This window comes from Pleuronectes platessa, chromosome 15 (genome assembly GCF_947347685.1).
Source record: "Pleuronectes platessa chromosome 15, fPlePla1.1, whole genome shotgun sequence".
Classification (NCBI taxonomy): domain Eukaryota; kingdom Metazoa; phylum Chordata; class Actinopteri; order Pleuronectiformes; family Pleuronectidae; genus Pleuronectes; species Pleuronectes platessa.
In genome coordinates this window covers 16596773-16661036 of record NC_070640.1, presented here as the reverse complement: position 1 = coordinate 16661036, position 64264 = coordinate 16596773, and the positions used below count along the sequence as shown (strand labels likewise).

Genomic DNA, 64264 nt, shown 5'->3' with positions numbered 1-64264 from the left:
TTAGTCCAATTATGCCACTTGAGGAGTTTCAGAAATAATGTATCTCTGCTGCCTAAATTTCAAATAGAGGATCCCTTTCTGGTAAAGGGCATTTTGGGTAAATAGCCAGTTATTACCCTTGCTACTATCATAATATTTTACGCTGTATTGCATTTTCGAATGATTAGCATATGTTTTACTGGATTAAAAGCATGCATGAATCATCGGCGCTACATACAGCTTATGGTGGTTCAGAAATACAAAAAAATGCAAATCAGCACAAGTGGACCCTCAGGGATAGCTTGTGTGTTTGTGGCACGCTTTCAGTTTGCACTAAGTAAAATTAGCATAATCAGTTTTCCATGATAACAGCGTTTATTTGGGATCACCAAAGTGGGCAGCTTTCATCCTCTGGGGACCATATCATGTCCATTTAACTCTTTCATAACAGTCTGTCTAGTAGTTAATGATATAACAGACAAAATCAACTGACAGATGAATGAAAAAGTGACGTTATGATTGGTAAGAACGTGAAATAGAACAGAAAGTCGCCTGTATAGAAAAAAGAAAAAAAGTTTATATTTCCTATACTAGCCTTGGGAAACGTAACCATTCAAACCACAATGAATTGTAATAGTGATCTCCTAGCTTTTAATTTAACACAATGAGCTCCGAGAGTGTCTAACTAACATTCTGGTTTAAAGGAAGCTTTCTTGTTACCATTTCTAGTTTGACCAATCAGGTTTGAGATTGTTTTGGTTGCCCGCAGGTAAACGTGCGGAGAGTAAAAGAAAGGGAACACATTGACATGCTTCGTCTACTGGCTTTTTACCTTAACTTAAGCCATGGGCCAAAAGTGTTGATAAAGACTAGACAAATGTCGTCTGGGCACAAAACACAGACACCTGCATTTTGTGTGGACAGATGTTTGACTTGTGTGATGAAAGGAAACGAGCCACAGAGGCTAATTCGTAATCAGACGACAGCTGATGGGCTCAGAGGTTGGAGATAGCTTGGCCACCATTGTTCCATGACCCTCACCTTTGCTCATACAGTTTCTATGAGAAGTTCCCCTGTCATAATTCATCTCACCCCTAAGTCCTGTTTTGAAAACCAAGAAAAGCCGTGCTGCAGTGCTCTGGCACCTTTCATTGCACAGGTAGGACACAACATGGTTGAGCTTGTGAGCTGGCAGCTGCCCCCAGTTTTTTCTAATGCAGGGGCTGGTGAAAGTCGTTGGACCCCAACCAGACGGACCAGTGAACCAAAATAATGAGCTGAAAGTGGCTGAAGGCTGCAGAGAGCTGCAGACTGTGGCGTCACTTTCAGTGGTGTTGGCAGCTGAAGTAATTCTTTCACCTTAGAGGGAGTCACTTGGAACAGAATCCATATCAGCAATGTCACTTGATGGAGATGGAAGCTTTTCACCTAACAGGCTTTATTTGTTCCCTCATAATGGGCCTGACAGGGCTTGATTTGTGCTCCTAATTTCATGTGCATTGCTTTTCACCAAAGGCAGCAAATTGAACTGCCATCATAGGAGAACATTTTATGTTTGTGTTTAGATATACTATTCACACATGAATATTTACAGCTGTCTTACACTTTTAACTGGTGTCGTACTGGTTTCATATTAGGTTATTTTGCAATGTCATTTCCAAACGGGGCAAAATTCTGTCTTTATAATCGGCATGTGCTGGGAAAAGTCATGAGAAGACTGCACTTAGACAAGTAAGATTTAGCTTAAAGGCAGAAATTGCATATCAAATAATTCTAGCTATGTTTTCACAAGTCATCATGTAATCATCTAAATTGTAAAAATTCTTGTTTTCTTTACCCTAGAATGGGCAATTTTATATTTAAATACTTTATATTTCCATCAGGAGTGGGACCTATCTAAGGAGGCTGCCAGTTTTGTATTACTAAACACCTTTTGAGTTTTTATGACAACTGAAGACTACCACAGGTTCTCTTTCATGTTTGGAAGGGGAGGTTGAGTTGAGGGGTATTCAGCTGCTATATGCAACTTCACCACTAGATGCCACTAAATCCTACCCACAGAAACTTTAAGAAAGAACAACACTATATCTATTTTGTACATATGTGTGACTATCAGAGGAAAATTCCAAGACAGGAAGCTTAAATCATTGTAGCAGGAGGATTCCTCCAATTACTTTTTCATTTTCATGAAAACCTTTATAGAAAATATAAAACATTATAACCAAAACTGGTCCAAAGGGCTGTGAAACATTTAATATACTATAATTATATATCGTTATGTTTAAGACCAAATGTGGAGACAGCAAGGTTTAACTTTGTAAGACAGTACATGCAGAATAATATTTTTTTAAATAGGTAACATTCAACCGTAAATAAAGACGCACTTAAAGGGAAAAAATGCTACCTACTGAACCATTTAACAGGTTCCTTTGCAGTTATTTAGAGGAGTGTGAAATGTGACGTCTGAAGAGCACCAGCACAGCAGCTCAATGCCTGACTGGTGCCGAATTATCCCCTGAGGCATAACAGACATGTTGGTATTGATTCTGTAATTTTCCCTCAGTATCTGTCTGCAGCTCTATACCCAGTTGCCACACTTCAAAAGTAGCAATACAATGGTTTGATTACATAACTGAAAGACAGTAAGTTGTTCTTCTCCGCCATTAGGTGAACACTAAAACGTTTACAGCTACAGAGAAGTTTAGATGTAATATTGTAGACTATTGTGACTTCTTGTTTAATCATTTAGCAATTTGACACTTTTATCATCACATAAAGGGACAAGTAGTTTCAGTCACTGTGGGATTCTCTGATCATATATATGCAAAATGTGGTCTGGTCTGTTTATTTTTATTTTTTATGGACCTATTTGTCTTTGGCTGTCGGGCTCAATGCAGTGCTGTTAAATCAATACAGTGTTGAGCAGAACCATTCTGAGAGAACAGCCGAATCTTACCAGAACCTTCAAGTAAAGAGTTTAGAGTCCTCTGCATAAACTAGCATGGCTGCAGTCTGTTAATCCCAGTTATACTTTTTAACTATGTGACTGTTTGTAAGTATCGTGGAAGTGTCTCTTTGACGTTACTTCTGTGACAGGAGAACATTCCACATAGATGTAGTTTTGACCCACATTTGATGTGTCACTTCTAGCTCAGTTAAGGAAAATGGTTTGTGTTTAACTGACACCACTTATCGGCCCATTAGAACAACTGTATGACACATGTATGCATACTAATTTGCCAGAAATGTTGAAAATGTCCTGCACTGATATATAATTGTAATCTCACATTTCAACATTTTTCAACATGTTGGACAGTAAAAGAAAAGAAAAATAATCTGTGCAGCCATCTTTTAGTTTTGTTTATTTATTTGTCCGCTTTCAGTATCTAGTGCTACATTATCTATAATGCATGATAATTTGCCAGTTGGTTACAGCAGGGTACACTTGAAATGATTGGTCATCTTTATAACAGTCCTGCAAGGGCCACAAACACTGTTTTTTTTGTTTGTTTTGCAAGATTTCATAATTTTTGGGGGCATTTGGGAATTTCCACAAAAGTGTCTCAACAACTCACCAACCCTGCCTTTAAAAATGTTTAATCCCCAGCTTAGATCTGCATTGGATCACATTTGCATCACACTCTCTCATGTTACATAACCCCTTATGTGACTCTCATATCTCATATGCAACAGTAAACAAACACGATGTTCAAAACCAGTTAAGTTCTCTTTCAAGTGACATGAACTTATTTTGTGATCGCTATAAATGTAAAGACACTGTGAAAACAGCATTTGTTACAACAGGGTGTTCTTCTGGTTCTTCTGAGTATTTCACAATGCTTTCCCTTTGTATTTGTGAGATATCTTTATAGGTTGCAGTTGGGCAGCTGAAATAATTAGAATTTTTGTCATTAACTGAACATTGCAACTTTGCGCGCGTTATAATTTCTAGTCGACAGTTGTTGAATTCATCTTAGTGGCAGAGCTGTGCTCCCCCCATGAGGCTAGAAGGCTGTTAAAGTTATTTCCCTCTAGTGCCATTGTTAAAAGAATTTCATTTTCACTCTGTATTATTTCTTCTTAGAGGTGTTTTTAATTAAAGCTTTCCTGAGTTAAAGTCGGCTCAAAGCGTAATGTCACAGTCTGAGCTTGACTTACTGTTATTTATGCTTGACTGTTCAAACATTCATGACTCAAACCGTTTGCTTTCTATCCTAATTTTTTCTGCATCTCCCTTAACATTGATAATTTATAAAAGCTTCAGTAAAACCTTCCAAGGTTTGTGGATGCTCCGGTTTGCGTTGCATGTCCCTGTGTGTGTGTGTGTGTGTGTGTGTGTGTGTGTGTGTGGGTCAACGTTCACATAAACGCTGTGATTGCGACTCATGCTTCATTGCAGCCATTCGTCACATCATTGTTTTACTTAGAAACCCTTTGTGAAGTTGATATTGTTCGGGGATTTGGAGACCATCGACACAATTGGCTAAAGCATAATGAGCGTTTCTCGACTTCGAGCACCCTGATGACCAGTTTGCAGACGTGAAAGATGCACAAAAGCCCTTTTTTCTTAGCTGAAAATTGTGTTTATTTCATTCATAAACTGATAGAGCTCTGTTTAACATTCACAGTTTAAACAAAGTTCTGGATAGACAAACAGATTTACAGACAAATCAACTGTCAGTAAATTCCGATGCATTTAATAAATCATTTGAAAAACTTGATTAATTTCGCACATTTATTCTAAGGAGAAGCGGGTTAGGGGACAGTTGAAGGAGAAAAGTCCTCTCGGGGAAACTCATAGTGCATCAATCATAACAGTCTCAAGAGAACAGGTTCTCATTCAGAAATTTAAATTAAATCTGAGGCCGTGGTGAGTTATTAATTTTTCAAGCAGGCAAGCTCAGAACAAATGAACCTTAAATTTTCCAAAAGTGATGTATAGAAAGCCTTTGGGGTGATGGTGAAGGTCACGAAGAGAAGGGGCACGTTTTAGTATAAAATCCTGCTTATAAGCATTGACAGTGTGCAGGGGAGTGGAACTCCGCCGGGCAAGAGCCTTAATTCAGAGTAATCCCATTCTGTGAGGAGGAGGCGAATCATGAAAGTCCACTGCAGAGGCTGCTGCTGGTCACTTGGGACACAGGCTAATGGCTGTCAAACAGCACCAGGCTGTTGTGAAGAGAGCTACACCTCCTGGATTTTCCTGGGCAGCCATTTGAAGAGAGTCTTGCACAGCTTTTTGCTTTTCACTCGTGACTTCGTTAAGTTCTTAATGACGACTTTTCTGAGCAGGCTGAAGTTCAAATGCGGAGACAGATGCATGGAGAAAGCATTATTTCCGCCCGCTGATTGATTCAGAACCTCCATGAAGCGTCTCTCCTGCTGCCTGAAGTCGTACTCCACACTGGACACAACAGACATGCAACTCAAAATTACTGAAGCATCCATATAGCATGAGAAATAACAGTTATCAAAAGCTGCTTTCAGACATGAACTAGACTCCAGATAATCTCCTGAAAACTGAAGGAGCTGTAGGTGAGAACGCAAATGTCCAAATCAGTTGCTGTGGACATTTTCCGGAGTTTCTCCTGCCAACCTCCTTGGAAAACTCTTTGTATTATATCTGAGACCATGTGAGAATACGGCAGATGATTACCTGGAGGATTCACTCAGAGGGAGGGCGAGCATGATGACATTTCTATCACACGACGGACACAAACGTGAGGTTCGAGACCTTTTTGGTGATATGAATATGCTGTAAACAAAAACACGCAATCAGCAGTATTTATACATCCCTCCTACATGCTTTGCAACCCATCATCTAAATGCTCCTGAGATCTCTGTGTTGTTGTGACCCAAAGACTCTCCTTCTTGATCCGTGAAAGGCAAACTCCGGAGTTAGGTCACGCCCCGTTGTGCGGACAATCCGCAGAGGACATGTCTGAAAACAGCTAAATTCAGCTCTTGCCAAAGAATGCAAATGAGTTCTTCCTTGTGTGAGGTCTGCATTTCACCAGCCGATTTCTCTTAACAGCAGAGGGCTGTTTAGATAAATCCCACACATCACTGTAAACTGTGACGCTACACTTCCCTCTGTTTTGTGCAGTACCACTCAAGCTGTGGGAAGCTCTGTGCTTGTCAGATTTCCAAGTGGTTGATTGGTTTGGGCAGAAAGACATTCCCCCAGCAGGGTATCCTTTTTCTCTGAAGGTACATAAACGTCTTTTATTCGGGGGGGGGGGGGGGGGGGGGCTCTTATCATGCATTGGCCTTTAAGGATCAGATGCCAACACACGCACACACACCAGTCAGCAAATCGACTTACGTAACATCTTTTTGTCATGCAAAAGCGGTTTTGAGAGTAAGTGGATCAAGGGGGGAATGTTCTGAATATTTCAAGATAAACACCATTTTAGGTTTTCCTTTGTGGAGCATGAGGCTCCCCCTCCCCAAAAAAAAGAAAGATGATGAGAAGACTTTTAGATTTCCTGGCCTCCTTTAGCCTCCTTTCTACTCACAGTATTGTTGAGATTTTTATATTTCTGTCGCCTCCAACTGATGCAACATTTCATCTAATTGGTGCAAACCTAGACCAAAGGCAGCATAGTGGAGGACTCTTGCATGCTACACTTTAATACACTACTTCTTCAAGTAATTTCAAAACGTAAAGTTTGTTCTGAAACCACCATCGAAAAATGTGTCTATATATCATTTCTTTTATTTGTATTCTGAAAAGGTGGATTTTAGGGGACGTCTTCTTAAAAATTGCTTCAAGATGTGCAAATATCAAAATGCTTAATCTTTCATTTGAAGATACTACTGAGCTCTTTAAGCTCACTCCATCTGCTAAAATATTTGACATGATATCAAACCACCTTGTAAGCAAACGTGCGCTGAATCCATTTTACAGGCTGCGTAGGCAGGAACTATTCCTTTTTGCTTGCCTGAATTTTTTGAATTGTCCTCCGTAATCTCCATAAATCTGTCGTGTGAAAAGGATTGAGTCACAAGCAGTTAAGTGCTTCAATTTGACAGCTGTTTCAAAAGATTTATGGTGTGCTCAGAGAGCAAAATGTAATCTCCCTATGTATTCTGAGCAAGAAACAAATGAGCAGCGCACAGCTATTCATTTGGTGAGCTGCCCAAACTGTAAGTCATTCATTTTCTGTGAAGTGAACTGAGCAGGACGGTGGGAAACTGCTTGCCAGCTGAAATTGCAAGTTGGCCTAACCTTGTTGTGTTTTTCTGAAACTGTAAATCAAATGTGGACTTTGTCCTTGAGTACACTGACTTGACTCTGCAGCGGCACATGTCACAAAGTTTATTAGGAAAAGTAATGAAGAAAAAAGGGAGAAGAAACAGTAAAAGTCTAAACAGATTTTTTCTGACTTTATTCAAATTGATTTTACGGTACAATTCTTTTTGTCCGAGTGAAGTGAAGAACCACCCACTAGCAATCATAAAATGTCTATCAAGTTTGAGCCTGAAAAATTAATTTCCTTCTAATATTTTATTAATCTCCTCTCAGAAAATAGCTCTCATGGGAACGTTTTCAACCCAAACTAATTTTCAACTTTATCAAACGGAGCCTCCCTATAGTCAACACCATATAATAGCTCAATGTGATAACACATGATGTATTCATAGAATTAATATTCTGTAGCCATAGTTTTGTTTTCGGGCAAGAGTTGAATTCAGGAGCTCCTCTGATCACTTACAGTTCAATCCAGGGCTCAAAGACAAGACCCTGGATGTCACTGTTATCTCACCTGTAGATTATACAAGCAGTTTTCTGGCAGCTCGAGCAGTTCTTTAGGTCCTTTCCAGTTTTGAAGCATCGCCGACTGAAATAAACAAAAGTAAACTGAAGTGTGTGAGGTAAGAAACATCCAAAGCACCCATTGCCTCAGATCCACTGTTTGATATTCTCCCTGCTCATCTTCTCTGTCTGCTAATCATTCAGACTGTCGCTGATGGCAGTGATGAGCTGTATAACAAGCATTATGTCGCTTATTAGGAGTTGGTTATTCTGAAACATGACCGCAGAGGCAGTCACAACTTATTAGCGCATTACGCTGGATGAGAATGACTGACGGAGGCACACTGCCAGAGGGCCGTTTTAATTCCTGTTATTTGTCCCAGAAGAGTTACACGGCTAAATAAATCTCTCTGAGACGTGCCCTGCTGAAATGCCCAAGTAGGTTTCTGTCACACAGAGGTGCACTTTCACAAACCTGTTTGCAAACTTGCAATGTTACAGATTTAAATCGTCACGATACGAACTCTGATTTAAAGCATAATTTTGGACCGAAAAACGTTATAATGTCTTCACGGTGTGGTGGCCTTTCAATAGTATCTGTATTGTCTTATATCATAGTTTATGTAATGAATGCGTCTTATGAAGTTTACCCACATTGGTTGAACCAGTGTGGGTGGTAGTTCAGTGTCTTCAGAAAGTCAATAAGATCACAGACAATTTGCTGCATCTAAATTAAATAAAACATAAACCATCAACTACATCTCCAGCAAATTTAGTTTTGTTCATTTCCAACCATTTTTACATCACCTGATGCAGCATAGTTGAGGTGCAGGGATTGCGTATACGAATTGCCTCCATGATTTGTCACTTCAAGTTAATGTGCGTGTTAATATGGGGGGAAAAATCTCCTTGCTAAGGTCTAAATGTCAAACTGGTCCTCACAATGTACAGCATAACCTGCGCACACACACACACACACACACACGCACACAAAGACACACACCAACGCCTGCTCTTACCTGCTGGTGGGAGTCTGGCATGTTTCGAGGTCATGGATAATGTTAAGCAGAGTGGTGATCCTGTCCTTGTTGGCTGCCAGGCTGGCCTCCACTGTCTCGAGCTTCTGCTGTAGGGCTGCTGATCTGCAGCACTGTGGGGAGCTGGGCAGCAACATGGCTGCATCAGCCGGGTGGGAGTGAGCCAGGCTGGAGTCCACCGGGCAGGGCCGGGGGGGAGCAGGGCTCGAGTTCGAATCCGCTCTGGCGATTGCCGCTGCCTCGCGGGACTGGGGGCAGGGATGGGATACCAAGTGCATTTTTGACGACCGCAATATGGAATTACAGCCAGGGCCTGTGTGTCCACGAAGATCCTCGCTTTTCAATGGGGCTGGTGCAGGGACAGGAAGACCTGCATGAGCTTGCAGAAGTGAGGATGTATCTGTTTTAGAGTTCTGATGGACAGGAGAGGAGGGGTTGGGGTCAACATGTCCTCTAATGTTTGCCGTCGATGAGCTAATGAAGTTAGTTTGTGCTGGGACAGAAGTGGAATGTGTCTGTTTATCTGCATGGGGTTTAAGCTTTATATTTGCATGCCTGGGTGATACACCCAAGGCCAAATGTTCTGCGTTTGAATCTGTCTCCTGGGCTCTTTTCACTGGTGGGACAGGAGCACAGTGTCCCTCGTGCTCTGTTTTTGTGTATCCTTGTGCAACCCTTTGCTGTTCTGTGTTTATGCAGCCCTGCAGACAAATGCTGCTTGACTTAATTAAGGAAATGTGATTCTGAAGCTTAGTGACCTGTGATGGATTTGAATTTTCCTGGCGTTTTGACTCATGCGACACAAATTCGTTGCTTAGATTACCACCAAATTTGCTCTCATCAGTTTGTGATTCGGTGTTGGGATTCATTATTGACTCAGAATTGTGGGCGCTCACATCACTGCCTCTGTTATGACTTTTTGACACATTCAGTGGACTAGATAATATAAGCAGAGTTGTTTTGGACTTGTGTTCCTGATTGTATACGCCGCAGAAAGCAGAGTTTCCATTGGCTGGAGTTGCATGACCGGGATTATTTTTGCGTGACGCTTCGTTACGACAAAGTTCTTCTTGTTTTGTGTCTACTGGCTGAAGCATAGTTGTGCTTGATACACAGACGTTTCTTTGTCCGTCTGTCAATGCCGGTGTTGAGGAGCTGGCTGTAGACGGTACATTTTTCATGCTGACTGAGTAGTTCTTGAGGGCAATGCTTTTAAATACAGTCTTGCGATGTGCAGATGGTGAACCGGGACCTGAAGGACACCGAGGTCTTGAATGTGGGGGTCCAGTTGCACCTGCTGTAGTGTTAACTGACGCTGTAGGTTCATGAATTGCAGGCTCCGAATTTGAGGACATAGGTTGAATCGGTTGAAATTTTCTCGCCTCAGACTTATTGGTTGTATGCCTAGATTGATCTGAAGCAGCGTTAGGATACAAAGGGCTCTGGGGTGCATGAGCGAAATGGGGACGTGCAGGTGGACTAACGTTAACCTGTGACGATGGATTTTCTTGTGGTTTCTGAGACGGATTGTGTGAAGTAGATGGCGGACTTGCAGCTCTATGTCGTGCACTTGAGTCTCCTTTATCAACGTTGTCTGTTGCCTCGCTTGCTTTAGATAGGGTCGGACATTTTGGAGACATTTGCGGGCTATCAGTTGTATTTGTTGCCGCGTTCACTTGAGTTGTGTGCGTTGATTGCCGCAGTTTAATTTCTTCCTCAGCAGTAGCAGCTTTAGTAGGTGTGATTTTTGAGGACATCAGTGCAGTGTTAAAGGTCGTGGTTGTCGTGTGAGTGTCGGAGGTGTTTCCAGGTCCCACGGCTGTAGTGTATGAATGGGAAGCTGGCCACAGAGTCTTTTTAGGTGTAGCATGCACAGATACGCACACATTTTGAGGCCCAGTCCATTGTATAGAGTTGTTTTGCGGCATCTTGACGAGCTTAGGATAAGTGTGTAAATGCGGGTCGTTGGGTCTGGTAGCCGTGACAAACTGTGGAGTCAGCATGAGACTCGTCGGCCGGGGGATCTTACCATCCTGTGTCGGTTTTGCAAAGGATTTTAAACTTGCATCATCCTTTCTTATTTCTACAGTTGCTTTTGTGATGGTTTTAGCTTGTAGGATAGTTGTGGGTTGGGATAGGGTAAGGGATTTTGTATCAGCAGCAGCATGTGCAGATGAAAAAGGGACCAGATTGCCTTTAGAGTGCACTGGACATGCCGGATGTGGTGTTTTTCTATACCTCAGTTTTTCATTAAGATATAATATTTGTGGATGGACTCTGTCTGTGCTGTTGTCAGGGGTTTGATGCTGGGTTGCCTTGAAGTCCATGTCTCCCTCAGTATGGGGCATCTGGAAAAGCGCGGTAGTTGAAAGCGTGGTAGGGGCTGATTTTAACGGGCAATCGTCAGCAGCCGGGCTTTTCTCCCCCAAAGTGGCAGCCGCTGCGGTCACGGTTTGTCTCCCGCCGCAAAGGATGCATATTTTGCGCGGCATCCCAAAATGATGGGCAGCCGAAAACAGTCCCATCCTCCCCGACTGCTCTGCATTCTGACTTTGCACTCTGTTTTGGTCCCTTCCACGAGAGGTGGCACCGGTCACTGGCTCTGCGTCACCGCTATCGACGCTGATTCCACCGATCGCCTCTGAATCCACCACGCTTCCATTGGTGTATTTAGGCCTGACACTGGTTGCATTCCCTGCAAAGTGCGGGTTCGTCTTGATTGCCCTGGCGTAGCAATAGGTCCCAGTACTGTTCCTCTGACTGCAGGCCACATCCTCAGAGGCCTCACCTCCAAGCGCTTTGAAAGTCACTTCCTTTTTCGTCTTGGATTCCCCACATTTCTGTTTCAAAATAGCCCTTTTCTCCTTGTAACTCTTTGCTAGCAGTAATATCTCCTTGTACTCCGTTTCGCTGGTAATGCATCTGTTGGATGTTTGAGTAATTCTATCTGATGGCGTGGAGAGCGTATCAGTTAGCAATACACTGTGCTGCGTAGGTGGCCTGCTTTTCCCTGGGGATGTCTGAACACCAATGCTGGAATGAAGTCCCCACGCTTGCAGCAGGGCCCCTCCAGTTCTGTCTCCTCCTGTTGTCTTCAAACCACGCACTCCCACCAGAGCGGGGACACCTAAAACTGGAACCGGAGTCGTCAGGTCAGCCGCTCGCCTCCCCATCCCTCGTCGGACTGACTCAAAAGTGGGATAATTTGAGAGAGCGACAGAGTTTCCACACCATTACATCCCTCTAGAAGTAAGAGAGGAACAAGTTTACAGTGAGAGGCATTTTGAGACGGTGCTGTGAAGGGAATGCATGAGTAAGCAGGACAAATTGAAACAATGCACAGGCCTACAATTGAGACATTGGCTCTGCTTCAAATAATACACAGTAAAAAGATAACTAGGGTTGTCAAAAGTTGTTTGCTGAATTTCAAGCTGAGAAAATTACACTCTCACTCTCAAAGTTCTGATGTGACGGGGTAAGAAATGGAACTGGCGGTATGTTGGTGCTGACGATAAGAGGAGGCTGTGGCTGGGAGAACAAGTTAGATGTGTCATTAGCATTTCAAACAAACTTCACACAGATCTCGTCTCGATGTCTGACAGCGCACGGAATAATTTATTTGTGGAGTAAAATTCAACACATGGCTCCTGTGGTGAACTCTCTCTCTCTCCTGTCTCATTGTGATGTCTGTCATGCTGGAGCCAGCAGCCTTCACTCAGCTGTCCTCCACTTTCAGCTCGCCTTGGAAAGAGGCCATAATGTATACACTGATGCTACAGTGGAGGGTTCATACGGCTTTTTGGGCATTTAACTGGAACACAGAGGGCGTCAGTCTTGTGTGAGTCTGTGTGTGCACCACCCATGATCTCACATGTGCCACTTGTGTGTGTGTGCAGGAGGTCGTTTTAATGATTTACGTGACACCATCTCAGCAGTTGACAACAGTGCGATAATGTGCGCATGTCTGGCATTTCATTACTGTCCAGCAAAATATCCAGTGTGAAAGGGAGTGCGTGTTTGTGTGTTTATCCGTATGTGTGTGTGTGTGTGCTTTGATTTATGACAGAAATGTCCAGCAAAGCAAACACATTCTGACAAGGCTTCCTTCTCCTCACCCCCCCCCCCCCAACAGCCTTCATAAGGGGATGTCAAACTTGCAAAAAAAAGAACATTTAGTCATCTAGGGACACATTTTTTTCTTGTTCCATGTACCATGTATATTATTATGAGCTCATGAAATTGACCTATGTCTGTTGTCTCTGTCTAACGCTAAGTGACAACTGTCCTGCTGTGTTAATTCACCATTAAATCCCACTGCTAAATAAATGAATAAACACGTTCCCGCAACACCACACAGGAACGATCAGGACTATAAGAAATTCAAAAGGAGCAGTTTTTTTGTCTTCAGCAGAATCAATGTCTTGTGTGTTTGTGTTTCTATTCAGCAGACATACCTGAGTGTTTATTGGATCCTGCTGCAAGCTGTCTTGTTTACGCAAGTCCAAATGTCAGAAGCTAGTTTTCCGCTCTCTGTTTTTGTGTCCCCCCTGGTCCTCGAGGTTTGGAGTGACAGTTCATACTGTAATCCCTTGTCGGTGTTCAGTCCAAACTCAAAGGAGTCTGCAGGCAGCTCGTCCTGCAAGGCAGTGCTGCTAAATGAGCCCTCCTCTTTTTTTCGAATGCTTCAGATTCTAAACTAATCTGCCTTGCATTGATCAGGCATTAAAACCAAAGCGGTCTCCTCACTGTATCCCCCTTTCTCTTCTTTTGTTTTGGTCCGGCTGCTCCCATGCTCTCTCCATAACCACAACACAGCAGTGTGCTACTGTGTGCTGCCCTCCAACACACTCTGTCCTACTCTGTCCTGCCTTTTTACCCCCTCTCTCTCTCTCTCTCTCTCTCTCTCTCTCTCTTTTTCCCTCTCTCTCTTTCTCTCTCCCTCTCTCTTATTTCAGCCACTATCCTCCTACCCAGAATTCATGCATCCTGATCTACAGCTGGGTTGAGAAAGAGAGCAAGGGAGAGAGGGAGAGAGAGAAAGAGAGAGAGAGAGAGAGAGAGAGAGAGAGAAAGGGAGAGAGGAAGTGACTTGCATCAGTGGAGTAGGGACTGTCTGTAAATTATCGTGCAAGTTAAAAAGCAGGAAAATGAATTGACAGCTGTGAATGTATACAACACTGCAGTCTGTTGGGACAAGTTAATAATTTAAGAAAATGAAGGGGAAATAATTTTTGCCAAAACTATATTTCCTCAGAAGAACCCCAATTTTTTATGCTGAGTTTTAAAACCTGATTAGTTCAAGTATCTGAAGACTCTCACTGGTATTAGGAAGAATTCCTTTCGTGTCTAGCTTGTTTTTTATTGGCAGTGGTTCAGTTGTTGAGGTTAAAATGTAAATGGACTGAATTTGATCAGTTGTCAAACAAGCACTTTGTTTTGTTCCACCGAGAGGGTTTGTCTGTTTGTTTGTTTGTTAGTTAGTTAGAGGATTATGAAAAACTACAGGAAGGATTACCATGAAATCTGGTGGAAGGGTGTGGTCAGGGAAGAACCCATTAAAATGTTATGTGTATCAAGATGAGGGGGCGAATGAAGGAGTTACGTTATCATTGCGAGATTTAATAGCTCTCAACATTTTCGTTCATTTCAAAGTGAATAATTCATGGATCTTGATGAAAAGAGTCAAGATATTTATGACTGTTTTGGTGCAGATCCAAATAAAAATCAGATACTAGTGAATTTAAATGTCTCTTTCATAAGAGGACTGTTGGCTCTTGTTGGAGGTATGCTCTTTCTGATTCATTATTATGTTGGACTGTAGAATAATAAACATTCATTTATTATTAATTCAGTTTTTGTCAATATATTTCTACATAATGAATGCTGCCTTGCCTTTGGGTTTATGGTCTGAGGTTGAATTGTTCCGTGTGAAATATTATCAGACCGTAAGCGACACCACTGTTATGTATCTCTGACAAGACTCACACACCTACAGTATAGTTTGTTACACTCACACTGATTAAAGAAAACAACAGAGGTTGAATGTAACCAGTACATTGACTCAAGTACTGCGCAATGTTGCTCTGTTTGTATTTTACTTGAGTATCCCATCCTATTTAAACCTTTACTCAGCCATATATTGTAACGTCCCATTTATTTGAGTCAGTTATGATGAGGATTCATATTCGTGAAAGAAAATATAATCAACGGATTAGTTATGTTATTTTAATAGTTTGAGATAAGCTGGTTCCAGAGGAAATTAATGAGTTACCCAGCAATATATAAAGTAATTAAAATCAGCAGCAGTCAATCTACACATTAATGCATCACTGTTATTATTTTCCAATAACACAATACACATTATTCTGAAATAGACTACGGTACAAAATGAATGCTTGCAGTATTGGTACTACTAAAGTTCACTAAGTACATTTTCTAAAATGTTGTGGCTATGTTCACTAAAGTAAATAAGATCTGAGTATTTCATTCATCACTGGTAAATAAAACAAACATAAACAATAATAGAAAACTTTGTATGCTGGTTTAAAATAAATAGACAAATAGATAAAAACATGCAATTGATGAAAAGGGCTAAATTAATCTGAATAAAACAAGGCTTCACCTGTTGTATAATTAAAATATGATACCTTTAACATTTTATTCCCAAAACAAAGTATGCATAGCTAATAGAAATTATCTTAATGCAGTAAATCCATCAAATATAAATTGCCTGCAGTGCATGGGGAATTTAATCTTCCATTTTGAACCTCTCTGTGTGTATATGTGTACATGTGAAGACGCCTGTCAGTAATGACAGCACTGAGTGAAACTATAGTCCGTTCAAACTGCTCCGCTGGGAGTTCTGTCACATTGAATTCATGTTCTGCTGCAGCAAAGAGTCGGGGAGTTTCTTTGAGGAGTTCTGTGAATGCAAAAATCCGGACAAACTAACACACTGTCACTGGAAACTGCTTTTTAACTCCATGATCTAAACAATTTTTATATATATTTTGAATTTACTTATTATGATGTCCCACTTTAAGCTATTCAATTTACTGAACCAGGCTCACCTGTGTGCTTCAGATAAAAGAAAATCTGCACATCTAGTATTCGATTCCTTGTAGTAGATAAACAGTGTTGCTGACATGGATTTAGAGGCTGTCCCTCAAGTCTATTGGCTCTGATGGTTCTTAAGAGGGGTCACCCATCGATTGCCGAGATAATGTCCTCTACGGATAATTGCAGCTTGAGAGCTCAGCTGCCATTGTGCTCTTCGTAGAGCTTTACATGCCAGCGTCTTTGGCAAACAGTTGTATTCAGATGGAATCAATATAAATATTGACATATGAAAATAAATGAGTTTCATAGTGAGAAATCTCAAATGGTAACGTTTGTGCCAAAACGACCATTTGGAGATTAGGCCGTACATATCTAGACTAAAACCTCTCTTACTTTGCTCTGCTTCACTTTATTAGAACAAGATGTGGCACAGCTAATATTCTGATGTTGTGATATGGATTACAAGAGGTTTTAGGTTACAACTGCACTAGGGGCTTCAAGTTATTCACGCTACAATTTAATTAAAATTGTAAAGCAGACCTGTAATCTTTTATTTATGTTGTGTTCCATCTTTATTTAATCTAACCCACGGACATTTATAATAATACTTACACATCTGCATAAATCTCACAAGGTAGGCCTATATACCTTTATATGGATACCAATATTATTCATATAGACCATGTATTTGCAGAGATATACACTTTTAATTTTGGGCATGTCATTTTTCGAGCAGGGGCTTGGGCAAATTAATCAGCATCATTATTTAATTCAGTAACTCTCAGTAAATGACAACAGGAATAAATGTTAATATCATTTCCACACTGTTTATTATAGGTAGAGATCTTTTATTTAAGTGGCATTTGACAGTAGTTATCAGTAATGAATGAAAGGAACTGTTCCTGCATTGTAACAGCTTCCTGCTGTGTTCAGGAGATTGCACTGATATTCCATCACTGCAGCTCTGGGGAACTCGACGGTGACTTTGTGAGTGTAGAAATTCCTCCATCGCCTGAAGGTGATTGCACAATATTGTATCAGAGAAAATGTGCTGTGATGCCTTAATAACTTGGCAAAAACGTTTTACTGTCACTGTAAAGAAAAAGAAAAAAAAAATACTTGTATTCGTTTGAATAGCTGCTATAAAAGTGTATAAATATTAGATTTCAGTTTCTTTCACTTAGTTATTACTTTTAGTTGTTGTCCCTATGTCCACAGGCGAGGGTGCACATAGCACCAGCACAAGCTTTGGCTGTTCTTCCTATGGTCCACCACTAATGCAATCACACACACACACACACACACACACACACACACACACACACACAAACAAAACAAAGTAAGACTCAACCACCAAAAACAGTGTATCATTGAATTAACAATGAAGTGAAACACATTGTCATCCTTTAATGGTCATTGAGTCAAAAAATAAATGTCAAGCGTAGTTCTTAAAGAATTCATAATAAACTAGATTGTTCTTGACTCATATAAATAAATAACAATTATAAGCCACAATTTCCCATGAGTTTAATAAAGGGGATTTACACTCATGCACTCATAGTTTAGCTATTGTTCCTTTTATAATTAGAGATTATTAATATTTATTTTTTTAAATGAGTCATGACTTCAGCTTGTTTGAAACTGAAAACACCAGATTAATGGTTCATTAAAGGATAACACGAGGAACCACCATGTTTACTGCAGGGACACTAGATTCTCAACAGCATAACATTATGCTCCATGATGAAACAGCTGACAAACTGATAACATATAGTTAAAAAACTAGTTATATTTTATCTTGCCAGATCATATATCTGTTTATTGTAGTAAATGGTATAATGACTGTTAGTAGAGAGTTTGGCATGAAAGCATTCACTGAAAATAGCCTAGTACATTTGCATGGAAAGACATTCATAGTTCGATTTATATAATATTTTAAGTTTATAATTAAGTTAATGTTCGCAGTTGGGCCGAAGCAGGTTTAAAATATTTAGTAAAGTTTAAAATATTGAATGTAAAAACTAAGTCTCTTGGGTTCAAAGCTGCATTTATAAACATGACCACCGAGGGGCAGATGGACATCACCGCAGATCAGACAAAGCTTTTTAAATGTGATTCCAGTTTGGAGTTTGACACATGAGACAATTGGGAATAACAAATAGTGGATTACATCATCCTCATATCAGTAACTAAAGAGATAAACTGTGATTGTACTCTTTTTACTATTTACCCCCCAGATGTATTGTATTATTAAAGAAAGAAGTAAGAGACAGAACGAAATTAAACACAACTGCAGTTTTGAGCATGTCTTCCTGATATAAGTGATGAGTGTGTGATAAATACGTTATCATCTGTTTATTGTTACACTGTCCCATGTCTGCACATTTCCTTGGATCATGTCAGTATTGACTGCTTAATAAAAAACAAGTTTTGTCACAAGGATAAGTTCTCTCACAAACAAGTATGATAAACTGCTCCTTCAAATTGTTGTACAATAAGTGAATACTAATTGTTCTGTCTATGAATAATGTGGGTCAGTTGTCAGTTTTACCTTTGACCAGTAGGTGGCGGTATCACTGGAGAGATCACTGACCAAGTTGGAGTAAGGGAGGTGGATTTCTCCAGGCCACAGACAGATGGAGCCCTTGTTGCAGACATCATCAGATCCAAGCTTCTTAGACAACATTAAAAACTAGAACTCCGTGTTCCAGTGGAGGAAACGATTAAGTTCCAACACCCTGTCAGTGTGTTTGAATCCCTGCTGAAGTCTGCAGACACTGACTCTGGCTTCTCCTCCTCAGTCATGAGGTCAGTTGAACGACTGATGATCTACCTCCTCAAATTTTACCAGTTGTGTTAACACTAGACATTACATTCTGACATCCTGTTATGTGATTCATGAATATGTATCTATTTTTTAAACACATATTCTAATTTATATCTGATAACTATATAATCGAGTATGAAGGCCATATAAATGAACAATATATTAGTAATATAATATATAAGTCACATTATTATATGAATGAGGAAAATCGTAATCAAATTTTTTTTTTTAACAAAGTTCTGATTTTATTGACGGAAATATTGAAATTCAGCAATACGAAAAGTAAATGTTAATAAATAATGAAAAGTCATTATCAAAGACATTTTTTAATTATTCATATTTCTTGGGAGCATCAAGGAGAACTCATGCTCACTAGAGATCTGGATGTTCCCACTGATAACCCCACAGTCGACCTCTAACTTTACAACCTCCACAAAAGAGGCAATTTCATCCAAGTCTGGGTCGTTCTTCCTTCAGAATAGACACAATCTTTCAAAGTCCTGATACTTGTGATAAGTTGGTGCTGATGTGATTAAGTATTAGTTTATTTCTAAAACTTATCCTGAAGTATAATGAAGCAAAAAGCTCCACATCCCTCATTTTAATACAGGAGATAGACTGATCCTCGGTTGTCCCCCTTCTGACATGACACATACCCTAAAATTGACTTTGACTTTATACTTGTTATATTAGGACTTTAATCTCAAAATCTCCACCAAAAACGGTTTTATTTTACGAATCATCCTTAAAAACGTTCTCCCTTTTCTTCCAAGCTTGACAAAAGTAATCAGCTTGAAAAAAACTTCCCTCCCTGAAGCATGGCCCAAGTTTTTCATGATGGTTTTGTACATGGAGTACACCACCCGTGTCCTCGTAGATGTGACAATAGAAATATCTCATACTCAATACTAGACTTAATATTGCCCCAGAATTCGACATCACCTTAACACTGCAATGAAATCCACTCCCCACACAGCTTAAGATATTTAAGAAAAACTTTATTTGTGACTTAGAAACAAAACACATCACCAGTTTGATGAAATCATAAGAATCACTATTATCACCTTTACAATGAGAAGCAGGTGTACAAAAAAGTTATGAACAGATCTGCACTGTCACAGTCGCCTGGCATGTGTCACATCCAGCGACTGAAGAACATTCACTATACACAAGCAGAGAATACATCAACTTGATTTTTTTTAATACCGTTTTTTATTTATTTTGACGTTTTTTTCTGTGTTTTTGCAAATTTTTTTATTTCTCTACTGGGCAAAGAATAGATATGGAGGGTGAGTAAATGATTTCATTTCACAACAGTGTTTGTTTGATCATCGTTCCATAGCTTAACACAAGTTAAAGTTTTACTTACAATGAAAAAAATCATATGGGGTAAAAACAAAGGCATTTCTCAGCATAACACATAATAGCATCATGTATATCTATAAGATTAAATTCATTTTCAGCAGGATAAAAAAATGTGATTCTTTCAGATTTTTCCACAAATGACTGTTCGCAGTAGAGTACATGGACGTATGCGTTTATTCATGTGTGTATGGATGATAGTGGGTCTTTCAACATGTGTGTGTGTGCGTGTCGCCTTTGAGAATGTGTATCAGAGGTATATGTAATCCAATACGCATTTCGCAGTGGAAAAACATATCTATGTATATATATATCATCTATATAATATCTGTTTCCTTTTGCTTATAACATGCAAACAGCCACTTGGTGATCTGACAGCACAGAAGTACACCTGGAGGACGGGGTTGGGGGGAGCGGGGAGGGAACGTGTGCGGGGGATTGAGCCTGATAGCAGCACCTATACACTCCTACTGTGACTGGTAACACGATGGGTTTTTATAAAAAAGGAACACTGAGGCGAGATTTCACGACACTTCCCATCATGTTGATGCGGTTCCATTACCCACCAGTACACTTTCTGAGCACACCCTCCAGTGACTGATCTCACAACGTCAGGGTCGTATAAAGTCGATCGGCAGGCTTCTCTTTGACGCGGCACTTCCACAGCAGCCCTCGCTTCCAATGTTCATGTGCAGCGGTCGAGCAAAAGAATGTATCATTTAAGTCCTATTAAAAATGTTCCTTTCAAATGTTAATGCCTCTCAGTGGAGCACCGTGTTTCTCCTCCATTAACTCATAAGATTCCACCCTTTACAAGTCGACCACCATTCCCAGGGCTGCACTTCCCATTGAGCGTGGTTTTATTTGACCCAAGTAACTCAATTGTCACTAATGGCTGACACAGGAATGACTGGAGTACCGCTGTGCGTGCAAACGAGGCATGACTTGCCCGATCGTGAACGTTGGAGCAGCACACACAACACTACGATGGCTGCTTTTCTTTCTGTCTTTCTCTTTCTTCCCGTCTCTTTTTCCGCCCTCTTCATCCTGTCTCATTACGTCCGGCACAGTTTCAGAGAACCCGTCAGAACTCCTTACAACGTGACACGCGAGGACCAATGCGAAAGATGACAGTGCTGTCAGCGAGCGGCGATCAGGAGAGACACTCTGAGGCTGAAGCACCTAAGCTCACTTGAACTTGAACAAAAGATGTGTGTGTGTGTGTGTGTGTGTGTGTGTGTGTGTGTGTGTGTGTGTGTGTGTCTATGTGGGTGAATATTCAAATGCACTAATGCTGCACAGTTCATCGAGGGAGAGCGACTTGAAAGATGGCATCCGACCATGTTGATCTGAAGAAGCGGGAGTAGAGGGGAGGTAAACGAGCAGCGGGCAAAGCGAATCCTACAAGCACTGAAGCAGTTGAGGCAGTGGTGCAGGGCTTGAAGAACGACTATTTAACATTCAGAGACAGAAGTAGAGGGGATCAGGCTTGAACAGAAACGAAGCGACAAGCAACCTTCCTGTGTCCCAGCCATATAATACACTCCCATATTCAGGGTGGCACTGGCCTTTAGTCTTGGATTTTGGACTTTCCAGAGAGGAGGGGGGTTTTCTTTTAGGATAATTTAGTCGTATATATGTGTGTATGTCTGGGAAATACGTGTGTGTTTGCTTGTGTGCATGTGTGCGGTAAGAGGCAGAGAAAGTCAGTGTGATGTTTGTGTTGTCAGCGTGTGTCAGACTGGGCGTGCTGATACACGGCGGGATTGAGACCCCCCCCGACGACCTGTGCCATATTCCAAGAGAGGAGTCAAGGTCAGTGGCCGGTTGCATCAGCTGCACGTATAGGTTCCCTAGTTATGTCCCGAGTAGCCACTGATCCCGGTTCACGCACTGCTAAAATATAAGCGGTAGCACCACGAAAAATCTCTTACAACATAACCTCAAGTAACAACTAAGTAGTTAAGCAAGCAATAAAGCAGGTGCAAATGATACAAAGTCACACAATTGCACTCACTAACAGTAAAGCAGGAGTATCTCCCGCACACTCTTAATTTTTTTTTCTTGACTAATCCCAGGCCACCTTGCAACCGAAAGGACATTACCAGTGGTTTTGACCGTTTATGTCCATTTTCTACAAATTAGACATTACTGACTAATAGAGTCTTTCCTTTTTAAAGCAGAATCTGCTGTAAAAAATTTACAACTTCTGGCCACACTGTTTGTAATCAATCATGTTTTCTGTGGCGATCTGCCAAAAATGACCTTACTGGGATGGTGCAGGGCAGTTTTTAAACTACGTTGCACTCGAGATTCATCAACATGTGATGAAAATATAACGTTTGCTGCCGGGAACTTAGGTAAAAACACATTGGAATTCCCCAAATTCCCATTGTTGTGCTTTGGAAAGTTGCAAGCAGTGATGTTAGTTTTTAAATGATTTGTAGAGAATGGACTAAAACATAGAAATCCTAGTATTGTCCTTCAAGTGTCAAGTTTGGGATCTATTTATCAATCCTCATTTTTTATTCCAAACTACTACAAATCAAAGTGGTTTGTTTCCATCAGCATGGTAGTGCTCTTACTGCTCAGCTACTCATCTCAAATCGCAATGTTCTAACCATAGCTACAGCTGTAGAGTAGTATCCATTAGTCCGGTCTAAGTCAGTAACTCGCTAACTGCAAAAGAACCAGCAGTTATGCAGCCACTACTGTATTTTGTACCTTAACCTGGGAACGAACTTGCGCATAGTTGGTGCAACCCAGTCCAGGTCCTCAGCCTCTGCGATGTGCTATGTTACACTGAAACAGAGCTCTTTATCAGAGAGTGGTCCTGTTCGTCTCAGCCACCTCGTTCTCTTAGAAAGGTGCTAATCTCATGGTACATGTACTGTTTTGTTGTTACTTTTTCGTTTTTCTTTTTTTTTTTACAAAAGACCATAAGGCCTCCATAATACTAAAGACGAAAGCCTCTGTTTCATTTCTTTAAGTTTGGCTTCATCTTCACCTCCAACTAGGCGAGTCAAAAAGTAAGGGGGGCTGCATATAGACAGAGACGCCAAGGCGGGCCACCTCAGCTGACAATGGTCAGATACAAATCGTACACCTTCTCAGGTGTCTTTGTGTGTCATTATACAAAGTGGGAATCACGGCAGGGCTATTCTAATCTGATAAATTGCCTTCTATTTTAATTTGGTCCAGCCTTCCGATGAAATCTAGAGCATTTGTTGTTGTACCATTTGTTGTACCATAAACTTTGGCCGAAGTGGTGGGCCAAATGAGCCAAGCAAGGGAGACGAACATTGGTTTTGCAGGTTTGCATGGTGCGGGGAAGCCAGGCCTGGTCTAATGAGGGTTTGGCCACTGTACAGTGTCTATGCAAATATGGTGCAAAGAGAATCCCCCGGTTCTACAATATGCATTTCGATTTTTTTCTGGTTCTGAAATTGGGATGAAAGTTTGTTGGTTGCTCTGTTTTCAAATCACTCCTTCTCCTCTATTCGTCACCGTCATCCTTTCCTTTATCCTTCTTGTCCTTCTTGTCCTTCTTCTTCTTTTTCTTCTTCTTGGCGTCGTCCTTCTTGCCGAAGCTTATGAAGTCACCCTTGTCGTCCACAGGGCCCGCGTCCTGGCGGATGGAGATGATGGCGGGGGATCCGGGGATGATGAAGGCTTCGGGGGGAATCTCTCCGGGCCTCATCATGGGCATGGGCTGAGGGAGGCCGTAGCTCTGCCCGGCGCCGTATCTGAAGTGCCAGCTGTTGCTGTCGACTCCAGCTCCCACCGGGGGTGACAGCTCTCCACCATCACCGTCTACAGAGAATATGACAGAAAACAAATAGTGGTTATTTTGTTAAGTATACACACGATACATTTATTCAACAACCAATATAACCAGACTGCTCCCTGTGAGGAAGTTGAACATAATGTAAAATAGAGCGATGTGACTGTCTGTCGAGAGCTTGATGATAATACTGGTACCACTCGGGCGGCTGTGGCTGAGAGGGTAGAGCAGTCGTTCTCCAGAAGGTTGGCAGCTCGAATTCCAGCCGATGCTGAAGTGTCCTTGGCATGGGCTGAACCCCTATTAGCCCCTCATAGATGTTGAATGCACTAATTGGATAAAAGCGTCAGCTAAATGACACTTAATGTAGTGACTCTTAAGTCTATGGCTCAAGTCTGTTTGGTTTGCTTTGCTGAAAAACATACAAACACCCAGCGTTTACTGGCGTGTGACAAAACCCTGCATATAATTGCTAACCTTGTAAAAGAGGTATCCAACTCATGAGGACAGGAAGCAGGAGAAATACTCAGCCTTAGTAAACACAACCAGCATATGCAGTTACATACATGTGTGATTTAGTTTGACCCGTTCAAGTCAAAGCATAAAAACAGTTATATCCTGTTTTATTAGGTATTACCCAAGCGAGTCCATTGTGACAAATGCATCATCACTGCACACATTTTAGTAGGTACAGATGAAAAAGGGCCCAATCCAAAGACTCAAATAAAGATCAAGATTAACTGGGAAAAACTTGTTTTCCCCCTCCAACCCCCTTAATGCCAGTAGCATCGCACTGTGATCTATGTTACAATAACTGCTCTGCTCGTCATGGGTTGTTGCTTACTTGAGATGGTCCCAAATCTGACACAGGCATGTGAGGAATGATCAAACTCAAGCAACAGCGAGCAGAGAGATCGCCTGACAGTGAAGCGATAGCCACAGGGAGTCGATATTTTCAGTTCAGCCAAGACCACAGGAGGCAACACTGGAGGGTACTAACCTTTAAAAGCAGGAACGCTAAACTCGTATTTGTATTTTTGGATGTTTGGTTGCAACATAATCCTACAACCTCATATGAGGCCAGAGACTGGGATTCATTAGTTTTCAAGTACAAATGTGACAGAGAAAGAACCCAGAAGGCGATTGTAAAAAAAGAAAGAAAAAGAAAGAAAAAAAGATCATCATCAGCAGATAGGATCTATTTATGGGACAAAATATTATGTAAAGTGGTAGTATGACGGCTATTAAGGTGAAAAAGTTAAAAGAGGATTTTTGATGAGATGAGGAGAGAAGAAAAGAAAGAGAAGGGAGGTAGGAAGAGAGAGAGAGAGAGAGAGAGAGAGAGAGAGAGAGACAAACGGGGTGAGAGATACTAAGAAAGAAGGGGGTGGGTGGGTTTTGAAGACATGGTGCTCTCAGGCCCACACCAGTTCCCGCTGCGCTGACCTACTTTCCGTCTGGATTTTATTTAGATCAAACACAGAACCATGCAAAAAGATTCTGTTTGATTTCTTTTTTTTTGTCATTATCGGCTATTTATGAAATTGCGGGAGTGTTGAAACGGTTCCAACCGCTTTCCCACAGGGAAGTATACAGTATTCAGAAAATGCACAGTCTCCATATGCACACTGTCCCTCTGAGAATGAGTCTCATCCTGTTCGAGGATGAATATAAGAAGAGTGGATGTAATGGACACCCCTGCACTTGTCAATAGATACAGTGGCTCTGCAGGACCGCAGCTGTACAGTGCATCGACTGGACACATTTAATAGGCCGCCGTTATTTTATTATTGAGCCATGACTCACTGCAAATTTATCGTGCGCTGTACTAAGTCGTGCAGATATGATGCTGTAAAGGACTGACATTAACCTACATTAAGATATTTGCATATGAAAGACAAGAACATGACAGAATAAAGTATTTTGTCATAATGAAAATCCAAATTTAACCCGGCTTTGGTTTTTAAAGTTTTTTACCTACATTTATTAAAAAAAATTGACAGTTCAATTATTTGAATATGTTCTGATAAAACAACAGTTTCCTATCAAATGAGACATTACTAACAATACTATCTTCTTCTTTTGACGGTCCCCTGGATGGAGATGGATAGTGACTTTGTCTGATAACAGTCCCAGTTGGTGCATGTACTATAAAGCCATGTCTAGGCTGTACCACTCAGCGGTTCTCTGGAGAACATCTAGGCTACGAGGGGACGTGGGAAGAAGCAGCAGAAAGTGGACCAATGTCTTCTCATGAGCAAAAAGAAATGGGAAAATGAAAGTGAAATGTTCAAAACCATGTCCCCTGGCCTCTTAGTGATTTGTTTGACTTGTTATAAATAGACCGGTAAGTAATTATAGCATAAGTTGGTCATTGGTGTCTTATAGTGTATCTTTAAATATCATATGAGGTTTCTAATTTAAGTATAATTTGGTACAACTGTGTCAAAGAGTATTATATCTTAGGTAATGTGTTTTCTCAAGTTTAGTGTAATTTGATATAAAGTACGACATGTTACGTCTTATTAGAGTATAGCTGTGTTTGTTAAATATATAAAGAAGAACATCATATTTCTAGTTTTGTGTAATTTCACTTAAAGTACAGCTTGTTAGGTCTGTAAAAAGAAAAACTGCAGATAATTGGCTCGGGTAATTTAGCTTGTTTCACAATTATTCCATGTCAGGTGTTACCATGATTACCATGATACCATTAGTCAAGTCAGTGGTCTAATGCTCTAATACTCGTCTGTTTCTGAGGATTATGACATTTGATGGTATGGTCTGTCTGTATTTAATCTGGGTATTAAATCCCAGAGAGAGGTTCCAGTGCTGGAAATGAGTCCCAGTCAATCGCTATTAATAGTGGGGCGAGGAAGATTGCTTGAAATAAACTGAACAGAGAGCCGGTGAGTATAAAGTTAGATGTTTGAGGCACACTGCGGATGAGCTTATTGAGCCGGTGATGCAGTGCTGTAAACAATTCACCTCCATTTTATATAACTCTCATATCGCTTCCTGTTACCTGAAGCTGCTGTTTAATGGCGATTTGATGCTCCGTCACTGTGCCTGTTAGATTATGGATTATAATGTTTCCCGTGCACTGTCGGATATGAGAGGTGAACAATGGCAGACAAACAGTCTTAGTTCTCCTGTATAAGATCCTTGCATTTGACTGTTCTCCATCTTCACTCTGAGATCCCTGTGTGGATCCCTTCTGCAGAAAGCCCCTATTAAAATACTTAAAGACAAATTTCGTGTTGCAGCCCCTTGTAGTTTCTGATTCCATCACAATTTGGTGTCGGACGTGGGATTGCACGACTGGGCGCATCAGGACTGGTTGTCTACATCTACGTTTCCAACCTCAACCTCCCCAAAAGGACGGGTGAGACGTGGGGGCCGAGAGCTGCTGTGATCTATCTGGTGAGAATCTGAAGCTGTATTTTATAACGGCGTACATAATGTTAAGGAGAAGTTGGGTTAAGGGGATGGGATCCCAGACGGGTGAAAGCCCTGTAAATATTTAACCAAGGTTTAGAAGAAACCTGGAAGGTAGACTGACGAGGTACCTTAGAGTTTGCTAAGACCACAACCACAGAATGATATAATACTGGTTAGTGTTTGGATTGTGTGAAGCAAGACTCCAAGTGTGCAACATAAACAATTTTCCTGAGGCATTAGGATTTAGATTGGTCAGCCAGGATTTTATAAAATGTATTAAGCAAAAAAAGAAAAGAAAGGGAAAAATCACCAGTGACCAAGTAATTATAAGAGGAAAATACTATTGACTATATTATATCGGGGGTATTACATTATTTTAAGGATGTTTATATTACTATGTTTCCTATTACTCCTTACAAAAGCATTTTGGAGATTGATTGAAGACTTAAGGTAACCAACACTAAACATAATAATTCTTTTAAGTAGGTAAAAGAAATGTAAAGATTTGGATAATGGAATTGATCTGAGTATTCCTAACATGAACTTCATGTGAAGGAACTATGCTGACACAGCACTAAGCCAGATACAAGTGTGGATGAAAAAATGTGGGTATCCAGCTGGTGGAAGTTTTAGTATTAGGGAGCTAAAACAGCTGAGACTGAAACTAGAGGAGAAAGAAAAAGTAAGTCAAGCCAGAAAAGTAAAACTTACATTTCAGGCAGATAGGAAAGTATGCGGAATGTGGTGAGAAGAATTGCATCAAAGGGAAGGAAAACAAACACTGACAGGGACAGATGACTCCTCACAAGTGTCTCAAAGTCTCAAAATGCAGGATTCCGACCTCGAATCTGCCCCGCCGAGAAGACGACAACCTGAACAACACCAAAGTCCACCACAAGCAGATGTTCCTGCAGGCAGGAGCCCAGGCTCAACAACCTCCTCCACCTAATAACGTCTCAGCATCACAACGTGATGCCAGAGCGGATGCAGCAGCGAAAGCAGCCGCTTGCCAGCCACTATCTGTCTTACACATTCTCTTACAGGTCGACCACCCCCCACGGCTCACTCACAAGAACTCCGACTTAGAGCCACAGTGGAGGAGCGTGTTCGTTGGAGGAAATGTGGCTGCACAGATGGGTTGTCAAAGAGGCACGCCCTACCCCGACGACTGGACCACTCCATGAGCTTATGCCCAGTAACTGGGTGGTAGTGAAAGACCTTAGGCGGGAAAAGTTGTCAACATAGACGCCGGACAGGACCGTACCCAGATCCCGCTAACAACACACACGGCAGTAGAGGTCGCTGAAAGGACAACGTGGATTCATGCCAGTCACTGCAAGAGAGTTCCAGAACCAGACCATCTCTTTTCTGTAGTTGTGCATTCTCTTATGTTGTCATAAATGACAAAAAGGGGGTGTAGTGGAAAATAACTAAGTGTGGTTGAAACCTATTTTGTAGTTGAAAAGTTAGTTTTTGCTGACCTGTCTAAATACTTATATAACCTGTCTAAATACCTTATGATCTAAGCTGTGTGTGTCCTGAAAACTTTATGACCTTTTTATTAATTATTTACTCTCCACAGAACTGAATTTCTTTCTGCTTTAACTCCAAAGGAAACATATGCAAATCAGTTTTCTGTGTCTTGATTCCTGTCTCAAACTGCGCCTACAGAACCAGCTCATGTGAGAATACAGCAGTAACATTCACAGCGAGCGAGTGGGCATGTTCATGACATTTCTATCAAAACTGGATGAATGCAAAAATATATCCGGATGAAGAGGAGGCACCAGACACAAACAATAAGCAGACAAAGATGTCAATATGGAAAGAGAACGAGATTCAAGAGCTCTTGGCGTTAGATGCTGGACCCAATGTGTCTAAAATCAGCTTCATAGAGAAATGTGTGTAATATGACTGGACAAGCAGCCGTGATAGAATACGGTTTTCTTCACAGCAGTAACACTGTGCACTTTGCAGCGTAGCAGTGCATTTTTGGCTTACGTGCAGCTGACGGCACTGCAGCATTTCACATGCCTATGCATGAGCATCTGAGCGCAAATGTTGTGTTGCTGTTTACCGTTTAATCAAGTGACTATTGTCTCGTCGTCTTGGGACACCCCAGGGCTTTCTGCACTGGCTGTGACAAATTAGGGACCCTGACGTTGTTAATTAAGAAACCTGGTCCATGTATTCATTTGAGGCCTGTGTATGTGCGTGTGAATAGTTCATTCACAAGGAGCGGTTCATGTCAAGAGTTGACACATTTCCGAGGAGCTCTGCCTCCTCTGTGCTACAGCTTCTCTGACCTGGAGGATTATTTGTTACTCTGCGGTGGCTTCACATTAGCCAACATTTCACAGCGGATGCGTGTCTGAATCGGATTATGGTGGAACCGCTGGTAAGCAGGACAGTAACGCTCCTTGGGAGGAGGTTGCCATGACACCTGGTGTAGACATGTGGGTGTTTGAAGCCTCATTTCGTGTAACCTGGTGTCCTACATTCAAAATAGCCCGTGTTATTTCCTGTCTAGTTCCGAGATACGCTCCCATCTACAACCGTCCCTCTGGTGGTTTGTAGCACTTGTTCAAATCTGACAGTGGTGCACGCGGCACGTCGCATCTATTCTGCATGAGACACGTCCACCGAAACCAGTGTTCCCTCTAAATTACAGCCTGCCCTCTTTTTCTTCTTAATACCTGCCCTTGCAGTGTCCCCGTCCCTTGCTCTGCCCCCCCCCGTCTCTAAATCTCCCATTCAGAGATATGACCGGTTGCCTTGGAAACTGCCTTCGCCCACTCCCTGCTGATGGAGGGTGCGGCTGCTGCAGCAATCTCTCCGTTAGACAGTGTTGCCAGGCAACCGGTCACATGGCGTTCCCTAGCAACAACACTACCGCAGGAACCTGCCAATCCTCTTAACCTTCCTTCCTCCATCCCCCCACACCTTCCTTCTTTTTTACCCCCCCCAAGTACATCTCCTCTGATCCCTCTCTTCAAAATTGCTTTTAATTTGACCGGATCTCTCCTTCTCTCTTTTTTTCTCCACATGACTTTCTCACATGACTGATAATAGCTCGTCTCCCCCTCCGGCATCAGACGAACGTCTCATCTGCACCACAGGTCACTTACATAAACACAGTTGTGAGGGTGCTGCATTTAGATGCATCACAGCACATGAGATAGTTTCATTATGGCAAAAACCTGCAAGAGGATCAACCTGCCATCCGCTAGATTTCTATACATTAGCGCTGAGCCACTCCTACGAAATGAATTCCTGATGCAACAATGCACCGATGCTCAGGCTGCGGTGTGATATTCTTCTTGAAGACAATATTTGAGCTTTTACGTAACCAGACGCGCAGGTTTGTCACATTTCTCTGCAGCAAACCAGCACAGAGAAACAGGGAACTGGTGCAACAGCATGTATCTCGAACAATTTCCCTGGCAGAGAGAGAGAGAGAGAGAGAGAGAGAAAAGCCTTCACATGCACACAGTGTGTTTGCAGACGACAGTGATACGGTCTGTCACTGGCTCACTGAGTGATTGACTGTGATGTTAGACGTCACCCTCAAGTCTGCACCTATGTTCTAATTCCTGCAGCTGGACAGGAAATCAATGAGCGGCAGCTGGGCCAAAGAAGGGAGGGCAGCACAATTTTCCCTAGTAACAAAGTCCTCCAGTCAGCCGACGCCAAAGGATCCACTCAGAGTCTCGAACGGTAACAGATTTTCGTAGTCATTAGCTTTGTGCCAGTGTTTCTGTGAATGATGATGCACGAGCCACTTTGCCGCTGCACATTCTCCCTGGTCGCACCCACACTGGACAACTCGCCTCTCATTAATTAAACCGGCTGCAGACGTTTCTCCGTCTGCACCTCTCCACGCTGCGAGCTGCTTTCATGGGTCATACAGTTGTTTGTCTGTGACTGTGCACGACGACTTCAGGCTGTTGGCGTCTCCGCTAAGCTCTGAATGAGCATCACACTATTAGTCAAGACCGTGTTGATCGTTCATTTCTGTCAAATCCCCAGTTTGACCATAGTATCTGATCCAAAAGTAAAAGAAAGCTGAGATGCATTAAGCTTAATGGATTCAATGTGTTAGATGGAATCTAATGTGATGAGAGAAGATAAAACTAAGAAAAACTAAAAAAAAAACTGCTTAAAGAACTCTGAGATCTGATACAGTTCTGTTCTGAAAACGTCATGCTTCAACTTGGTATTATATGGCTAGTTTTTTATTAATAATGATTCAATGAAATGAGATAAAACATATTGATTAAGGAGCTTCAGAGGTGTTGGTAGGCTGAGTTCCTTTTAGTTTTTAACGGAGCCAAGCTAGCTATTAACATGTTTTCAGGTTTCCTATGCAAAGCTAACCATTTATTACTTAGGACATATTCAGTACTATGGTTGAATGAATACATTCTACTGCAAATCACTGCATTTCCACTGATTGTCTCAATTTTTTAATGTATTTAATCTTGTTTTCTTTTTTTGTCATTTCTGAACTGCATGATACACAAGAATGTACAGCATTGGACTGTATTTATACATCACGTTATCAGTCCTATCGACCACTCACAACACTTTACAGAACAAGTCACATTTACACAGGCATTCATACAGCGCTTAAATACACAGCAGTTTGTCTGTCACATTATTCAAATACTGTCAACATGGCTGTCAGGGCCAAGGATACTTCGTAATGCAGACTGAAGGAGCCGGAAATCAACCCACCGACATTCTGGTTACGTTTTCCCACACAAAACACAAAGAGTGATACTTTTTGAAGGTGTTGTAGGTCCAGACGTTGTTTTTTGCTAATCTATATTAAAAACTTTCTGCGATTTAAAAGGCTGATAGCCGATGTCCACATCTTTTGCTCTTCACACGGACTGTTTACCTGCGGATAACAGCCTAGTCAAACATGATTGGTCAAAACTAGAAATGGACACCAGAAGGCTCCTGTTCCCAAAATCGTTTCCCAGAATCTGTTTCAGCTATTAATAGGGCATATTACATACAGACATTTCAGTCCATCTGACTTATAGTAAACATCTCTTATTTTATTTTTCAGGCATTATTTTTGCAGATAAAACGGGCAAAATATATTACTTTATTACCATCTGTGAAGCTAACACATCCTGACTGCTAAACAACCACTCACCTGCGGCGCTGGAAACAGTGGGCCAGTTCTGGACGAGCATCCCCTGGGCTCCCTGCATCACAGAGGACTCCTCCATGTGGACCGAGCTGGAACGCAGGACACATTCAGCAAAGTCAGACGACACATCCAAACAAAATTAATTATGCACAGACCTGATTAGATAATTTCTTTTTTTCTTAATATGAAAAAAAAAGAAAAAGGACATTTTTAGCAGTATTAGTCACAGTTTCAGGCCTCGACAGCCAAGTAGCCATGGGCGAACAGCAGCTAAATAAAATGTTGCCATCATTGATTTTATTTACACCACCTCCCTGCTGTCACTTGTCAAAATGTCTGACCTACAAATGTAGAAAATGTGCCTATCCTTGCGGAAGAGGAATCAGCAGAAAGTATTTTGTGAACTCTGGCAATGGAAAGCTGCGTCTGGTTTCCTGGCAGCTATTTCTAACACCTACTGTATCTGTCAAGCCTTGTTTGGGAAATAACGGCAAACCTACAATGTGGCGACAATGACAGAACCACTGATGGGTCAACGAAAATAGAAAAATATGCATACAAGACTGAGGCTAACGCAGCCTGCATGGTGCAGAACACATTAGTGCTGCTACACAAAAAGCTGGACTGCATTTAAGAGACTATAATCTGCTGCACCTGTTGTACGATTCTTCAGGTTTTTGACCTGTCAGGTTTTAGCCACAGGATTAATCTAACAAGCATGTTACTGTATTTTATTTTTGTTTTTCCCACAACATACATAAGATGAAAATCCTTCAGGTATCCAATTGGAATGCACAACATAATGCATGTCGTGAACTGCCTGCCGTTTGTATTTAATTGCTTTGTTGTTATTTGTGCAAAAAGCAGGACACAATTTTTACTTTCAGTTTTTTTTTTTGGTAATGTGAAAACCCAGAGGGTCTACTTTTCGGAGCTATACTTTTTCATTCAACGTAGCTGGTAGGCAGACAACACTCAGAGAGACGGCAAAGTGAAAGCAGACACAGTTCATCTTTCCTGTTCTTTTCACTGACAAGATTCACTTACACTCTGTGATGTCTCATGGAAATCAATTAGAAAACCATTACATGGGGGGAAACCAGGTTCTGATGTTGCATGCTGGATGACCTTTATTTTCCCTTCAAATGGACATAAAAAAATGTTATTCATTTATGTCTCTGCCACGATGTACTGGGTAGTATCCTAATAAATAAACGCATTTCAAATGTGCTCTGTAGTTTGTTTGAAAGTCTGTGATATCATTCAATATTTAAACCTTTTCAGAAACAGACACACTATTTTATTATTTGGAGTCTTGCCACTGACACAGTTTCTGTTAAATAAGGTCCACAGTGAGCAGATGGTTAGCGTAGCATAGCATTAAGACTCAAAACGGGAGAAACAGCTGCTTGTCCAAAAAAAAAAACTTCCTGCCGCCTTATCATCCTGTGATGCTGCCGAGCAACATGACCTCCACTCAAAACCACAACTTGTAGTTTTTAGATTGATTTGAGTGGTTGTACACAAAGAATATAAAGATTTAGATATTTTCTTTGTTCAAAAGAGGGAATAATTTGAATTTTTTTTAAATACTTCTACTCACTTTTCTGCAAAGATTGTTTCCTACACTCTCAATGTGAAGCTGCAGCCCACAGCTGATTAGCTGAGCTTAGCTTTTCCCATGGAGGCAGAGTAAAACAACTAGTCCAAATAATATGAATAATCAACCTTCCACTTCTAAAGCTCACTGTGTACGATTGTGCCTTTTTAACAATTTGTAAATATTAAACACATGCACGTTTCAAACCAAGGCTGTGATCCCCCTGGGCCTCTCGCTGTAGCACGTCTCAAAATTGCAGCACACTGGCTGTGATAAATAGGGATTTGCCAGGAATATAAAATGGCCATGGATGTCCTGAGCAGCGGGAGTCTCGAGCGTGTCCACAAGCAGAGGGGCAGTTGGAATGTGTGGGAATATGACACACACAGAGAGAGGACTGGTGTTTCCTACAGTAACCGACTACACCAGGAATGTGGGTCAGTACTGTCGGTGCTACAAGCTGCAGTGTAGTGAGGGAGATTACAACACAACCGCGCACGCACGTTGGGGTTAAGTGTTAATGTGAGCCGTCTCTGGGTCTGCGTGCGCTCCAGCCATTTTAGAGATGACAGCGGCAAATTGCGGTGATGATTTATGTTAAACCATGTCGTGTTACAGTGACTTGATGACATGATGCACATTATGATACCCTGAGCACCATAGAAATTAACACTAATATCCAATTAAATCAAAGTTAGACGGACCAGTAGAGTGCAAATGTGAGCGGTGAGCATTGTTAGCATGAAATTATGAAAATTCGGTACAAGCGGCAGACATGTGGAAGAGAAACTCATTAGGCCCTGACGTTCCAGCTGTCTTCATATCAAATTAGCAAAACACTTCATTACAGACTTTATTCCAATTGTTGCATCCTTTTAATTTGTGTTCTCTGATTTGTGAAAAAGGTAATTAACAAGAAAGCTTACATGTGTAGTGCCTTTCTTACTCAGAATTAATGGATTCTTCATATTTTGTTATATTCTTTTAAGAGCAAGCACACTGAAAACACATAATTTGAAATAAGACAATACCAGCAATACAACCTTAACTTTAGAAGTTGGCCTATTATTGTTGGGGAAAGGACAATCTACTAAGTCCTGCAGTATGTGTAGATGTAGGCCCATTTACCTGGGGTTCTAAAAGCTTTATCCCATTCCAGTGTAATATTTGGCATATAGAGTGCATCTGTCCGTTTTAACACCTATCTGTGTTGCGATTTGTATAATTGTGTCAAGCGATGGGGCTCTATGGAGCTAGAGATGCTTGCAAATATGCCCAGTGAATAAACAAGTATGAGTGCGGTGTCTGAAATGTCCTCTGCTGTCCGACTTCACAACTTCTCCCCTCATCTTCAGACGGACGTGTACAAATACACGCAGACACGCCCACGTACATGTGTTGTGCGTGTGCACGCGGGGCTCTTCTACATGCAGACACTGAAGCGTGTGTGCATCTGATAATCTGAGAAAGGTCATAGTCAGCTCATTTGTCCTTCATGCTTCCTGCTTAAAGACTGTAACTGGGGGAAGCGGCGTTCAGAATGTAGATGGCCTATATAGTGTTTCACTGCAGAGGAGGAATGCAGTGCCTCCACTGATGGGAGCAGTAAACGGCTTCTCCTTAAGGAGGAGGAGGTTGAAACAGATGCTGAGGGGTCACTAGCAGTCATATCTGCTTATGATTGATACATTTTGGTTGAATAGCCTGTTCCGATTTTTTAGGAATGGCTATTTGCATGAACACTAACGCATCATCCGAGGGAAAGAGCAACATACGGGATCACTGTGGTGGTGGCACAGACTGGGCGTAAACACTACAGGAATTAATAACTTATTCCACGATGATCACAAGTTGCAAAAGAGTTAAAGATGGAAAGTGCTTACCTCTGCATCCCTGCCCTCAAAGATGCAGAATATCGCCAGTCAGCATTCGGGGCTTTTGGCTGTGCGAGCAAGAGAGAGACAGAGAGGGAGAGAGAGAGAGAGGGTGGGGGGATGGAAAGATAGATAGAGAGAGGGAAGAGTGTGGGTTTAGTTTGCTCTCATACAGTGCAGAGCCAGGCTGGGCCATGGTCTCATCAATTAATCATCATGCATATCCCAGCTCGGTACGTGGTGGGAGCACTGCAGTTGTGTCTCCCCCTGTTGCAAGCACAGAATCATACACGCATGCGTACATATTGAGGTCCACACCGAGGGCTTTAAAAAGGGCAGTGAGTGAGAACCATATTGATGGGTTTTTGGACAGACTCTCACTCTGTGGCTCTGTAAATGGGAGCACTGGGAGGTTGATGCCCTTTCTCCGGACGCTGAGGCGTTTGTACAGACTTCCGTGTGTGTGTTTGTCTACAGCTTTGAGTAAATCTATTTGCTCCTGATGAACCTGTACTGAGGTGTTTGACACTCTGATCGGCCCTCTAGTAAATTGTTGAAAATAAGGATGATCCATTGTCGCTAGGGCAACCACATCCTCTGGTTAATCTTGGATCAGTGGGAAGAGCAATCACTCACAAATGTATTATTTTTCCAATCGTTCTTTCTACTCTATTTTCGTATTGGAGGAATAAATCTGCAGGTCATATAGATATTATTCACAATATGATAGAGATTTTTGGGGGGGTTAATTATTTAAGTGCATTCTAAGCCAAACTACATGTATCTAAGTAGTGATGAATGACGTTTTTTGGCCTATATCAGGCTGCCCTATGTGTTATCATGCTAGCCTCAGGATTACGCCTTTAAATTCCATAGAAACCTCATGGGGGGAAAAGTCCTATTTTTAATGAGCTAATCTTTCATTAGCATTAATTGTGCCTGACCCTTTCATAATGATTTTCCTCATGAGCTGGCGCCGTGCATATGCACTGTGTGAACTGACTGTGAACATTGGTAGCGCAGCCAACACTGGAATCTGTCAGCATCATGTGGGTCACAGCCTCAGATCTCAAGGACACTGAGAAGGAAAATCATGGGGTCTCAGACGCACGACCTGCTGGAGCAAGTGTCCCAGATAAAGAAGGCACATGTTGTTCCTCAGCTCAGTTCAGAGGGGAGTGTTCTCAGCCGGCCGCTCCAGCCTCTGTGTGTAAATCGAATTTGCGGGGCTAAGGAACACAGGCTGGAGGTTAATTCAATTTAGCCACTGCTAGACTTGTCTCTGTGAGAGATTTTGTCATTTTAGTACTAATGTACCAGCGACTGGTACATCATGATTCAGATGATGCATCCAGGGGTAAAATACTAACTTGAGGAGCCTTTGCTTCAACGATATAATACGATAAATAATGCTATTCCACAAAATCAGGATTCACCTGTTCAGGTTAGACTCGAATACAGACTGCTTGAATGCAAGATTAACAAGAATTCAGAATTTAGGAACTACACATTTGGATTATTCTGGCGAGAAAGGCAGGGCCCAGACTTAATTTTGCTAGGTTGAGTTTGTGCCTACTCAACACCTAACAGCAGTATTGTTACATTGTTGCCTTGATATTAATAGTTTTTTGTTAATTTAGAAGGCAACCACTGTTTCACACATCCAGAAGTCCTTATTAGTGAGGAACACTGTGACACTGAAGTGAGGCACAGCCTTTCAGAGCAGGAAAAGAAAACATTTAGGGTGTAATGACAAACTCTGACACAATATTTAGTCTCATCACACAAGTGCACATCTCTCCCACTGTCACTCGGGCAAACCAAAAAGTCCTTTTCAACAACCAATCAACAAGTCTTGCAATTGGTTTAGATTGAGTCACTTAACCCCCCGACTGCTTCAGTGTAACTGTTCAGTTTAACTCACTCACACTCTCTCTCACACCCACGCACAGAATTCAAGCCCACATGCACGGGGAACAGGGCGAGTAGTGAGGAGGGCGTGACCTGTTCTCGTGTAGATGTGATGACAACCTCAAACTGAAACTCAAATCTCTGAATCATCAGAAATAACACCGGAGCCCTGAAAGGAATCCGGACTGACACTGATGCAGTGTGAGTGCTGAGCTGAACTGGAACGAGTGACTGCACAGTACAACTGGGAGCTGCACAAAGAGAATGGCTACGTGCAGGAATATCATCATCTTGCAGCAGCCAAAAAAAACTGACTAGCAATAATGTGGATGTGCTTCAAATAGTTGTTTGCAACTAAATAACATTTAATTAAAATGTGATGTAGATGCAAACATTATGATTCTCATGTCCTCCTATAGGTTCGCAGACAAATATAAACATAAAGAGTTAATGACACACCTCTGGGCAGAGTTGCAGCGAGGCATCAGGCATACTCAGTCTGCGTACAAATCCACTCCCGCTGGTGAAGAAGCGGTCGGCACCGCTGCCCCAGGTGCCACTGATGGGACGTCCCGTGTTGTAGAACATGAAAGTGTCACTGCCAGAGGTGGCCGTCAGGCAGGTCTTGTAGCAGTAAGTCTTTGTCAGGGAGCCATTCCCCCGCACCTCGATGTAGTGAGGCTCCACTTTAAGGTCTCTACGAAGCATCACATTGCTATTGGGCTGTGCCCCGGCTCCAGCCGCACCTGGCGGACCAACACTTACGCTGTTGCTCCCGCCGTCTGGAGGGGGCTTCTGTGAAACGCAGCAAGGGGAGCAGGACCCAGGCTGGGTGCAGTAGGCGTGACAGCGGACAATGGCCAGCACCACCACGGTGACCAGGAACACAAAGGTGGTGGCGCTCAAGGCCACAATCAAGTAGAGGGTCACGTTGGAGAAGAGCAGGGTGCTGTGAGGTCGGATGATCCTTTTGGGGTCCGGGACCACTTTGGGCAGCACCTCCATGACAGCCACGTTGATGGTGGCGGTGGAGGAGAGAGCAGGCTGCCCATGGTCCTTCACTAAGACGGTCAGAGCAAAGGAGGTGGAGTTGTCCTCCAGGATCCTCCGAGTGGTTCTGATCTCACCGGTGTGTTCGTGGACCTTGAACAAGTCCAGGTCGGTGGCCGTATCCAGCAAGTACACCAACCAGGCATTTGGACCAGCGTCTGCATCGTATGCTACCACTTTGGTCACCAAGGCACCGGGCTCTGCGTTCTTTTGCACGGTCTCCAAGGAGCGCGTGCCATTGCCGGGAGGGTTGACTATCAGTGGTGCGTGGTCATTCTGATCCATTATGTAGATGTAGACAGTGGCGACGCGGCTGAGCGGAGGAATGCCCCCATCTTGGGCTTTGACCTGGAAGTGAAACTCTCTCAGTGACTCATAGTCGAAGGCTCGCAGGGCATAAGCCTCCCCAGTATCGGCCTTCACAGACACATACGAGGTGACAGGGATGCCATGGTTGTTGTCATTGAGCACTGTGTAGGTGATGCGCGCGTTCTCCTTGATGTCTGCATCTTGAGCTTTCACCGTGCACAAAGACGCCCCGGGGCCATTGTTCTCACCCACATAGACCGTGTACGAAGTCTGCTCAAATCGAGGTGGGTTGTCATTGACATCAGCCACGTCCACCTGTATGGTCTTTTGGGAGGAGAGGGGAGGGTTTCCTCCATCCGTGGCACTCAGAGTGACATTGTAGGCATCAGTGGTCTCACGGTCCAGGAAGGCTGAGGTAACCAGAGTGTAGTAATTTCTGAATGACTTGATCTTGAAGGGAAGGCCTGCTGGGATCTCCAGGCTCACCTGCTTGTTCGCGCCAGAGTCCCGATCGGTAACGCTAATGAGGGCCACGACTGTGTCAGCACGGGCGTCTTCTCTCACAGGGCTGGACAGGGATGACAGCACTATCTGAGGGACATTGTCATTCACATCGACCACTTCCACCACGACCTTACAGTGTGCTGGCACGGCCCCGGGTCCCTTGTCCATCGCCTGGATGTACATCTCGTAGGAGTTGGTCTCTTCGTAGTCAACATTGCTCCTCACTCGTATTTCTCCCGTGTTAGTGTCCATGCTGAACATCTGCCTCACTCTCTCTGGCGTGTAGCTGCTGAAGGAGTAATACACCTCTCCATTTGTGCCCTCATCCAGATCACTTGCATTCAGCTTGATTACCAAGGTGTCTTTGGGTGAATTTTCCAGCAGCTTCACCTTGTACACTGAGCTGTCGAAGAGGGGGACATTGTCATTTGAGTCGAGGACTCGGATATTGATTTTAGCAGAGCCTGTTTTCTCTGGGGTCCCACCATCCACAGCACTTAGAATGATTTGGTGGTAAGGCGTCTGTTCACGATCCAGGGGCTTCTTGAGCACAAGCTCGATGTGCTTTGTGTTAAGGGAGGGTTTGTTGGATACCAGCGCGAAATGGTCGTTTGTGCTGAGCTGATACATACGAACTGAATTGGACCCGACGTCCGGGTCCTGAGCGTTTTCAATCGGGTACCGAGTTCCCGGCAAAGCAGATTCTGTGATTTCCAGTTGGTACTCTTCTCTGGGGAACTGCGGCGCGTTATCATTGGCGTCCACAATCTCCACCTCGACATGGTGCACCTCGCTGGGATTTTCGACCAGCACCTCCAGATTAATGAGGCAGGTGCTGGACAGATCACACAGCGCCTCCCTGTCGATCCTCTCATTGACGAGCAATTTCCCGTTTTTGGGGTTGACAATCACATATCGTTTGCCGCTGTTGGAGGTTACCTTAATTTTTCGGGTGGCGAGCTTTCGAATATCCAGCCCCAAGTCATGCGCCACATCACCGACCAGTGCCCCATTTTCCAGTTCTTCCGGAATAGAGTAACGTAATTGTCCGCACGAAAGGCCACAAAATAAGGAAAATATCACAAAATAAAAAGGCACATTATTCCCTATCCGGTTGCATATCCCCGCCACAGCCATTGCAAGCTCACAGGATCCACAGACGTATTAAACGCAGCCTTCCGCCTTTTTAGCTTGCAGTACCTCGCATCCCAGCACCTCATTAAGGTGGGCTAATTGGTCTCCCGGTGAATGAAACAGAAGCGGCTCATCCATCGTGTGACCGGGCTGAGGTGAATCCTCCTCAGCGCACCCATATTTCCTTTGTCCGCGATGAGCTTTTTTTTTGTGTCTCCGATGCGCGCTGCTGACGGGTGTGTTTCCCTGCTGCTGGAGCTGTGAACTCCGTCAAGACTGAAGAATGTTGCCCCTGCAAACCGGAAAAGAGAGGCCTGCCTTTCAAAATAAGGCGACGAAAATGTCAATTGTCTCTGTCACGTAGCCGTAGTACAGGCTTAGAGAGTTAAAACTTTAGAGCTCCTTCAGTTAAATGTGCCAAAACAAAGAGCTGTGCGTAATGGTTTGATATTTGTTTGTTTGGGGTTAATTCTAAACTTAAAGGGTTTTTCCAAGATTGTTTGTCTATTTGGAATAAATAAACAATTATTTCGGCTGTATAACTCTTTTTTATTTTGTTTAAGTCACCATACTCAATGTGCCATAGCAGCTCTGCGTACAGCCAGTCTCTCTCAGTATGAAGCGCGTACTAATTTATCTGGGATTTATTTTGAAGAAGACTAACCGGAACATTCGAAATTCAATATAGCTGGCTTGACCTTTGAGGGACCGTATCCCACCCTAGCGCGCACCCAGACTTCAGCTCTCTCCTCTCCGCCGTGGCGCAGCTGCCCTCCTCCCACCCCACCCATCTCTCTCTCCTCCTCTCATCCCTCCATTGCGACGGCGGTGTATGGTCTGGGAGTTAATGAGCAACATACACATTAAATGCCCCCCCCCCCCCCCCCCCCCCCAATATGAAGGAGAGGCGACCACACAGAACGGCTGCATCAATTTGTAATGCATTCAGCGACACCAGTCACTCAGTTTGTAAAAATGAATCACAACTGTTGTGCAGCACATGGCTTGAACATCCATTGAGGACTTTTGCTGGAATGGAGAATATAACCCAGTGATTTGGCTCATCGTGCGTAATTCTTACTGTTGCGCATTAAGGCGAGGACAGGACTAATGTGAGGAATATTCAGCATCAGCTCCTCTAAAATGAAAAATTCATACGGAAAAAACGTGGTCGCAAACATGGACACATGTTATGTGGCTCGTATATGTGTGTCTTCCTTTGTCTGTACAGGCCTGGACGCTGGAGTCGTAAGGAGGCTTAATTTGCCGGTAGCGATTCTGCGGCGCAGCCCCGCACCGCATGTTGAGCGCTTGGCTCAGGCGCAGCGCGGAGAGAAAGCCTCGCTCTGACAATCACAACCTTCCCTCCACATGGATCACTGTCAGTGATAGACCTCAGACTGTCAGGTCACATAATCGTATTTAAGATGCCTGTGGTCGACCCTATAATGCACGAGACTCATTTCCTCTCTGCAGAATATGTCCTGAAGAGAAACATGATATCGGGGTGTAGCTATAGAAACAGTGCTACTGGTGGTGTGCAGAGAACATCCTAAAAAAAATAAAAAATGTGATATATGTATATACACTGGCTGTGTAATTATAGCCTGCATGGTGGAGAAGGGGGGAGACTCTATGGACGACAATTGTGTATTGTCTACAAGGTTCATTCTCATTTGCATCCATTAAAAAAAGCAAATAAATGATCGTCAAGGAATTAACTGTCAAATCAATACAGCCATAGACAAAACTAGAATACCGGAGAAAGCATGCGCCCCGCCCCCTCTTAAATTTGCATGTGCACCCCTCTTACTGAACTGGACAAATCAGAGTAACCCAAAGGTGTGAATGTGTTGCTCCATGTGTGTTACAAGATGACATGACGAGAGTGTTCACTGTATCTCAACCAGAGCATGATGAGACATGGCTACAACCCCCTCCCCCTTGAGACCCCCGCAGAACAGGCAGCTATAGAAACTGAAGGGATGGATATTTGGAAAGGTTGATATCAGGGCTGGCGTTTTTTAGGATGACATGGTAAAAGTTAACACTGCAAAATGCTGGTAAGACACATTTAGTAAAAAGCAGTTCCACTAAAGCATCCAGGGCAGTTTGTAAGTCTTAGAGTTGTTCTCATCAAGTGTTGTGCTCACTTAACTTTTTGACATAATGTCACACAAACCTTTGTCTCAAAACTGGAAAATAATGGAGGTTATAAGGAGTACACATGCTCATGGGTATAACATTTGTTCTACGCATTTATTTTGTGTTTGTGTTCATTTACTATGGATTCCGTGCTGGAGGCAGGGGTCCTCACGTCAGGAAGTTGTAAGGGACTGTTTTGAGGAAAAGCTGCTCTCAAATACTGACAGAGCTTTCACACAATTCTGTGTCTGACCTTCTTTTTCACGTGCTGAATGTGGGTCGTTACTTACACATTTACCAGGAACGTGTCTGAGAGCAAAGGAAGCATCTGCAAAGAATCTTTTCAGCACCAGGGACAGCTGTTGGTGCTCAACGCGAGGAGCTGTCCCTGGTGCTGAAAAGATGAATTGGTGGGTGAGGAGGCAACAAATCTCTTTTTACAAAAGATAGCGGCGCAGTTTTGTGATTACTGTTATGATTACTTCTTTAAGGAAGTTTTATCATGCGTTTGACCTGGTTTGTGATCTTTGCATGTAGAATTATAATCCAGTTAATCCCTTTATTGAATTAAGTTAGATGTAATGAACGTGTATGGCTTAAAAGTATTTGTTATTTACCAGTAGTGTACGGGGCCACCGTAGTATGGGCCACAACCTCTATTTACTTCAGATTAAAATGGAATCTATATATGCATATGTTAATAAAATGAGTAAATTCCCATAATAACATCGGTTACAATATGAACAGATCATCCTCAATTAGGACTAAAATAAGTCCTTAGAGCATTCTTATGAATGTGAAAGTATTATCTAAAAGGGTGAAATGTCATCAATAGAGATACAAATATAATCATCATTATGACCTTTGCTCTATAACAGGATGATGTAAAAATCCATGCTGATGTAAACATTTTGAAACTACCTGTTTTATTCTCAGTCTTAACTTTAAAATATGTCCATGTTGCTGCATATTGATTTAGAAAAAACCTCTTTGTATAATATGTTTACCACTTAAATAAACACTGCTATGGAGACATATTGAAAAATAAGTGAATCATAGAAGATGAGTCTACACCGGGGATTACTTATTAGTAACCACAGCTCTCTTGTGTAAAATTTGGGGTAGAGCCTGGAGATAACAGCGATCAGACAGTGAATGAATTAGCAGCCATGGCTTCATGTCCCAAACAGGAAACGGGAGTGGGGGAGCTCATGGCTCAGGAACAGCTGCTATAAACAATGTCTTGATACAGTCATTGACACGCATTGAATATTATAGAGTCAGTATCAATATTTGTGTGTGAAAGGGAACAAAATAACGTTATTACATTATTTTAGGTTGAAGCGGAGGTCTCGCATATGTGTCCAAAACAGACAAGCAAAGTCGGTCACAACAGCTGGCAGGGAATGGCTGTCCTAATGGCCTCAAGCAGAATAGATCACTGGCTGAATGCATCTCATGGAGGAGAGCCGTAATGGCTTCTTCAAATAATCTATCCACAGTCCAAGATATTATGTCGTCATGGGAACAGAAGTTTACCTAATAAAACAAAAATGAATACATACCAGTTCATAATAAAACAATGTCTATAATATAGATAAAATGTTCTAAACAAGTACAGTATCAATATAATGTATCTAGCCCATGACAAAAAACGAAAAAAGTAAAACCCAAGGAAAGCTGATTGAAATAATTTCAGAGATAAATCATTTCAGCCTCCTCAATCTGCGCTGGGTAGGATCCATAATTCTGTTGTGATAATGGGAAATGGAAATATATCTATTAATGAGGACAGAATTATATAAAATCATGCATGTAGTCTACATTGCTCTTGTACTTAAAAAAAAGAAAAGCTCAGAGTTTTTGAGCTTGACTTTTGAATTCACCAGTAACACACTCGTACACGCCGACTGCACAACAGCAAAGATCCTGTTCAAAGGATTTGAATTGATAGAATATGCATTGGATTCAAATACACACTGCTGATTGTTCACCTGCCTGACAGTCGCGACCATTTTGGATTTTCTTTCCTTTTATTGTGCATAGAGCACTGTTTCCATAGCAACAACAATTTGATGAATGTTTCCGTGCCAGTTGTTCTAAATTTGATGCACCATCCCCACATGTGCTGATTTACATGTCACCATAATGAAAAGGCAGAGGATGCCATGATACTCGCGCACTCCAAAAACGCAACAACTGTGGATTTCCTTTTGCAATTTGTATTCATTATATGGATATACATTCTATTGTGAGTTAAATGACTGGGCAGCAGAATGGAGTAGTTGTTGTGGAGACAGCTGCAGTGTCCTTGAGCAAGTCCGTCTGTCCGTGTGTGCACGGGATGTGACACAAATTCACTCTTACAAATATGACCCTATCATTAATTAAGAATATTATGATGCACCTTTGTGTAAGTTTTGTAGACAGACAGTTGTCTTTACAGATATATGCAGAATAGTACATATGAAGGACTCCAGCTCACATGTAGTCGTCTAAAACCAGCAGCACAGGATGGCCAGCCCATGGCAACGGCAGCCACACACACAAACACACGCACGCTGCGAATAACGGGCTACAGGCATCACTTCAGATGGACCAAAGATGACACTGCACTTAACTCCATCGTAGTACTCCCGATCAGCGAAGTCTACTTCTCCGGTCAATGCTTCCCCCTGTGGATGTGGACCCCATTCCTTATTAATGCTTACACTTCTTCATATAAATACTGCAATAAATAAGCCATAAATTCCCTCTAATCTACAGCAGCATTCGCCTCAAAGAAACAAAATCCCAACGATGGAACATACAGGCAGCGAGGCAGATCTTCTCCACTGAGATCTCATAGATAAACATCACAGACTTTGAAATTCTGTAATGGATTTGTTTTCCTGTCTCGTTTCATTAAAACAGAGTGACAACCTCTTCATATTTGTGTGTCCACTCCATTGTAATAACTGCTATATCTTTTTCCACATCCCAGTCACGAAACTAAACCACACATCATCTCTCCCTCCGGACCTCGGCTCGAGCTGCACATTACTGGACACTTTCTCTCGTCACTCTATCCCTCCAACTGTAGTGCAAGTCAAAGCTCTAGGTGATAAGACTCATGACCCCATTGTGCATGGGCTGCAGCCAGGGTATCCTCTCCACTGATCTGACTCACTCTCACAAATGGGTCAAGCACCCACAGCCCGTCTATACTTTGACTGATGTCTCTTTGTTTCTAATAGCAACATGGGATAATGTATAATATCCATAGGTGGAAGTGATAGTTTATGGTCTCAGCATTGAGTCCTACGCTCATGCTGCCACTGTTGTTACTGTTTTTTACACTTTCTATTTACACGCTGATATTTTTATATAATATTACACTTTTGTATATTTATATCTTTGCTGGCCTCCTACAATTGTATTGTATATAGTATAACGATTATAAACTTCATGACCTGTTTATTACTAATCTACTCTCCACAGAACTGAATTTATGTCTGCTTTATCTCCATAGGAAACATATGCAAATCAGATTTCTGTGTTTTGATTCCTGTCTCAAACTGCACCTACAGAACCAGTCTGAACTGGCTCAGTCGAACAGCCTTGGTTCTCCTGTATAAGATCCTTGCATTTGACTGTTCTACATCTTCACTCTGAGATCCCTGTGACTCTCTGTGTTGATCCTTTTTGCAGAAAGCCCCTATTAAAATACACATAAACAAATTTGGTATCCCAGCTTCGACATAAGAAGCGAATTAACTGTGATTTCCACTGGTTATAACACTCACCTCCTTTTCACACACGGGTGACACATCACTAATCCCGCAGTTCCCTCCTCCAGGTCTAAAAACACAGGCAGGGGGCACCAGAGAATACCTTCTTCCAAAATGTAAATGCTTCAGCTCAAAGTCATTGTTGCCATCTGCAGTCTTAAGCAGGGAAATGGTCTTTGTTTGTACAAACAAGTTGGGACAAACACAGCAGGAAACTAGTTTTAAGTTTAACATCAATGTCTGAAAGTCTCTCCACTGTCAATAACTGATTTTATATTTGATCAGATCTCATATTTTCATAGTGACCAAACATCGGGTAAATCCATTTAATCCGGTTAAAATATGCTTAAGCAGCTTGCAGCCTTCTCTGGATATATCCTTTTTTTTAAAATATTCTAATCCAGTATGGGATCAATACACCGCACTCTACTTGTGTATTTCAGGGCAAACAAAAAGCACAGCACAAAGAACTGCTGATGGTGTATGATGGGGTGCCTAATGTAAACCACTTCAACACCACACCATCTCAATAACTGCTCAGAGAGGCGAAAGTTTTTCAGTACGGATGTTTTTCCGTGACGAATGCACGAACACTGTGAAAACACTCCTAGGTTGTAAGAGCTCTTGTTTCCACCTAAGACTTCTCTCTATAATACAATGCACATAATTAGTAATTAGATACATCATTCAGAGTCTATTCCTTGATGTTGTAATCTGGCCTGTTTCTCTTCAGGGTCACGTTGGGACTACAAGTGCACTTCCCATCCTGAGCATGATAATCAAACTGAATGGCTGTTTAATTGAATAACAAACATGTGGGTGGCTATTCACAGCTGCCCTACATACTACAATACTGGTTAGAGATAGCTGTACGGGTGCAACAGTTTTCCAAGTCTCCTCGCAGAGTAAATAATTAAGATGTAAGATTTCCTCAAGTATGCAATTTAACCAATGTCACAGCGGGTTTGCACAACGATCTCATAACCGTGGACAGCACCAGTTCTGAGCATGTGACTCACTGGGGAGGAGAAGAGATGTATTACAGCGACATTCAGAGTGTAGCCACAGGTGCCCCGCTAATTCCCACTGACCTACTTCCTATTCTTTTAAACGAGCAAAGTAACCAGAGGACCTTAAGGCCTCCACAATAGTTTGGCTAGTTTTGCAAAGTGCTTTGGTGCGGCTGTGAGTGGTGAACATTGCTTTACCAGCTTGAAGCTTTGGAATACCGTGTTCCAAATCACTTCTTACCTCTGAGGTTATGTTTTCACCCCTGCCCAGTCGCGCATTGGTTTGTTTATTTGTTTTTAAGCATGATTACTCAAAATCTACTGGACAGATTACCTGGGAATTTAGTGGACAGATATAGTTTGGGTCCGGGAAAGATCTATTAAATCTCGGATGCTGATCAGGTGGTAAATGTATCAATTGTGATCGTTTTTTTTATCATTTTCCTAGATTTCCTAGAAAATAAATTCATGGTTCTTGATGAAAAAAAGCAGGCCTGTTTAGGGGACTGATATTTAAGAGGGTGTCCAACTTGGGGCAGATAGATCAGATTTAAGAGGACTGTTGGGACTTGGCGGAGGCATACGCTTTAAAGTGCTATTCTATATGGATATTTCAGTTGAGTGTAAAACTCATGTATATGAGTGCTGAATGCAAAAAGGGTTTAGGAGTTTGGGTTGGATTTAGGATTTGGGATTATATGATGTGAGCAATCGCATTTGCATTTCTAATTAGTATTAATAAGCAAATCCATTTCAAACGCAGACCACAAAAGAAAACTTGAAGGCTCTGGTTATGATGGGAATTGTTGTGATTATCTCAAATCTGGGGGGCTCTCTGACATCAGTCTGCTGTAGGACCACGGACTGCCATGTGTGGTCACACTGAAGAGCAGCAATTTGGCTTTGGGCCTTAACTAATCCTGACAAAGCTATTATTTGTCTGCTTTGCAATATAAACTGCAGGCATATCGCCTTTATTTAGTTTTCAATTTCCAAGAATTATTACAGAGCGTTGTACAGAGAAACTGGGTCAGAATGTGTGTGTGTGTGTGCGTGTGTGAGAGGGAATTTCAGAGCGAGAGAGTGAAAGAGAGAGATGTGTGTGTGTCACAATGGAGAAGTCACTTCAGTTCCATCTTTCATCACAAGCGAAACAGAAAGACGGATTAAAAAGCTTTATTCAAACTAGCATGATCAGGCAGAATATTTACGCCAAATAAGCAACATCAAAATCTGACAATTAACTCAACTTGAAAATAAAGCAAGGCCATTCTCTCCCATATTGTCTTTGATCCACTTAGTGGGATGGAGCTGGATTATGTCTGATGCAACTCTGGAAGCGTTACTGTACAATCTGTACTGGCAAATCAACAGAGGAAAAGAAAGAAAACTGAGCTGCACACACAAATGAGAAATAACACTTTTTTTTCTTTTTTTTTTACTATATCGAGCACAAGCACCCTGTGTGCCGTCCGATCACAGAGAATACAGAAGATATCAAAAAAGTCTACTGTATAAAAAACACAAAGTATAAAGCAGTTTATTTTACAGTTCTCTACTGGTTCCAAACCAAAAAGGCTGAGTCCCTATATCCAACATCTCCTATTCAAGGTGGTATTTTCTCGTTGGGATAAACAAATGCTATTATTTCATTCATCAACAGTCTCAGATACAGAATCTTTTACAATGCGGAAGGCACGCAAGGGGCTCATCTTTTCTATATATATATATATATGTGCAATTTATTAATTCTTTAAAAACTGTTGGAATCAATCGGTTCTGGCACCGCGTATGACATGTTCTCCACAGCGAGAGATGCCTTATTAAATGACACCATGAGTCAGACAGATGCTTGTGTTTATGTGCTCAGCAGCCTGGTCTAACAATGAGAGGGGTTAGATTTCCCTGACTCAGACTGTTACCCGATACGTCTGAAGACTGCGCTCACATCAGGAACAGGGCTTACATTTCAAAGTGCCGTCATCTGCTCGGCACTTTTCTCTGCACCCTATATGTGATCAGCACCATTATTTGTATTATTTCTTGCAGGATCAGTGCAAGAATACTGCACCTATAAATAACACAATGTTCTTCATCTCAATACGCCTTAACCAATTATCTGTAAGTAGTTTTGCACCCTAATGATGGATCCTAATAAGATCCTGGTTTCTGAGAAAGTCCTGGGCTTCACAGTAGTGCACCTGCCCTACTGTCTGAGGTCAAGAAAAGTACTCTTGTTTTAGTTAAACATATGTACACTATCAAAAACAACATCGTCTGCACTAAACTACAAAAACGCAACACAAAAAACGCCCTTAAAGAAGCTCACGAAAGCAGCATTAATAGTCAATACGTAAAATATCTATAAAAACATGTAGTCATAAAATGACACCTTGCTTTATATTCCCTTTTTACCATGGCAAAGATAAATACATTTCAATAATGTTGCTCTTTTCATTTAACTTATCATTTAACACATTTTCTGTTTAATTTCCAATGATTGATAATTTGAACCATGTGCAAATTAATAAATGCAGTGAATAGTTGGTTGTGCAGTTTCATCAGCCTAGGGAAACGAAGGATCTAATAGCTTATGCTGCATGTGTGATAAGCAAAATCTTATTACAAAGAAAAGTCAATTTTGACACTATTTTGAATGGATTTGAACCATAGGGCCCATTCTAGTACCAGCCCATTTTGGGATGTCATGGTCCCACTGTATTAATATTTCACCTGAGGATACAATTGCCTCATGCACCCTGGCTCGGAACAAGCTTCTGAAGCTATTCTGTTTGAAAACAATCAATGTTCCAGTGTTGTTGTGTTTCCCTAATACACCAATATGAATGAGTGCACAGTCAGATACTGTACAGCAGCACACATCTCTGTAAAGTATAAACTGCACTTCTGCAGGTGTCAGAAATCTAAAGAACTGCATTATCTACAATCAAATAAAAGTCTGTGTCTCAATTCAGGGCCTGCATCCTTCGGAGGCTGCACAGCTGCACGACTAGGCCGACCTATTAGGAAGGTTGTTTCAACTGCAGACGACCAACGCTTCCTTCTATCCCAAAGAAAAGAAGGGTCCAACGGGAGAATCCTTCCTGGCCCAACCTTTCCCAGGGTTCATTGCGGTTCAGTGACGAACAATTTTTCAAAGACGTAATGGCGCCGGCCAGCGACAAGACGGCCAATGCTTAAACTCAACCTAACTTCCAAAGGACAGCCAAACTTTCTTGGAGCTAGGCAACAGCAATGGGGGTGGGACAAGCTGATGACAAGCACGGAAAACCTGACCAGACCGTCACATCTCGGTCCGGCCCGCTCAGTCGTGGATCGCCTCCTCCAGAGGATGCAGCCCAGGACTCGAGACACACCTGACGTATCTCCTGTTTGTTTTTTACCTCTGTTTTACAGTTTTGTTTTCTTTCATTCTCTTTTTGTCATTTTCTCACATTCGTCACTGTTAGAACAACAAACATTGTAAAAAAAAAAAACCTTATCACCGATTATTGTCATTGTAAAGTTATTAGTTGAACGAGCCTCGGTAAACAGCAAGACTCATAATACAGTAGAATTGTTTTATCAAAAAAAGAAAAGGAACGAAAGATAAATACCAAGTGCAAAGCCTGAATCAATGACAAAACCAGCTACAGTTGTGTATTCACCAGGTTTATGGAAGAATCATATTCACCCTGTTTCATGTGTATTTATAATTAGACGTGTTTGCTGAAGAAATGTTGCATGATCGTGACCCTACAGATGGTTTTAAGAACGATACGGCATAATGTGACCCTGGAGAGAAGGCAAGTTCCTCAACTGAGGAGCTTCAAAGCGTTGAGGAGAAGGGGGAATTACTACATGTAGCCACTCTAGTAATGTCCAGATATTCTGCCATGAATGATTAAGATTCCTATCTTCCGAATACTTGAAAATACTTTGTAGAATCATGCAGATTCATGCTTAGAAGAGAAAGAAAAACAGGTAGAAAGCTGAGGCGATTGGTGGTCGATGTTCGTATGGGGCGGGGGGGTTTGGAGGAACTGGAAAGAAAGGAGCTTTGGAGCCGAGAGACTGGGGGAGGACATCTTCTTCTTTTGCGAGTCACAGGGGGAGAGTTTCAGCCACAGCTTCCCACGAAGAGATGATTATATCATGGCAGTTCTCTCCTGGGTTCCTGCTGACAGAAACAAGAAACAAAAAGAAAAAAATTAGCAACGAGAGAAGGTCAACCTCAATATAAACTTGTAGAAAGTCCCCACTCCGGCAACAGTGGATTGTGACTGGTTACTGCCACCACTGGTTACTGCCACCATCGTTGACATGTTGTTGGCTCTCAGGTTTAGCTGATCTTGGGTAAATATTTTGCAATTTTTTCAAATCAGTGGTTTTGATTATGAATTTTACAGGAAATCCTCCGGAGAAATCCGTCAGACTAACTTTCAGAGTTAAAATAAAATACGACAAAGCCTATTAACTACTACAGGGTGGGGGGTGTAAATAAAGCATGCACAAGCAGGCATCACAACGTGCTATTTTGTATTTGGTGGAACGATATTACAGCTAAAGATGGGAAGAATAATGTTTTATTGAGATATAAAATTTGGTCGTGCAGAGATAGTGTGCAGGGATGTGGATGAGGCTTTCCTGACGTAACACGCTGAGAACCTATTCAGGACAATTCATTCTTTAATCCCTTTTTTCCCCCTCTATCTGTGCCATCACTTTGCCCCGAATCTCTGCCAAGCCAGCCAGATGTGCACACCACGTATCTGACCAGCAGCTAAGTTTTATTCTAATCTCAGCTCTCTGTATAAGCTGATAGGTTTTCTTACTCGAGAGACTGGCCAATTTAAATTTTAGCGCTCACAATGGCGTCGGATTGGGTTTGAGCAGAGTTGTTGGATTTGCGAGGGACGGCGGCCCTGGCCGAGGTCGAACAGGAAATGAGCTGATTCTGCTCTGTTTTATAGGGAAAATGTGTCGACTGAGGGATTACACCGAAGATTTGCTTTCGGGAACTGTGACAAAGTTTTGGAGCCGAACCAAACATGTATAACAAACAGGAAAGGATAGAAAACATCTACACACTCATAGTGGATCTACAGAGTGTAGTCAGCAACCAGCATACCTCCAGTTGTAGAATGGACTTCCTTTCATTTTGAGTACTTAAGAATGGAAAAAAGAGACAAGTTCAGTGCGTAAAACTTCGACTCACACTTCCAATACAAACGCACAAACACAAGACACACTGTCGCTCTCTCTCTCCCTCTCCCCAGATGCACCTGTGCGTTTATGCATATTCATAGTGTTTAATCTTTCAGAGCGTCACGTGCTGCAGTTTAGTCTGCAGGTCCAGCTGTACAAAGACAAACAACATCTGGATCGGTATCAGCGCTTCCACACTCGTTCACAGCCGACTGCGAGCCGGGGCAGCACTGCCAGAGGCTCGACAGCCCCCATCCCCCCATACCCCCCCTCCAGCACCATATGCATCTCATTTCATTCAGCAACACGTCTCTGTCCTTGAAGAGAGAGAGAGAGAGAGAGAGAGAGAGAGGCCCCTCCATGTCTGGGCCTCTTTGAAGTACTCCCCCCCCTCTCTCTCTCTCACCCACTGCTTATGCTCTGCCTGTGTGTTATATGCATCTGTAATAAATGACCTACATACTACATTAGACATCGAACAGTGGCACATTTTCAGTTTGGGCTGGAGTGTGGGAGGGGGGGTATTTGTTTAGCCTGATTATGCATTGAAGTGCTGATACTCTGCTCGGGAAACACACAGATAATGAACATCAGCATGACTATGGTCTTATCTTGGTTAATACTAATTGCCCTGATTCTTCTTTCTGTTGCCTTCATAAGTGCATTATCTTCTATTATATATTTCCGTTGAATAGATGTAATTTGTCAAGAAAATATTTTGATCAAATTCTATAGTTTACACCATCACCATCGATGATTCGGTTTTCATTTGTATCACATTTGAATTATAAATGTATATATTGAGAGGTCTCTATACAGTTCAGTAAATTAGCTCATGTTTTTGTATATAATGTCAATCGAGTAACCAGTAACAATAGCTGTCGGATAAATGTAGTGGAGTAAAAATAATTATATATTCACTTCTTAAATGTAGAAGGTGAACATGTAGAAATTGGTATCAATAAAAAAAAAAAAACGTAATCCTTGCTACATGCAGTACTTAACCAAGTACAGTACTTGATTAAATGTACTTAGTTACTTTCCCCCACTGCTATTTAGAACTGCATAGACCTTGAAGATGATCTCTTGCCCCAAATTAAATATCATAAAAATGTATTCATGAAATGTGCGTAACCTAAAATAACCAGAAACACAACATTTAGATATTTGACACTGACAAAACATGTGTCTACTAGATTAAATATACTACTGACCTATGTGAAATGTGTGAATTACTTTAAAACAGGGATGTATTTAGTAGTAAAGACTTTACTTTTGACCTGCAACAATTATTGACAGTTTTACCAACTTGCATCCACAGAATGCAAGTTGGGGTTTAAAATATTGTCTCACATCTGTTTATCAATCATCAGTTTCAGTTTAACTCGCAGCCATGTCAAGTCATACATACCTCCAGTGTGGACGCTCTGGAGTCTGTGGTCTCACTTGGCCCTATGCTCCTGGGTATACTGGACACAAAGTACCCAGCTCCTTTTGGGATTATGGGCTGTCTCATCACCACTTTGCCTTTCCTGGTCTCTGCGAGGAACAAACTGTACCAGTAGGCATCGCTGGAGATCAGGGTCGAATCTGCGATGGTGGAGCTCCTCTGGCTGATCATGCTGTTTCTGCTGATCACGCTGTTCCTATTGGCCGGGGGCATCTTTAGCACCTTCGGCTTTGGTTTTTGACACTTCAGCACGATAATAACCAGGATGGTTATCAGTAGCAGAAATGACACAGCTCCTAAACCGATCACCAAGTACAAGTTCAGGTCTGTGAAGAGGTCATATTCTAGTGGCAACTCTGTAGTCTCTGAAAAGGACCTGACGTGCTCCACTGTGGATATCTTGATGGTGACAGTGGCAGAGAGCGCAGGTTGGCCATTGTCTTTGGCAACGATGACAAGCCGCTGTTGTCTTGGGTCTCTGTAGCTGAACATCCTCGTCGTCCGGATTTCACCGTTATACTGATCGAGACTGAAGAGGGACGAGTCAGTGATCTGCAGGAGCTGGTATGTGACCCTCGCGTTCTGCTCCGAATCCGCATCAATAGCAATCACTTTGGTGACCAAGTGGCCCTTGTCTGTGGACCTGGGGATCACCTCCTCTATCAAGGAGCCCCGCGCCCGCCAAGGTGATACTATGAGCGGAGTGTTGTCATTTTGGTCCAGAATGATGATGTGAACTGTCACGTTGCTGCTCAGCGGGGGAACACCAGAGTCTCTCGCCTCGATGTGGAAGAGGAACTCCCTCTCCCGCTCATAGTCAAAGGTCTTCAGGGCATACAGATCCCCGTTCTCAGGGTTGATGGAGAACAGCATTGACATAGACGTGTTGACAATCTCCTTCTCCATTATGAAATAGACCAAGTACTGGTTCTCATTTAGATCGGGGTCTAATGCACTTAGAGATGTCAGCAGCGCCCCTGGTACGTTGTTCTCCACCACGTGGATTGTGTAGAAGGACTGAGAGAACATGGGTGCATTGTCATTGACATCAAGAATATCTAAGGTGATGGTTTCGTTTTCACACAGGGGCGGCGAGCCTTTGTCCGTCACCCTCAGTATGATTTCATATTTGCTTATGACCTCTCTGTCCAGAGGCTTTGAGAGCAGCAGCTCAAAGTAACCCTCCGAGGATTTGTTGAGAACGAACGGTAAGGTTCTCTGTTGACTCAAGGTGAGCTCCACTTCGCCGTTGGCTCCAGAGTCCCTGTCGCTGACGGTGACCACCGCGATCAGCGCCCCCACAGAGACATCCTCGGTCAGTGCACTTTTCAGAGACTTGACTGTCACCTCGGGGTAGTTATCGTTCACGTCGGTGATGAACACCATCACTTTGCAATGGCCGGACAGCGGGTTGGCCCCTCTGTCCTGAGCCTGTATGTGCATCTCAAAACTTTGAATCTCTTCATAATCGATCACCCCCTTCACCCTGATTTCACCTGAGTCTGGATCGAGGGAGAAGAGCTCCTGCGTCTTCTCTGAGGTGTACAGTGTGTATGAGTAGATCAACTGGGCGTTTGTGCCCTCATCCAAGTCTGACGCGTTTAACTTCAGGACCACCGTCCCCGCAGCCGTGTTCTCTGACATGTTCACTGCGAACACCGGCTGACTGAACAGGGGGGCGTTGTCATTGATATCCAGGACATTAATGATGATGTTGGCTGTGCCGGAGCGGGGAGGCACCCCTCCATCCACAGCGGTTAAAATCAGATTATGAACTGAATGCTCCTCTCGGTCCAAATTACCCCTGAGGACCAAATCGACATATTTGGAGCCATCGCTGCCAGTTTGTATGTCGATGACAAAGTACTCGCTCTCGCTGAGATAGTAGGTCTTGATTGAATTGGCCCCCACGTCCGCATCCACGGCGTTTGTCAATGAAAACCTCTCACCGGGAGGGGTCGCCTCCGAAATGTCCAAGGGCATCGTCTTCCTGCGAAACACGGGCGCGTTGTCATTAATGTCCATGATCTCCAGCTCGATGTTGAAAATGCGAATGGGGTTCTCGAGGATGACGTCCATTTTCAGAAAGCACGAGGTTGTCTTGGTCGTGCAGATGCTCTCCCTGTCGATCCGCTCACGGATGATCAGCTCCCCCGTCTCTTTGTTGATGTCGAGGTAGTTTTTGCTGTGGATGACATCGAGCTTCGCGCTGCGCTGCACCAGGCTGCGAACATCCAGACCCAGATCCGTGGCCAGGTTGGCAACAAAGGAGCCCTCTTCCATCTCCTCCGGAATAGAGTAGCGGGTGATGGAGAGCGCACATCCCCACAGTGCAATAAACGTGAAAACGGCCACATTCGAGCGTGTCCGTGCAGGTGCAAAGATACGCGCCATCGTTAGAATATATTAGAAAAGATAGAAATGAATCAGATCCGCCCTCACGATCAGGTTGTCTTGATGGAGTTGGAAGCCGGTGTCATGCTCGCATCCCCGAGTTGTAGCTGCAGCTGCATTAGGCCATGTACAGCGCAGCAGCGCTCTGCAGGGGCGTACGAAGCGTCTGTGTGGCCCGATCAGTAGGTGGGGGGGGGGGGGACATGTCAAAAGTCAAGCACCAACAGTTCTAAAATATAAAACAGGTCTATTGATCCATCATTTTGTGCAGCAACTGGACTCCCATTATATTAAATGTAACTCAAACAAATTATTGTTTTTTAAGAATCAAGTCATTCGCACCAATTACAAGACAAGTACACAGTAGAACGAAATTACATTGCATCCAGCTCATTAATGTAATTATCAATGCTATGGTTTCTTAAGAAGGGATTAAAATTATTGAAAGTTAAAAACAACATTTGAAGGAATAATCATACTCAGCTGACTTCTCTGACTCAGTAGTTTAAACATCGATCTGTTAGAAATGACACCACAATATCAACACTGATCACCACATAATAAGCAATACTTTTCTACAATTACTAAAATCCTTCTTCATAACTGAAAGTGCATTTATCAGCCTGTCCCGCTCGCACTTTTCCTATCTCTCTCTCTCTCTCTCTCTCTCTCTCTTTCACACATTGATACAAACACATCCTCACACACACACACACACACACACACACACAAACAGTATCATTAGAGACATGTGTAAACTTAGACTGGGTAAAATCAACAGAATTTGTAAACTTAGACAATGTATTGGCAGCTGGGGGATACGGCAGGGATCTCAGTGTGGCACAATTTGGTTTGCAGTGAGCTGTCTGAATCATTGAGACACAGAGAGTAGCGGTAAATTACTGAGAAAGCTGGTAAAACTTATTCATGGTCCAAACATGTATGAAAAGATCCAAAATGATCACTGTAATTGGATTACTTGATCACGATAATCAAATTACTTTTATACAGCATTTGTGTAGGAGCAATTGTATCCAAAGCTTTTTTATCCATATTGACTGTGGTCACTATATCCGTAATCACTATAAGCAGTTTCCACTGTATAAGTAAAATAATTAATAGATTTAGGATGTTTGTTACTGAATGATATTACACATGTAGAAATAAATATTATGTAAAAGACTAACCTTATTTTCTGCTTTTCCAGCTTCTACAAGGTTGCAATTAAAATAGAACTGAATAGGTATAACATTTAAATTCAAAATTTATATAGAGATTTTCCGTATATACATCTTTGGTTTTCTCTTTTGTCGTTACTGCCAATGTGATGAAATACTATCAAAAGAGGCTCTTAGAATATTTGCTCTCTGTCATTCAATGTGGTTGATTACCTACTTTATATTTGAAGCTTTTTTGTTTCCCAAACTAAACAGTGAAGAGAGCTGAGAACAAGGCTCAGCAGCCCTGTCCTTTAGCTCCACCTAGTGACTGTTCAGAGACTTACAGGAAGCTCCAGACTTCCTCTGCCACACACAGATATAGTTATATACTTCATGCTTGCTTCATTTAATTAAATGAAGGAGGAAAAATACATTAATAATGGCCTGAGAGTAGACTGACATGATAAGAGAAAAGGCAATAACACCTCACTCCCACGCACTGTTCTATTTATCCTGAATGCAAGCACCAATTAGCAGCTTAATGACAACATGTCAAATAAATAACATGAATCAGCAATGAACATGAATATATATATTTACTGAAAACTAAACATATATATATATATATATATATATATATATATATAGTTGATATTTCATTTAATCCTTTATTATATGTTATTTATGTAATGTCATTTTCAAATAGGGTTTTTTATATTTTCTGCTAACAACAATATTTCCCTGTGTCTCAAGCTTGATGATGATGTTTGTGTATACATCAAAGTGTGATTCTCAACGTCAATTTAATTAATTTCTTTATGAAACAAGGAAAAAGACAAAGGGCATATTAAGGCTTATATTGAGTTTTTTATTAAAAAAAAACATCACAGACTGTAGAGTGGTCTGATCAGATCTAACAAACAGTAGCCTATATCGTAATTGAAATTGAATGTGGATGTGCTTTTACTGAATATGCAAAACTTATTGAATGAATGCATGCAGCTGAAGTATCAGATGAAAAGTAATAAAATGGGAAACTATACGGAAGGGCTGCGATAGAAATACAATCGGGATTTCCAAAACTGACACCATTCACACCCACAAATGGACTGTTTCTGCAGATGCCGAACTATCTGTGAGGTAAAGGCGGCCTCTTGTGGAAATAACAGGGAAAGTCTTCTGCTCAGAGCTTTGGAGGCTGTGGGTTGCTGATTGAAAAAAAGAGTGAGCTATAGAGAAATAAATCAACACAGACGGGGCTCTGAATAGATTTTCCCATGGCACCCACTCAGGACATATGCTGGGCCTCTGCACCCACAGCACAAGGGACACTGTATGGCCGCTAAGCCTGGCTATTTCTGGTACAGCATGTGATACAGTCAAAGATAAGTCTTGGCATCACTATCTGTAATTATTGGCAGGATATGGCCATGGGTATATCTCGATTTTTTTATTAATTCCTGGCTATCGCTAAAAATGACAGAGAAATGACTTTGACTGTATCCATCCAGCCTGCTCGTCAGAGAGGTGGAAATAAATCGTAGACTGGCTGCTGGCGCTCAGTTCTTTCAGCATGAAGTAGTTCACTGGAGCAGCCGGGCCCAAGCCCAAGATTAACCCAGTGGTCTGCAATTAATCAGTTAGAGGTGAAAGATCTTGGGGATAATCTCCTCAGCAGTAGTTTGAAACCCTGAGTTTACTGAGCAGAATTTAACGAACAGAGGTTAAATGACGAGCTGAACCTTACGTCATAAACCAGTGGTTATAACAAACTCTTCTCCGCCACAAGGTGCATAAACACTGGTGTCCATGCAATGTAGTGAGGGTATGCATGGTCTCTTGCTTTCAATTTCTAGATCAAGAAAGAGGGATTATTGATCTATTACTCTGCCTGATTCTATCCTGCCAGGGTGAAGGGGCCTAACGCCTCTGACCCCTGCGGAGTCAGATCTCAATGTCAGCATCGGTGCACAAAATGAATTTACAAGGAGCTTTTATATATCTGCATGTTTTCTATACGCACAATGTTTGTGCTCCTGCCACATTTTCCTCATTATTCTTAATGTCTGGAGAATCCATTTGATCTTAAAAATCTGTGGGACGCTAGTGAGTGTGAAAAGTTTGAAAGACCAAGGAGGTTATATTTTCAGGCCAGTCCATTTGTATGTAAATAAGCAAGATCACGCAAAATCTCCTAGACAGATTTCAACAAAACCTGGATGGGATATCGATTCAGGTAAGAAGCTTCTATTTTTGCTGTTGCTCCAGATAAGGGGCGGAACCAGGATTTTTATTATCTTTCTCTTTCTTTAATATTGGACAGTTTTCTACACTTTCATTGATCTCTAAGATATAAATGCATGGATCTTGATGTAACAATCTGGGATGTTGAGGGGACTGATATGTATCAGTGTGAGCCATTTGGTGCAGATCAAATACAAATTTTGCTTACAGTGCCTTGCATAAGTATTCACCCCCCTTGGACTTTTTCCCATTATGTACTGTTACTAACTGGAATTCAAATAGACTTAAATAAACTTTTTCCCGTTTGATCAACAAAACATGCATAGTACTTTGGAGGTGCAAAATAAATTTTATTGTGACACAAACAATAATGAGAACAAAAAAGTTGACATCTGTTGGGTGCATAAGTATTCACCCCCCTGTGTCAATACTTGGTAGAACCCCCTTTCGCTGCAATTACAGCTGCAAGTCTTTTGGGGTATGTCTCTACCAGCTTTGCACATCTAGAGATGGAAAGGTTTGTCCATTCTTCTTGGCAAAAAAGATGAAGCTCAGTCAGATTGGATGGAGACCGTCTGTGAAACGCAATCTTCAAGTCTTGCCATAGATTCTCTATTGGATTGAGGTCTGGGCTTTGACTGGGCCTTTTTAAGACATTAACATTCTTTAATCCAAACCATTCCTTTGTAGCTCTGGCTGTATGTTTAGGGTCATTGTCCTGCTGGAAGATGAACTTCCGCCCCAGTCTCAAGTCTTTTGCAGACTGCATCAGATTTTCTTCAAGGATTTCCCTGTATTTGGCTCCATCCATCTTTCCCTCTATTCTGACCAGTTTCCCTGTACCTGCTGAAGAGAAGCATCCCCACAGCATGATGCTACCACCACCATGTTTCACTGTTGGGATGGTGTGCTCAGGGTGATGGGCAGTGTTGGGTTTTCGCCACACATAGCGTTTTGCATTGAGGCCAAAAAGTTCAATTTTGGTCTCATCTGACCAGAGCACCTTCTTCCACATGTTTGCTGTGTCTCCCACATGGCTTCTGGCAAACTCCAAACAGGATTTTTTATGGATCCCTTTCAACAATGGCTTTCTTCTTGCCACTCTTCCATAAAGGCCAGATTTGTGGAGTAGACGACTAATAGTTGTCCTGTGGACAGATTCTCCCACCTCAGCTGTGGATCTCTGCAACTCCTCCAGAGTAACCATGGGCCTCCTGGTTGCTTCTCTGATTCATTTTCTCCTTGTCCGACTCTTCAGTTTGGGTGGACGGCCTCCTCTTGGTAGGTTTGCGGTTGTGCCATATTCTTTCCATTTTCTTATGATGGATTTTATGGTGCTCAGAGAGATGTTCAAAGCTCTGGATATTTTTTTATAACCTAACCCTGCTTCATATTTCTCCACAACTTTATCCCTGACCTGTTTGGTGAGCTCCTTGGTCTTCATGATGCTGTTTGTTCAGTAATGATCTCCAACAAACTCTGAGTCCGTCACAGAACAGGTGTATTTATACTGAGATTAAATTGCAGACAGGTGGACCCTATTTACTAATTATGTGACTTGCAAATGTGACTTGTGAATGCAATTGGTCGCACCAGATCTTTGTTAGGGGTTTCACAGTAAAGGGGGTGAATACATATGCACTCAACACTTTTCAGATTTTTATTTGTAAATAATTGTGAAATCCATTTAATATTTCCCCCCACTTCCAAATGATGCACTATTTTGTGTTGGTCCATTACATAAACTCACGATGAAATACATTTTAATCTGTGGTTATACCATGACAAAATGTAGAAAAGTCCAAAGGGGGTGAATACTTATGCAAGGCACTGTACATGTTGTTTCATAAAGGGACTGTTAATGAAAGTTCTAGTTCATGTGACCTTGAGGACTCTGTCCATCCAGCAGTTGTTTCAGAACAACAAGAGTAAAAGTGTGGCTGTGTTGTCAAATGAATGAATGATTTGAGAACAGACACAAAACATCTATACAGCGACAGGCTCAAGGATAGATTTTATTCATATTTACACAGAGTAATTATTGGATTAACTTCGTGGTCATGTGTAGACATACAAATCACACCACGCTGATAAACACAAATCTGACATGTGTTTTTGAAATGTTGATCAATAAATCGAATTGGCCAAGAGGTGTGTTGTTGCGAACATGACAAGGAACGCACACACACATACACACACTCTCTCACACACACAGCATCAATCAACGAAAGGAAACAAGATGTACAGGATGTACAGGTTGCATTACACCACCTATTTAAATGTTAAATATATATATCTTCAATGCATTTGTTGTTGTATGTTTCCTCCGCAATTTATACATTTCTACTCCAACAACATTCCATTACATTTCTTCTCTTTTCAATTCCTTTGAGTAATTTTTTGTATTTTGCCTGGATTGCATTCACATTTATTAATGTCAGTGAATGCAGCCAAGCATGATGATGACTGAAAATAAACTGATGAGACGCCTCCACCTATAGCACAGCGTGATCTGCTCATGGATAACAGTGGCCACAAAGATTCTGTTTCGTTAAGTGATTGATTTTTTTTTCTTTCTTTCGTTAAATACAGATTTCTTGATAGAAACATCTACTCTGAAGGCTAAAAAATATAGAAACTTTATTGCTAGCATAGTTGGTTCACGACTGACGCACGGAATCGCATACTCAGTACTGCTGTCCCTACAGAACACAAAGGCGTGTCTACATAACAGTAACTGGTATATGCATAACCTTTGTGTTTTCGGCAAAAAATGATTAACCTTTTTTGAAACAAACATTCACCATTCTCCTCACTGAGAAGCAGCAGCTTCCAAACGGATCAAATCACATTTACCAGAGGTCACTGCTGCTGCTGGGGAGGAAAAAATAAACTTTCTCCGAGTGTTCCACTTCACTGCCCACATTGCTCTGCAGTCCGTCTTTGCTCGCGGAATAGACCTATTTTATTTAAGTATCATACTTGTTGCTAGGAGCGGTATTAAATTCAACATGGGGGGAAAGGAGAAGCAAAGTCTGTCCGCCTCCACATTTGTGCTTAGTATTCAAACTTGTTTTATGGGATATGTGTGGCACGCGGAACACACAGAAGAGTTAGTGCATCATTTAAAGATGGGATTGCTTATAAGACCGTCATCCTGGTCGAAAGATTGTTCATAGTTTGAGATGAATCTCTTTTTCTTCCCAAACGTGGAGAAGGTGTTGTACATGTCCAGGTCGCCTCTGGGGGGCAGCTTGAGGGTGCTGTAGCCGGACGTGGTGCCGGGGATGTACACGTTGTGCTGGTAGTCAGGCGGGTCCGAGTGAGGCTGGGTGTACTTGGGAGTCCACGAGTAGTTTGGCACTGCCTCCTCCTGGAGTGATATCTTGCAGTCTGTAAAATGCACATAAATTACAGTGTTTTTTTTTTCATTTTTTACCAGAGGATTATTTCAGCTAAGAGCTCATATTTGCATACAGTATACTTGATCTGAATAAGGTGGTTTTAAAGGCATCGTCTTGATTTCAGCCTTTTCTCACAAAAAAAAAGCTAAATAAAAACCCTCTTGCAGGGGCTTAACTAATCCTCATGTTGATGCATTAAAATCCCCCCAATTTCGGGGCATGGTTTTATCTGCTTTTCGGTTTACCGTTTTATATTTCAGACTAAATCCTTAAGCACAGGCACACAGACGACTTTCATCTTCTCTTTCATGTGAACAATAATGGGCCCAGATTGGGCGCTTGCCACCACCTACCTTTCATATGGTTTCCCCAGGTCAGGTACTGCGGCGCCACGGAGCAGGAGAACCCGTCAGCATCGTATTTTTGCTGGCGTGAAAGAGTACCCTCCATATTTGCTGAACTATACCTGGAAAGATAAGGAGGGTAAATAAGTAGTGTGTAATGTGTGTGCATCTGAGCAGTGGTGTCTGGCTGAACTGTAGGCGCTCACCTCTTGTACGCTGAGTTGCGTTGGTTCTTGGTCCATGTCCAGTCCTTGTTCGAATACTTCAGCTGCAAATGAAAGAAGAAAAACAAAATTAATTGCAAGTTATTGAGTGAATAAGTGCCACAGAAAGAAATTTTAGAA

The 64264-nt window shown here is 42.1% G+C and overlaps 3 protein-coding genes across 3 annotated transcripts in view; all 3 read right to left on the bottom strand.

Annotated features, from left to right (window-relative positions):
• Window positions 1-23519: 23519 nt before the first annotated feature.
• LOC128457158 (protocadherin alpha-C2-like) lies at window positions 23520-40794 on the bottom strand. Its single transcript, XM_053441723.1, has 4 exons — window positions 38254-40794; window positions 35893-35951; window positions 32413-32498; window positions 23520-23836 (listed from the first exon to the last, which is right to left on the bottom strand). Exons 1-4 carry the CDS (start codon window positions 40792-40794, stop codon window positions 23520-23522), a joined length of 3003 nt encoding a protein of 1000 aa, XP_053297698.1.
• An 11075-nt stretch (window positions 40795-51869) lies between these two features.
• LOC128457494 (protocadherin alpha-C2-like) lies at window positions 51870-56768 on the bottom strand. Its single transcript, XM_053442198.1, has 2 exons — window positions 54336-56768; window positions 51870-51896 (listed from the first exon to the last, which is right to left on the bottom strand). The coding sequence occupies exons 1-2, from the start codon at window positions 56766-56768 to the stop codon at window positions 51870-51872; spliced, it is 2460 nt and encodes an 819-aa protein (XP_053298173.1).
• A 6525-nt stretch (window positions 56769-63293) lies between these two features.
• The window catches only part of LOC128457059 (protocadherin-10-like), a 4486-nt gene continuing 3515 nt past the window's right edge, over window positions 63294-64264 (bottom strand). The window contains exons 2-4 of the mRNA XM_053441573.1: window positions 64127-64188; window positions 63930-64042; window positions 63294-63565 (exon numbers count right to left, since the gene is read on the bottom strand). Of these exons, the coding sequence (XP_053297548.1) occupies window positions 63294-63565; window positions 63930-64042; window positions 64127-64188 (447 nt within the window). The remainder of the gene's footprint in view (window positions 63566-63929; window positions 64043-64126; window positions 64189-64264) is intronic.

Bases quoted from the DNA above. Each gene is read 5' to 3' on its own strand.
- LOC128457158 (XM_053441723.1), bottom strand. From the start codon at position 40,794: ATGGCTGTGGCGGGGATATGCAACCGGATAGGGAATAATGTGCCTTTT. The intron at 35,952-38,253 runs GTGTGTCATTAA...TTGCTCGCACAG, and splicing joins CGCTGCAACTCTGCCCAGAG to CCAAAAGCCCCGAATGCTGA. The intron at 23,837-32,412 runs GTGAGTGGTTGT...TATTCTCTGTAG, and splicing joins CACTGTTTCCAGCGCCGCAG to ACGGTGATGGTGGAGAGCTG.
- LOC128457494 (XM_053442198.1), bottom strand. From the start codon at position 56,768: ATGGCGCGTATCTTTGCACCTGCACGGACACGCTCGAATGTGGCCGTT. The intron at 51,897-54,335 runs GTATGTATGACT...TGTTTCTGTCAG, and splicing joins CCAGAGCGTCCACACTGGAG to CAGGAACCCAGGAGAGAACT.